Here is a 71,225-nt window from a genome sequence, read left to right on the forward strand (position 1 = left end):
TTGCATTGGTGTGTATCATTGCTGTTGAGCACATATGCTGTTCTGAAGGAGAAATTCAAATAAGTTTTCCCATCTGCTAAGAGTAGCAGCAACTGTATTAACTATGGAGAGGACATGTGGTTTTTCCCCCAAGAATCAGTGGAACAGACACAGCTTTTCCCCACACATGGAATAGAGGGAAGAATGTGGAGGAAAATCATAACTGTCTACAATTTTGTGCAGAAAATATGGGAGGACTAAAACTGTGCTTTTAATAGAACACACCTGTTAACAAATAGTACAAAAATGCAGGAAATTTAATTTACCTTCCTACATGGCCATCAATTGATTTTTAAAAAAATCTGATACAAGCACCCTTAAAACTGCATTTTTTCCGTACAAGCAGTGGATGAGAGGTTGAAAAGTACCTGTAACATTGGTTCGAGGTGGTAAGATTTTAAATGGAAAAGTGTAGAGGGGTCATGCCTTAATTGACTGCCGTCCATGATGAGCCTTTCTAGTACTTGTGTTGGTACCTAGCTGAATATGCTCTGGCACGCTACAAAGTGGAGCTGAAAAATATTTTAGATCGCTGGGGGAAAGCATCACATTTCTAGGGACTTTGTATTTTCTTTTCCCTGTCTCTGCTAACAAGTGATTTATAGCTCTGATTACTGGGAGTGTGCTTCCCATGTGACCAGATCATACCATTAGAGGCTGTTCTCCTTAAGTCATGGGGGGCCTGTTCTCCTTGCCCTGGAACTGTATCAGGCAGGATGGGTAATAAAAAAAAATTAAATCAAAAATGGATTTTTTTGATTTAAATTGGGGTGGTTTTTTTTTTATAAAATGCTTTTTGAAGAAAAAATATCTAAAGATAGTATTCTGTTAAGATACGTTATAGTGCAAAGGTTATTCATCATGAAATAAAGATTAGTTTTTAATTATGTAGCATGAAGCTGTATATTCATGCAATGTTTAAATTTTTTGGTAAATGAATTCCATTAACCCATTCACAATGTCATGCTCTTCCAGAGGTTTCTATAAGATTATTTCGAGCAGTTTTTCTGCCTAGAAGATATTATCACAGATGCTTGGTTTTGCAGTTCTCAAAACTGAGAATTTGTGTCATGCCTTTTCTTCAAAAATGTTATAAAATAAACAGTGTGGAGAAAAAGACATTAATCCCATTGCTCCTTTGCAAACCCATGTACACAGAATCAATCCTTACCTCTTAAGTGCTAAGTTTCAAGAAGTTTAATGAATAGAAGGTTGATTGGGATGGAATAGATCTGCGCAAAGTGTGAGGAGGGTGGCGCTAGGTGTGAGGAGGGTGGGGCAAGCAGTAAGAATGATGGGGAAACCTTTTGAGCAAAATTCTCCACAAGTGTTGGGATCTTTGTGTGTCTATCCTGAGGTTTATTACATTATTTTTCCCTGGAGGAGAAAACTTATAATAGCAGCAGTCGGTCAAAGAGACTCAGGGGGTTACCGCACTTTGTATTCCCTGCGATGTATTAAGAATTTGAAAATGTTATAAAAAACATCGCTTTAAAAGGGTTTTTGGATACCACGGCTTATAAATGGTTGAAAGACATCTTCACAGCTAAAGAGGCCGAACAATGTGCGAACAGTATTTTTTATAACATTTTCAAACTCTTAATACATTGCTGGGAATACAAATGCGGTAACCCCCTCAGTTTGGGAATATTTTAATAAAGTTCCTCTACCTATGGGCATGGCAGGCATGTGTGCAAAATGCAAACACTGCAATAGTTTATTGTAGAATTGCTGGAGCACATGTATAGGGCTACCTATTTGTTTTTGGGCACAATTCAAGGTGCAGGTTTTGATCTCTGAAATTTTGAATGGTCTGGATCTCCAGAGGCACCTACTCCCTTATGAGCTATCCTGCTACTTAAGATCAGTTATTCAGGCCTAGCTTAGAATACCATCTAAACTGGATGCAGAATTGCTGCCCTGTTGTAGCAAGACCTTTTCAATACTCCGTAGTGACTTCTCAGTGGCTATCCCAATGGCTGTGGAGCTGGTTATCATTGAAGGGTTGCCCCTTGAAGAGTCAGAAACAGGTGAAGACTGTCGGACCATGGCATTAATTTCTCACATGAGTAAAGAGATGCTCAAAAATTTACAATGAAGACCGTTACCATGTATGGAATGAGAAATTCCAGATGTTCAAGCTGAATTCAGAAAAGGAAGAAGTATTAGAGATTGCATTGCAAATTTACGTTGGATTACTGGAGCATATGAGAGAATTTTAGAGGAAAATCAGCTTGTGTTTCATATATTACAGCAAAGCTTTTGACTGTGTGGATTCTGAAAAACTATGGCTGGTTTTAAAGGAAATGGATGTGCACAGCATCTGATTGTTTTGATGTGCAACCTATACTCTGGACAAGAGGCTACTGTAAGGATAGAATGTGGAGAAACAGAATAGTTTTCAGTTGGCAAAGGTGTCAGACAAAGATGTATTTTATCTCCCTATCTCTACAATCTGTATGCAGAACATGTCATAAGGAAAACTGGATTAGATTTAGATGAAGGTGGAATGAAAATCGGGGGGAAGAACATTAATAATTTGAGATTTGCCAATGATGTAACATCACTGGCAGAAAATAGGGAAGACTTGAAATGACTACTGGTGAAAGTTAAAGCCGAAAGTACCAAAGCAGGACTGCAGTTGAACATCAAGAAGACAAAAGTAATGACTACTGGAAAATTATTCAATTTTAAGGTAGACAATGAGGAAATTGATCAACACTTTCTATTTCTTGGCGCCATCATCAACCTGAAAGGGAAGCTGCAACCAAGAAATCAGAAGGAGATTGAAACTGGGAAGGGCAGCCAAGAAGGAGCTAGAAAAGATTGTGTAAGGATGTGTTGGTGGCAACCAAGATCAAGTTAATTCATGGAACATAGTATTCCATACTACTATGTATGAGTGTGCAAGTTTGGCATTGAAGAAAGCTGACATGAAAAGAAAAAAGTAGAAAGCTGACATGAAGAAAGTAGAGTCCTTTGAAATGTAGTGTTGAAGGAGAGTTTTATGGATATCATGGAGAGCCAAAAAGAGAAATCACTAGGTTCTAGATCAAATCAAACCTGAACTGTCCCTATAAGCTAAAATGACTAAACTGAGGATATCGTACTTTGGTCACATTATGAGAAGACAATAATGCTAGGAAAAGTTGAAGGCAGCAGGAAAAGAGGAAGACCCAACATAAGATGGATTGACTTAATAAAGGAAGCCATGGCTCTCATTTTGCAAGACCTGAGCAAGGCTGTTAATGGCAGGATGTTCTGGAGGACATTGATTCATAGGGTTGCCATGAGTCATAAGCAACTTGATGGCACAACACATACACGTTTATGTTATGGCTGATTTCATGAAAAGTTTAATAAAGTTAAAATATGTTAATTATATTAAGATATTATTCAATGAAATATTATTAAAATATTTGTACCTGTCCTTTGTGGCTCAGAGGCTTACAGTTTCAAATAAAAAACCCATAACATACATTAAAAGACCAATTAACTCCTTTCCTACCAAAATGTCTGCAGCCTACACTCCTGTTGCAAGTCCCAGCAAATAAAATGCCCTCTCAGTGCTTCCTAAAAATGTCCAGAGGTTATTTCCCCACCTCCTCAGGGAGCCCATTCCACAAGGTGGGAACTACTGTAGAAAAAAGCATGTGCTGTCATAGATGCCAGGTGGAGGAGCAGCTAGTAGTAGCAGCCACAATTAGCACACAGGGACTTAAGGGGAGAGAGAATCTTTTAGATGTGTGGGTTCTAAGCCATGGCCTTAAAAGTCACGGCTAGAACCTCAAAGACAAACTGGTGCCAGTGTGTGTGTTAAATGCCATCAAGTCGCTTCTGACTCATGGTGAGCCTATGGCGGCCAGTGTAGCTGTATTAAAATAGGTACAATGCATTCCTGTTCTTTGGCCCCTGACAATAATCAGGCTGCTGCGTTCTGAACCTGGTGCACTTTCCAGGTTGACTTTAATATGCTCAGCACAGCTGGGTTCTTGAGCATCCCCAAGCTCGTAACCTGCTGTGCAAATGCCAACTCCACTCAAGCCACCACAAGTGGATCCAATCCACACCTGCAGAAGCATCAGTTAGGGATTTGTTGGGTTAATGTTAAGATGTTAATCTGTAAATATTTTTAGATTTTATCCTTGTGAAAGGCATTGTGTGTTGGGGTGGTGACTTGAGATCATATTGGCAATCTGGCCTTCACATTTGCCCGAACGTTCATGTGTTGGACTGGAGATCTTTATTTTATTATTTTAGGCAAACATAGCCGTTATATCAGAAACTGAGATGGCTTTCTTCAGCTTCATGCAGGGGACCAGCTTTGTCTTAAAGTAATATGGAAGTCATTCCTAGCATGTCAGTCCAGATGCTATTATATGAGCTGGATAGGTCCTTTAGGAGATGTTACCCTCCTGCCCATTAGGCTTCACTATCCTCTCAGAGTGCATAGGAGGCTCAAGAAGTAGCAGTGACATCAAAGATCCTAGGAAATCATGGGGCTGGAACTAGGAACTGGACCTCATCTACATATACTCTAGACCCTCCACGGTCTTCCAAGTGATCTTTTAGCAATAAACTCTTATGGGTAGGCATACCAGCACTGCATCATGCTCAGATCTGTTTGCTCTCCCAAGCTTAGGAAGTTCTGCTCCCTCTTCTGGTTACCAGGCCTTGGGGGCCCTTTTAGGAGCCTATCTGGATTTCCAGGACAGTTCTGTCTTATCCACAGCTTGCAGCTCACTTGTTACCCTGGGTAAATCCTGGGGATTATTTGAGTGGTACATTGCATTCAAAGAGAAGTAACACCCCCACTGGGTACTTGAGACTAGAATAGGAAGCTTGAACTAGTTCAGTGTATTTATTGGTTGACCAGTATTGTGCTTGAGATATAGGGGAAATACTTAGGAATGGCACCTCTCTGTCTGTAAGGGTTGCTTCTCATTCCAAGGCTGCCTGTTCTGTTTCTCTAACTGGCTTGTATAGCCCCTATTGGCAACCCAGTCCTAGAAGCATTCCGATTCCCTCCCCCATCACCGTGCATCAATATGCTATTGAGAGATTCCTCCCTGCTGCCATGTGGGTGGCAGTACCAGGCACACAACACTTCTATGCAAGCCACTCATGTGGGTGCTGGGCTTTGTGTTGTTCGTTTTGGAACCTCTGTGGGTTGGAGATACAACAGCACTGAAAGCTTGATAAATCTCTTATGGTGATGCAAGGAGTCTGTTTGCAGAGGTGGGTGGAGCTGGAATTCAGGCATAAAAGGTTTCAGCTGTAAAGGCAGAAACATAACTGGAATCAATTCCAGTTATGTTTCTAATTGGCTACTCCATGGGAACACCCATTGGGGTGTTTGGTTCATGTGTATAGCTTTAACCTCTTGATAAATCATCCTGGGAAATGGATGGTTTCCAGGCTCCTGGATGTTGTTTCAACCTTCACGTTTTAATTATGGAAATAGAAAAATTATGGCATTGACTTATGGGTCTTCTATACAGGTTGCATGCCTTGACCTGGATGGTTCAGGGAAGTGGTATCCCCCCTCCCCACAGCATAGGTACATTTATCCACCTTCCAGCGTTTTCTTTTTTTATTAACTTTGTTGTTGTTTTTTCGTTTTTTTATTAATTAAAGAAAAAGAGAAAATAGAGACATAGGTCATTTTCGTTATAAAATAAACTGTATGATACCTGATAACTACAATAATAATGGTAAACAGTATTAAATGGTGATAAAGTTAAAATTTGAAATGGTGATTATTAGAAGTCTAAACATGAATTTCTAAGAATAGTTCAGAATATTGAAAAATAAGTTCATATATTATTCTAATTTATTATTATTATCTATCTGTTACATATTTAGATGTTCCAGCTTTTTCCTGTCTTTCATGTGATCTTTCAAAAATCTGCTTTACTATAATCGTTTTGGATTGATCACAGCAAAGCTAGGGTGTTCGCAATCTTCCAGTCCTATCCACAGTGCCGTTTTCAATGCCTGTCCCTCTCAGTGGCCGTTCACCCCCACACACCACCAGAGGGTTTTAAAAAATTTGTTTTAAACTGGTACATGACATATGAAATGTTACACTTGTATGTCAAATTGCCAACTTAAAAACACTGAAAAATCGGTGTGTGAGATGAGTGGCCACAGGGAAGTCCTGTTGCTGTGCTGAACTGACAACAGAGAGACTAATAGAAATAATTGTTGTGTGGAAGAGCTCCTCACCTTACATGCTTTAGCTGTGTTGGAATCTCATTTTAATAAGGGGGGAGAGATTTAATAAGGGGGAGGAAGTATTTATATCCCTCAGGCCATGGTTGGGGTTCAGTTTTCACACACCCCCTTCTGGCAACCAGACAGAACGTGGCAGGGGAAGATTTTTTACCTAGGCTGCCCTTCCAGTCCAGCTTGTTTGATAGCTTTATTATGTTTCGGGGACCAGGAGTACGTAGACCCTGGGCAATACCGCATGGTCTTCAGAGCATGGAAATAGGCCTCTGGGATCATAACTGGTCTCCCATCTTCACGTCTTAGTTTACTCAAGAAAGACTGGATTGTTTCCTTAGTCTGAGTGATTGTAGGGTACCAGGCTAGAGTGTGGGGTTGGGTCTCTGTATGGGAGAATGCTAATTGGAATTCTGTCCTGCTCCTAAACAGGTTGAGCAGGTTTGGGCCCATATATGATGGAGCAAGAACAGCAGTTCCTTTGGCTTTGTGCAGTGCTGATTTGGCACAAAAGAAGTCTGGGCTTTATATCTGTTGTGTGCAAGGTACGTTGCTTAGGTACTGCTAGACAAGCTTAGGTACTGCTAGACAAGCTGATTATATGTGGTTGTTAAAGAATGGGAATCTCTGGTTTATTACAAGTTCCCAGCTTGGAATGCCCATATGCTATGTCTAGGAAAGAACTGGATTTTTGTCACTGGGAATCTGCTTGCTGCTCAGCCAAATGGGTCAGGCAACAGATTTCTTCCGTCATACTCAGAATCTTTTAGCTGTGTGAATTTGGCTTTTCTGATTGAGGTATGGCTGCGTGGATGGTGCATAAGGATAATGCATTCTGAAATGGCTCTAAGTTCCTCTATGAAACTTTATCTAGCCCATCTTCTGCTTAAGTTTCTTCCTAGTACTTTGCTGAGGGAACATTATCTCAGCTGTCATATTGGAGGCAGAACATGGCTGCTCATAATGGGCTGTGTTTGTTAGAGCTGTAGGCCTGTTCTCTCCTCTCCCCAGCCTCAGATTGGGTCAGCTGATGGCATAGATGGTGAAGGTTTTCTAAAACAGAAACAGATATTGTCGTTTCCAGGAACAAAAACAACAGCTTGTCACCAGTTCTTGGGATACAGAGTTTATCCCTTCTATGCAGGTGGATGAGGATCAGGTCCTTAAAAAAACACGGGAAAATTATGGTGTGTCTATAGAGGCTCACAACCCACCAGATAGTTCTCTGTGGGCCCCATATGAGTGGGTTGAAGAAGACTGCTGCTGGTTTTGGTGTTGGCCATGCCTTATTGAATAGAAATGAATGAACAGTACAGTCCTCCAGTTTGGAGTCTCGTTGTGGTTTAGGTAATTGTCCATGTGCCATATCACAGATTTCTGACCTTAGCAACAGTTCTGTTTTTCAGCTTTTTGGATGTTCTGTACTTTTTTGATCCTTTGGCATCTGATCCACCAACCTTTCTTGTTTGCTTTGAATTAGCTACAAGATTTAGGGAAGGAGGCTTTGTGTGAGTATGTAGGTGTACCTGACTTATAAAATGCTGAAACAGTTGCGTGGCTCACAACCTGATATATAAGTATTTTAAGAACCTTCTCTTGCTGAAGTCTACAGAGTTGGCCTTGGTGAGATCCTACAACCATCTTGGGATATGGGACTGAGCATATTCTTCTAGGTGGAGCCAGAAGCTGTAAATAAAGGAGAAGGGTTGTGCTTTGGAAACTGTTACAGTAACATAGGAGCAAGTGGGGAGTGAATTTGCACTGTTAGAATTGACACCTTTGTTCCTTCAATTTCTGGGCTGCCTAATCTCATACTCCAGGCTGGGGAGGGGTGTCCTGTGCTGATGAGTGAATGGTATGAGAAAGGATCGTCATGAAAGGCCAAACACATTGCCCAATCAGGCAACACAATCGCTAAGATACCATGGGTCTTCTCACATCTGAACCAATCCTAAGCTATTCATAACAAAACCAATGCCTCCACTGTTGGCAACCAGGAACAGTCATCACTGTCTCAGTCTAGGAGATAAAGCCCTACATCTCAAATGGTTGAGAAATGGGTATCACTACCAGCACATATTGTGTACAAGACATGTGCTCATTCCAAAAAGGCATGTGCAGACAATACACTGCATCCTCCTCAGCTTGGTGGAAGTTGTCATGCAACAATAACTAGCACCAGACCCAGCTAGCCCTTCATTACTCACCGTCAGCCCAAATAAAAGGGAAAGGGAAACACCCTTTCCACTTTAGCTAGCTGTAGCAGAAACAGTGAACTTTCAGTTGAGAGATGCCTTGGAGCCTATTGTTTTCCAAGGGTATGCATTTTAATAGTATTTATATGTACAATATATATCCTTTATAGGTGTAATAATATATAATGCTGACTTACTGAACACTGAGGGATGTGTATGTTTAATGGAGGGAAATTTGATGTGAGGAAATGGAAAATAGTCCAAAAATAAAGACGGGGGGTGGGGGGGATTAACACGAAGAGGACACAAGACTGAAATATGGATGATCAAATTGAAGCAAGCTTGCAGAAATCAGTAGCATCCCTATCACAGTTTGGATGACCCATGTTGTCTCTTCCCGTACAGAACAGCTGCCGGTACTGCTGCCATGGACTCACTGGTGAATATGTATCAAAACTTCATGAAGGGAACAGGTGAGCTGAATAGCACAAGCCTTGATTAATATGTACTTCAGGGGCAGGGGTGAGTGAGGGTGCGGTGCTGATACTGAGGCACTAGTGGGCAGAGGGAGATACTATGGTGAGAGCTGAACTGAAGCAAGATGAAAGGAAGAAGTTGTCATATTATACCCATCCCTTCTGGCCCTCCTTTCAACCAAGCAGACCCTTGTAATTTTGTTCATCTCTCAAAAGTCCTTAAAAGCACCGCTGCCGAATACCAGGTTGGTTTACAGAAAAGCATCTCTTATCTAGGATTTTATTATAGTGGATGATGCCAGTAAGCTATATAGCAAAGATCTGGATAGATGAAGAGGAGGATTAGCTCTCTCCCAGCTTTGGTGTGCCCCCTTCCCCCCAGCTTCCTTGTAGCATCAGCCTAGATTTGGTAGATGGGGAGGCACGGCCATGGTTTAGCAGGTCTCTCTGGCACACACCAAGCAACATGTTACCCAGAGTCCCAATTTTGAGTGTATAACAATAACTTTTCAAATTACTGGATTACTTCTGAGCATTTAGGGTTGTCTGTCCCCACCACTGTAGAACTGTAGCCAGCCCTTGTGTATCTGCAGTGAGGGAAAGGGCTTTCCTGTCTGCTTTCTACTCTGTTTTCAGCATGAAGCACAGAGCAGGTCAGGGGAGAGAGTAATACTGCCAAGGCACCTGGAGCAGAGTGAGGTGGTAATAAAATCACAATACCCTCCCAATGGCTAGTGTACTCTTTTCCCATGTGGCTGCCTGGGTGGTGTCATGAACACATGAACCTGCCTTATACCGAAGCTGCCTTGGTACATCAAAGTCAGTATTGTCTACTCAGATTGGCAGCAGCTCTCCAGGGTCTCAGGCAGAGGTCTTTCACATCACCTACCTGCTTAATATATTTAATTGGAGATGCCAGGGATTGAACCTGGGACCTTCTGCCTGCTAAACAGATACTCTACCATTGAGCCACAGCCCCTCTCCATTCAATTTTCTCTTCCCTGCAGCCAGCTTGCTGTCCTTCTGACAGCTGCCCAGATACTAGGACGAGAGTGCAGAGGCTGTGGAAAAGGAAAGGGGTTGTTGGGGAGGACAGGCACTTTACTTCCATCCCTGGTACGAAGCCTGAACCTCAGGGAGGTTTGCAACTTAACTGTTCTCCGGTCCCTGCAGAGGTGGCTGTTCCCAGATGGGAACTATGTGCCAACCACAACTCCTAAAGGGCAATGGCCTTACTGACTTTCCTGGAATATGGGGCAGGTGCCATATTTGAGAATGGTGCTCAGAAGATCCACAGATGGCATATCAGTAGACACATATGGCTCCCAAGCCACTGAGTGTGTCACTGTTCTAGATCAATTCCCATCTGTATTCAGGTATGGAAATGATCTTTGTTGCCCTGATTGAAGATCTGGGCTGGGTGAATGACAGTGGGGGTGTGTGCATCTCTGTTGCTTCTCCTGGACCTCTTGGTGACTTTGATATAATCCATCAGTATTGTTCTGGAGAGGCTGGCTGGGTTAGAAGTGAGGGTTCTATTCATATATGGCTGACTAGTTCCTGGGGGTAGGGGAATTGCAGTTTGGTCCCATGGCATTTATGCTCTGGGGTCCTTCAGGGACCATTTTTTCTTCCGCATTTTAACTTATACCTGGAACCATTTGCAGAAAACATTTGAGGATTAGGAATAATGTGCCACCAATATGTGGATGACACCCAGCTCTGTTTCTCTCTTGAGTTGGGTGTGTCTCAGTTCTGCACAAATGCCTGGAGAAAGTAATGGGATGGATGAGGGCGGATAAATTGAAGCATAAGTCAGACAGTAATGAGGTGCTGTTTGTCAGTGAAGAAGCTGCTTGAGGGTTGAGAAGTTGGTCTGACCAGTAGGAGGTTTCACTCCCCTTGAAGGAACAGGTTCAGGGTTTGAAGGTACTGCTGGATCCTTGCGGTTGGAGGTTCAAGTCTCCTATATAATATATAGCACCTTTTACTAGCTTTGGTTGATAGGCTAGCTATGTATGTTCCTCAGAAAGTCTGATCTGTCCACAGTGATCCATGCTCTGATAACATCCAGGTTAAATTACTGTGATGCAACAAATAACAGAACTGAAGAAAAATTGTGGGTCATTGTGCATGCCTCTGAACAACTTGCTTTCCTGCAGACCCCCGGATTGCCACGTATCCACTGATGGGCACACCCTGGCTTATGTCGGGTATCCTTCTGAGTTATGCCTACTTTGTATTTTCACTGGGCCCACGAATCATGGCCAACCGGAAGCCTCTGAACCTCAAGACGTTCATGGTTGTCTATAACTTCTCCATGGTAGCATTGTCTGTCTACATAGTTTATGAGGTAAGCCTCCTCTCTATGTTGGATCCTGTTAAAATCAAAGGGATGTGACCATAACTACTTCTGGAACTTCCCAAAGGGCTCCTCCAGTCACAAAATACTAAAGCAGAGGAGATGCAGAAGACACAGTTGGGCATGAAGCAGGGGGCTCTACCAAGAGTATTTCACCCTATTTATAATCATCCTACAACCTATGCTTAGATATTATCTAATTATGCAGTACATCCTGAATTTAAACCATGCCTAATAAAATGTCCTGAGAAAATTCCTCAACTAACCAAGCAATTTATTCCACTGGCCAACTTCTCAGGGTTAGGGAGAGTTGCTTGACTGTTAACCTGGATTGTTGGGATATGTATTAAGTCTCTTAAAGACTTCTTAGTCCCTGGTTGTAAAAATAAGTTCTCTATAACCAGGGCTGAGTGTCTGGAAGGGAAATCCTGTTCCCAAGGTAGACTATTCTTAGTCCCCAAAACATTAAATGTTTGCACAAACTTTCCAGCACTAGAAATAGTTCAACTCTGCTCCCTCTTTGTCCTGAGATTTCTTCTGGCATTGTCACCACACTTTAAAGATCCTCTTTCTTTTTTAAACACAGCCATGAGTGGTAGCCACATGCTTTTTTTCAAAATGGAAATTTAGTTGTTGTCGTGGTCCCCCCTCCCCCCTGATGCTAAATTCCAAGCTGAATGCTCTGTACAATTGACAGATGAAAGGGTAGTGGGTCAGGCATAGTGTGTATTCCCGGCAAGTTTCTATAATCTACATTATATGCCAGTTATGATCATGAGATCATATGGTGTTGTGTGTAACCTAATTGGTAGCTTTTTCTTGCAGTTCCTTATGGCAGGCTGGTTGACTGGTTACTCCTGGAGGTGTGATGCAGTGGACACTTCCCAGGATCCTATGGCGCTTCGAGTAAGTTTTCTTTCCAGTACCTTGTCTTCCCCCATGGCACCCTATGCCTTGTACTTTGGATGTGAACAGTGGTGGCTTCAGCATAACCCTCAAACATACAGGAGGTTGCTTCCAGAAAAGAGGTGGGATGAACAAGGGTAGAAGAGGGAATAAGGACGGGGAGGGGAGGAAGGCTTATTGTAATAGGGGTGAGAATGGTTAGACTCTCAGACTTCTGCTCTCTCCTTTGGTAGATGGTCCGTGTGTCCTGGATCTTTGTCTTCTCTAAGTTCATTGAACTGATAGATACGGTAAGTGTTTCTTTCCCACTTATGCTTGTTTTCTCAGACCTCTAGAAGCTTTGTTTTGATATAGATAGTCTTGGTCCTATGTTCTTAGATTTCATCCGCACTTAGGGGTGGTAAGAATGAAGAAAAGGAATAGCAGAGCAGGACTGGCCAGTCAACTCTGTCTTTCTGGGATTAATTTGTTCTACAAATGTGTGGTGACTAACCTTTGTACTCCAAGCTTTCAATTTAGAGATGTTGTTCTGAGCTGGACAGAATGCTTAAAAAAAAAAACTCATTTAAAAGGCTCCTTAGTGACTACTCAGCTGATATCATTTAGGATCTCTGTGTCTTCTGCTTTGATTTGTTGGGGTGAAAATAGCCAAGTGTTCACTGCAGCCACACAACTGGGCAGAGCTTTTAATGAAATATGTTTTACTCTGCACTCTTAATATAGGTGATATTTATCCTAAGAAAGAAGACTGAGCAAGTGACCTTCCTACATGTGTTTCACCATTCAGTACTGCCCTGGAGCTGGTGGTGGGGTGCCACCTTTGGACCAGGTGAGAGGGGCAGGAAGAGGAAAAAGATTTGGACTTTGATGCAGTTTAGCTGTGTTGTGAACTGAGTTCTGAGGAACTAAGATCAGTAATTCAATGCTATGGCTTCCTTATAGAACATTCAGATATCATTAGAAAATTTAATAAACAATGCAGTATGATTTCAAAAAATTAAACACAGCACAGAAAGGTGTCAGACTTAGAAAATGTAGTAACAGCAGAATAACACGACAAATAGGTAATACACACCATGCATGCAGAGTGGTAATTCTAAATGCAGAAAAGGAACAAAACTGCATATTGAAGAAGGCCAAAATCTTTCTAGCTGATGTGACTGGTGGAAAAACCTCCCAACTTTAAACATGGCAACTGGACAAACTTAGGGTGTGGGCAAAACCAATACAGTGTTTCCCAAAATGAAGTTGCATACTTCTGTGCCCCATTGTATCCCTGATAATCACTGGTATACTGAGACCTAGAGGTCTCCCTGCACTCTTCATAATACATACCTGTACATCTCCTTGCCTCTGGAATTACTTGGTGGGGGCCTGCTGCATCCTGGGAGGGAAAGCCTTGGAGATGCGTATTTTTAAACCTTTCAAGGTTCAACCTATGCTCTGAATGGTAGGCACAATTTTTTCTCACTTTCACACATCTACTAGGCCTACTGTTTGTGGTGCCAACATACACCAAATGTCTGCTTTGTTGTGATAGGCCATGATGTCTCAAGACAAATCCCTTTCTGCACTTGCCTAATCTCCACTGACCATAGATTTGGTTGTATTTTGGGTCTTTTTTTCCCCTACAGGAGGAATGGGCTCATTCCATGCTATGGTGAACTCTATTGTACATGTGGTAATGTACTTCTACTATGGGCTGTCAGCTGCAGGACCTGCCTTCCAAAAGTACCTGTGGTGGAAGAAGCATATCACAGCCATTCAGCTGGTTAGTAGTATACCCGATCAGTCATACCAACATCCCTGGCTTTTTATGGTACAAACCAACGGAGCCACTTATCTGTTATACTGCTCTCCGCTTTCCCTTGGGTTTTAGTGGCCCAAAACAGAAGGCCTTAATTGGGTATTAGCTGCCTGTGCTAGATTCTTAGCCATCCTCACTTTTATTGTCCCCCTCCCGTTTGAACTGAGTATGCATAGGCCTGCCCATTGTCTCCTGTGGGTGGAGGAGGGGATGCAATTGTCTGCTTTCCTTCCAGTAACTTTATGCTTGTCTCTGTTCCCAGCTGCAGTTTGTGCTCGTCTCTATCCACATCTCCCAGTACTACTTCATGTCCACCTGTGACTACCAGTTCCCAATCTTCGTCCACCTGATCTGGATTTACGGCGTCATCTTCTTCATTCTCTTCTCCAACTTCTGGTACCAATCGTACACCAAAGGCAGGCGTCTACCCAAGGTCACGAAGCAATCCCAGCATAACGGCTTCCATGAGAATGGTGTCATTGCTAATGGGAAAACCAAAGCCAACTAAAGCCAATTAAAAGGGGTAGGACCAAGGTGACTCAGACCAATTGGCCCCATATCTGGGCCTGCTAGCCAGAACAAGTGCCTACAGACTGTTGTTTTTGCAGTTCCAAGCAACCTTACCTACTGCCCTGAATCCCTCGTTACCTGGCCTTCAGCTGTCCCAAGGAAGAGAGGCTGTCGGTGCTGGATCCAGCCCATGGTGTCCAAAGTGCCTGTGTCTGCCCTCGGTTAAGCTGCCTCCAGAGCTGGACCAAAGCAGAGCCCTGTCCCTTTCTGTAACTGCCTGTTGGGCCACATCTTTCCATTTAGTTCTATGTATTCCTTGTGTCCAGGTGGGAATTTCCCCTTTAACCTCCTTGCTTTTGTGTTGCACGTCATTCATTCCACCTTCTTTTCCACATTGGTGCCCTGCCACTCGTACTTGAATGTGAGTGGCCCCTGTTGCTCTGGGTTTGACTCCCCAGAGATATCTATTCCTGCTCAGTATGCAGGTGGGGTGCTACAGGCCAGGGGTTTCATTCCTGCTGCCTTGGCTGGCCTCAGTGTTCATCCCTGCACATAACATCTCCAACTTTGGTTGCTCTGATCCCTGGACTTTAGCAATAATGCTCTTCATGGGTTGATGACCACAGTTCTTGCTGCACTGAAGCCCAGGGAAAAGAAATAGGACTCTTGTCCTGCTTGCATGCTGTTGCTGTGTGCTTTTTTTGTTGTTGTTTTAATTGAATCTGCTCCAAAGGAGCAGAGGCTCCCTGTGTTCTAAGCCTTGGGGGAGTACACACCAGAGGGAGGTCCCTCCCTACTATCTGAGCTGCTCACTTGTATTCACAGAAATAAATGGACAGAAAGAGAACAGTGGTTCTTGTTCTTGATTTCAAGGGCATATGCCTGGGTGAGAAGCAGAGTATGCCTTCCCATGCGGCACAGTTGAGTAGATGGTGTTATTTTAGGATTCCAATTATTTGTATTGCCCTTGGTTGAAGAAGAAGAAGAGTTGGTTTTTATGTGCCGATTTTCTCTACCTTTTTTAAGGAGAATCAAACCGGCTTACAATCTCCTTCCCTTCCTCTCCCCACAACAGGCACCTTGTGAGGTAGGTGGGGCTGAGAGAGCTCTAAGAGAACAGTGACTAGCCCAATGTCACCCAGCTGGCTTCATGTGGAGGAGTGGGGAATCAAACCCGGTTCTCCAGATTAGAGTCACCGCTGTTAACCACTACACCATACTGGGTATGAGTGGTTATGAGCAGCTGCAAACTTGGCTTAAAACCCCCTGAACCACTGTAATTGAGCTCTGGTTGAGACTTTTACAGTGTTCTTCTTTTTTTTTTTTGCCCATGCCTGTTATGTTGTTGGCACTATTGTGTCTCTCTTCTCCCTCCCCTCACTTCTGTCTTTGGCCACATTCTTTACCCACAGCCTTATTCACAGGTTCCGTGCTGCACTTTTCCTGGGCTCCTGCCTTTCCTCCCATACAGTCCAAGAAGCAGCTTGTACTCTTTTCACTCCTTATATGGAAACATTTTCAGGCCAGCTGCTTCCTGTCTTGCACTGGCTCTTGTTCTTGCCCAAGCTCCAATGGCTGGCAATATCCTGGTACGCCTGAAAAAGCCCTGTTTTTAGGGGCTGTTTGCCTATATCTGATGTAGGCATGATAAATGGGGCTGCCACAGTTACCCAAAAAAAGGGAAGGTAATGTATATGAGACATAGTTTTATCATAGGCCTGTTTTAACAGTGTTAGTACATATAGCAAATTCTAAATCTGCGCGGCCAGCATAGAAAAATTGAAGTGGTGTGTCTGAGCTAAATATGAATGCCAGTATATCCTGCTGTGTGTGATAACTTGAGGCACTGTAGAATTCTACAGTGCCCATCTCAAGATTTATACTAGGCTACACCTTGTTGAAGTCACTTGAAGATTATTAAGTCTGCCTTCAACAATAAGGTAGCAATGGATGTAATTTATAAACCAGATTATATGCTATAAACAAAGCAATTTTATGCGCATTACTTGAGAAGTTATCTGTTCCATCAGACATATTTGGTAACACTTGCAGGTGCCAGGCATTATCTGTTAACATCTTTCAACACAATCCTGTCACTCCTGCCCTGTTAAGAAGAGAAAGGTTTCTCAGACTTTATTTGGAATACTCTCATGTTGCTTAATCTAATTAACTTGTTGTATATTGCCATCTCTCCCCCCCCCCCCCCGGTTGTCTCTGTGAAGAGCTAAACTAATTCTTATTGTAGCCCTCCCAATTTCCACAACCAGGATTACAAACCAGCTTCAATCCATGGTTTCCAATCCTGCTTTGGAGGAGGAATGCAAACCATGGTTTGCTTATATGGACGCAACAGCAAACCATAAATCATGAAGTCAGCAGTCACTAATACATTGTAATTATGCGAAGGCACAAGGGAGATAAGGAACATACAATTTGTTCTTGTAAGCTTTTTCTGAACTATCCCTGCATGATACAATCATACATTCTATGTGACACATTTGCAATACTTTTCTACTTGTAGTTCTGTTGCCTGCTGCTTTGTGAATGCAGAGTCATTGTGAGGAGCTGCTAAAGGAGCTTCCAGTGTGGGCTAGCTCTTGAAGGTTACAGTTTATTAAAGTCCAGTACAGCTAGGCTATACATTTGAAACAAGACCCCCTCCCCTGGTTCATACTCTGAGGCCACAGGCCAAGACCCTCTATATCAGCATCATCTGTTGGGAGGTTGGAAAGTATTCTACAGATTACAGAGTATGTGTTCCATAAAACAGCAACTAGACCAAAGGCTATTTTGCAAGCTTCCACGTAGCTACCATTATATAGGGCAGTCTGATAAATGGCCGTCTCATAACAGTTGCATTGGTTAACTTATTAATCAAGAAGTCTCCTTTCCATCATGGACACTGTTCAATATTTCTATGAATCGTGCCTTTTGTGTCTATCAAGATATTTATTTTATTGCTGAAGGGAATATCAATTTAATGGCATGTCTTAAATTAGATATGCTACAATGACACTTTTTATGTTATGCCTTTATTTGCATTTATTAAACCTCCCTATTTAGTTTCAGTTAAAACAGTCCTTTGCTGTTTATAAGTTACCCTTTCGGCAGTTGTTAATTTTAGCTAACTGCAGCAAAACCAAACAGCTCATAAGCACAAAAACATATCCCATAATATACTTGTTAATTCTGATAGTGCCACAGGACTTCATTCTTTACTGTATAGCTTTTCAGCTATACAGTAAAGAATGAAGTCCTGTGGCACTATCAGAACTAACAAGTATATTATAGGATATGTTTTTGTGCTTATGAGCTGTTTGGTTTTGCTGCAGTCAGCTAAAATTAACAACTGCCGAAAGGGTAACTTATAAACAGCAAAGGACTGTTTTAACTGAAACTAAATAGGGAGGTTTAATAAATGCAAATAAAGGCATAACATAAAAAGTATTTTAAATATTTTAAATGCATAAATTGGATCTTTTAGTGAAGAGAATTTAATTAGATTCTACTCAAGTTGCTTATCAAAAGAGTATACTGCTTTTTGGACTTGGAAACTATAGAAATGCCTTGTTTGAGTAATGGCACTCCGTAGTCACAGATTATGGTCAGGCTTGCTGGGTTCTAAGGTTGCAGAGATATGACTCAACTGAGTTTATTATAAGAAAACAGTAATTTTGTATTTCCTTTCATGTATTAGCAGAGGTGGCTAATTTGGTTCTTCCTCCCCCAGTGCTTACAGGGCTGTCCAAAGGCTAAATGACTAAACCATCAAGAAGGCAGTGCAAAACACCCCATGACTGCAGTCGGGAGGAAAGGGGCGATGTATAGTTTTACAGGGAGAATGTGCAAGTCTCTAATGATGATTGCATTTGGTCATCTGCATAGTCTCAGAAAAGCTTTTAAGATCCAAGAATAAAAGTGTGGAATTAAAAGCGTTACTGCTATGGCAGTTGGTTGTATTCACGTGTTGAGACAATAGAATTAGCAGAGAGATGGGACATAGAATTGTTTTAGCACACTTCCTCCAAAGAGTTCAGGATGGTATGTGTGTTCTTCCTCCTTTTTTTTTTTTTTTTTACAGATAACCCTGGCAAGTAGGCAGAGAGTAAATGAATAGCTCAATGAGCTTACAGTTAAGTGGAGCTTAAACACTAGATCTCCCTGTCCAATATTAACCACTATCACAGTGCCTCTAAAAGATTATTCTAATAAACATTAAACCACACTTTGCAATCTAGGTTCTAATTTATATTCTTGCTCTATAGTAAATGTCAGACTTGGGCTAACCAAGAAGTCATAGTCAGCTAGAGGAATAAAGTTTAAACATTCTAAGAATAGGAATAGCTCAATGGTGGAACAGACAAATCACTGACCAGAATTTAAGCTGCTGACTTGCATGAAACAGGGAATAAAGTTAAAAAAAAATTCTGAAAATATATTCAAATATGTACAACAGCTTGGTGGGGTTAAAGGGAAGACGACTGGGGAAGACACTGGCAAACCGCCCCGTAAACAAAGTCTGCCTAGAAAACGTCGGGATGTGACATCACCCTATGGGTCAAGAATGACCCGGTGTTCGCACAGGGGACCTTTACCACAACATTATTAATGTAATAACTGGTGCTGAAGTAGAGTAGTAGTATCCTTTCCAGGATTAGTCCCTCCTTGAGCCTTTTGTTACACTGACTCTAGCAGAAAAGACCAGAGGAGAAGAAAATGCTATAGTATACCAATAATAAGCCTATTGTAAACTGTATTTGCTGTAAAAAGACAAATACATGTCAGAAGAGTTTTCCAGAAGCGAAGAAGGCTTAGAATATACTTTTTAAAGATACTTTTTTCAGATTAAGAGGGACCACAGCTTAGTGTAGAGCAGGGCTTCTTGAATTTTTTCTACTTGCGACCTCATTTCGCCCAAGAAATTTTTATGTGACCCTGGGTATACAGGTATACAAATCAAACATTTACTGATAATAAAACATAAATAAATGTATTTTAAAACTATTTTTTGGTATACATATAATTTTACTGTTGCTATTTTTTTCGCGACCCCCACATTCAGTCACATGACCCCATATGGGGTTGTGACCCACAGTTTAAGAAGCTTTGGTCTAGAGCATGTGTTCTGAATGCAGGTGCAACTTAAGTTGGAGTTGATAAAGCTGGATGTAACCCTGCTCTTGACTCTAAGGCAGCTGCCTCCAATTAAGCCCTGGTGAACTTAGTAGGACTTCCTTACAAGTGGACTTGCATGTGATTATTGAACATGACTGAAACTCCCTGGCTGGATTTGAGAACATTTAGTAGATGCCATAGGCATTTATCGAAATCCAATGGAATTTGTATGTGTCATAAGAACATAAGAAAAGCCATGCCCACCAAAAACCAAGGCCTGTCAAGTCTAGCTGTCTGTTCAGTGGCCAACCAGGTGCCTCTAGGAAGCCCCCAAATAAGACAACTGCAGCATTATCCTGCCTGTGTTCCAAAGCACCTAAATATAATAGACCTGCTCCTCTGATACTAGAGAGAATAGGTATGCATCATGACTAATTGCCATGGATAACCCTATCCCCCATGAACATGTCCACTCCCCTCTTAAAGCCTTCCAAGCTGGCAGCCATCACCACATCCTGGGGCAGGGAGTTCCACAATTTAACTGTGTTGTGTGAAGAAATACTTCCTTTTATCTGTTTTGAATATCTCACCCTCCAGCTTCAGCAGATGACCCTGGGTTCTAGTATTACGAGAGAGGGAGAAAAGCACCTCCACTCTCTCCATACCATGCATAATATTTTAGACATCTCTCCCCTTAGCTGCTGCCTTTCCAAGCTAAATAGCCCTAGGCATTTTAACTGCTTCTCATAGGGCAGTGATGGCGAACCTTTTAGAGACCGAGTGCCCAAACTGCCCAAAACCCACTTATTTATCACCAAGTGCCAATACAGCAATTTAACCTGAATACTGAGGTTTTAGTTTAGAAAAAACTCATACATTCACATATTTTGATTGATATTCCCTTGGGGAATTTGCATAAATAAGAGGCTTAAAGCTGGGCTGGCTAAGGGCAAGGAAGACTCCTCTATGATCATAGAATTATAGAGTTGGAAATTTCTTCTAGAAATGAGGCTTGGGGGAAGCTAAGTAGACAGACAGAGATACATCCTGGCATGACAGGAGGGACAAAGATATGGCCCACGTCTGAGAACAAAGCCACTGTAGTACCAGCCACATGGGACACCTGAAGCTTCATGGACCTTTGTCTATCAAGGTCAGTACTGTCTAATCACTGCAAAGCAGGTGTTTACTGTTGAACAATGTCCCCCACCCCCAGCTCCTCGAGTATTTCTGAATTCCATAGATTTCAAGGGGAGAAAAGTATTTTCTTCTATTTAGCTCTCAGACTGAAATCAAGAGGACTAAAGGCCAAACCACACATTAGGTTGAAGATCCATTACTAGATCTCCACATGGTTTTTTCACCCTAAAATGCAGCCATAGGGACAGACCATACTGGGCTGGGAGGATATTAATTTTCCCAATTAAAAATGTCCTCCCCAACTGGGTGGCTATTGTTCCTGGTAGACAAATATTTTTCTGCCTTCTTTCCTTGCTAGGAGATAATTGTACCTGGTGTGGAGGGGAGGGTTCAGCTGAGAAGTTAGTACCTTGTCTCTGTAAAGGGCCTTTTTAAAACAGCCGCACCCTGGGACCACGTTCAGAATTAGATATATAGGTGTGTCAGCACGGCGCTTAACATTCTGTGAGGGGGGAAAAGCAATGTTGATGTTTGAAAAGGCAGTTGGAATGGGGTGAAGAGAGTCAGTTGGATGGTAAGGGATGATGAGAAGCTGACAGAGTAAGCAGGGATAAAAAAAGGCAGAGCAATCAATGTAATACCTACCTAGGAAAGCAGAATGGAAGAAACTGAAGACGGGCGGGGCCCCAAACTGAAGACGGGTGGGGCCCCAACAAACAGCTGAGCTCCCTGTCCAAACTGAAGATGGGTGGGGCCCCCGACAAACAGCTGAGCTGCCCTGCAGCTCAGCTGAGAGGAGGGGGGGTGGCAAGGTGCTTGGCCACAGCCTCCCTGTCCAAACTGAAGACGGGCGGGGGCCACGACAAACAGCTGAGCTGTGGCTGCAGCTCAGCTGAGAGAGAGGGAGGGGCTTGCCCCGATGCAAGGAGAGGGAGGGCGCCAGCGCAGGCTTGGGGAGCATGGGCTTGGGGAGAAGGAGCACCGCACCAGGGCAACACGACACAGCCCTAGGCAAGACGGCAAGGGCTCCACGCGTGCCCACAGAGGGCTCGGCGTGCCGCAGATTCACCAACACAGTCATAGGGCAATTGCTCTAGCCCCCTGATCATTTTGGTTGTTTTTTTGTGCACCTTCTCAACCTCTGCAATATCCTTTTTTAGGTGTGGTGACCAGAACTGCAAACAGTACTCCAAGTGTAGTCTCACCTTAGATTTGTACAAGGGCAGTTTTATTCTCTATTCCTTGTCTAATTACTGCCAGCATGGAATTTGCCTTTTACACAGCACACTGGGTTGACATCTTCATCGGGCTATCCACTACCACACCAAGATCCCTTTCTTGGTCTGTCGCTGCCAGCACAGATTTCATCAGTGTATATGTGAAGTTGGGAATTTTTGCCCCGATATGTATCACTTTACACTTGCTCACACTTGGTCTTATGCTCCAACAGCGAAGTTGGCTGAATCTTTTACTGGAGCTGTGAACGGGCAAGACAGATCTTCCTACAAACCTGAAAAGGGCTCAAAGTTTGCAGAAAAATCTAAAAACAAAACTTTGGGGAATTTAAAAAGCCAAAATTGATAGAAACTGTAGCTTTCAGCAATGGATTTCCTCAGTGACTGTTGCTAGTCAACCACAGATTCCAAGGCTTGGTTCTGCCACTAAAACGGGGAAGGGTCCTTTCCAGGCTTATTTTGGCCTTTGAGGGAAGACTCAGGGGCCAGGCCTGGCTAGGGTTACCAGCTCCAGATTGGGAAATCCCTGGAGATTTTGTGGTGCAATCTGAGGGGGGCAGGGTGGGGGGAAGGAAAAAGTTTCAGCAGGATATAATGCCATAAAGTCCACCCTCTAAAGTAGCCATTTTCTCCAGTGGGGCAGATCTCCATTGTCTGGAGTTCAGTTATAATTCTAGATCTCCGGTTTCCACCTGGAGGTTGGCAACCCTAGGCATGGATGCGCAAACTGGATGACTTGATACCACCTGACTTGCATGACTCAACTAGGCCTGGCTGCTTGCTACTCTTCAACAGCCACTCTATGAAAGCCAGTGTGGTGTAGTAGTTAGAGGTGCAGAGTAGGGTCTGGGAGATCCAGGTTCGAATACCTATCTTGCTGTGGAAGCTCACTGGGTGATTTTGCGCCAGTTACATACTTTCAGCCTAACCTACATCATAGGGTTGTAGTGTGGATAAAAAGGAGAATAATGTAAACTGCTTTGGTCCCCACTGTGAAGACTCATTTTCCAAGATAGAGGCTGTGGTGGAGGAAGATGGAAAACTTAAAACAGAGTAGCTAGAGGTAGGTTGGCTGGGAAGATGATAATGTTGCCAACTCCAGGGTGGTAAATTCTTGGGGAATTGAGAGTTGGAGTCGGGTTTGATGAGAGAGGGGCCTCATAATGGTATAATGCCATAGACTCCACCCTCCAAAGCAGCCATTTCCTCCAAGGGAACTAGCGTTGCCAACCAGCAGATGAGGGCTAGAGATCACCTAGAATTACAACTGCTCTCCAGATGATAGAGATCTATTCCCCTGGAGAAAATAGCTGCTTTGGATGGTGGAATTTATAGCATTATACCCTGATGAGTCTGCTTCCCTCCCCAAGGCTCCACCCACAAATCTCTAGAAATTTCCCAACCTGGATCTGGCAACCCTAAAGGGAATTAATGTTTGTAGTTGGGAGATCTATTGTGATTCCAGGAGAGCCACTGCTGCGTGGGGGGGAAGGAAGCAGGTGCATGGCTGAAAGATTATGGGGAGCAGAAAAACGAGAAAGTGACAGGCATGGAGGAGAGTGAAAGAGGATGGCAGGAGGAAGAAATAGTGAGACTGAGAGGAGGGGAGGAAACAAAGGCGGGGGAATGTGATAACTGCTCCTGCATGTTTTGTGCAGGTCCCCACTTGTGTATATATATATATAAAAATATGGTGGTACCATTTCTTCTGAGGCAGCTGCTTTTGAGACACAAAAGGTTTCCACTAAAAAGGAAAGCAAAAGTTAATTGCAAGCTTCCTGAGTGAAGTTCTTCAAAGTTCAACAAATTCCTTAGCCTAGTTCCCACCAAGAGGGGGGAAAATCATTATCATCTTTGCAGGAGCTTTTGTAGAAGTGTTGCCGTAGCCTGCTTATAAGGTTCTGGAACCACATTAAATATGTGTCTGCAGTTGGTTCTTTCTTTACTTAACTCCAGCTTTCAATCTAGAAAAAGTGTAAGGTATGAAATTGTCCTTGATTCATATATGATAACAATATGAGTACATTCTGTATCCAAATTGGGGAGCAAAGAAGAGACTGACGATAATAGTGTATGTTCTGCTGTACAACGGAACAACATCCGCTGAGACTTCTTCCCCTACACTGTAGATATTTTATCCAACTCAACACCCATAAGCACTTCTCTTTAAATATTGTTCTGTAGGATGTGTTACTGGTGAGTGAGATCAAGTTAACAGAGGAATTAGATTATTTTGAAATGTGCTGTTGGAAGAGAGTTTTACAGATACCGTGGACCACCAAAAAGACAAATCAGTGGGTTCTAGATCAAACCAAGCCTGAAGTTTCCCTGGAAGCTAAAATGAGGCTATTGTGCTTTGGTCACATTATGAGAAGACAAGAGTCACTGGAAAAGACAATAATGTTAGTCAAAGGCAGCAGGAAAATAGGAAGATCCAACAGACGGATTGACTTTATAAAGGAAGCCATGGCCCTCAATTTGCAAGACCTGAGCAAGGCTGTTAACGATAGGACATTTTGGAGGATACTGATTCATAGGGTCACCATGAGTCACAAGCAACTTTATGGCACTACACACACACACGATAAGGGATCTAGAAAAAAAACTATTACATGTTAAAACAAGTCAGCAAAGCTCTAGTTTCAGTATAACTAGCCAAGTATTTAACTCAGCCAACAAATAGAATGCTTCCGGTTTATCAAGCTCCAGACATTAGACTCAGCACTCTCTGCTTAGGTTTCTATCAGAAGTGTTTGATTTATTGACGTTTCATTACAGATGTATATACCCTCAAGCCCTTGTTGATACCTAAAGTGAATGCTTATGTTCTTGTAATACCTTGTTGCTCATTCACCAACACCACTTCTGGAGAAGCAGAGTGAAATTTATTAAATTGTTTAAAATTCTGTACATAAAGCAAAAATGGTGGGAGAGGGACGAGAGGAGACTCAACGAATGCCTTGGTGGATAATGCTGCTCTTGGTGTTGCTTTCTTTTTCCTTCTTCCGAGACGGGTCCAGCTCAAAGCAGCGCCAAAGCCTCAATGTCTCATCTGCTGCAGCTGATGCTACTGTGGACCCATCTGGGCTCATCGTCAGGCTTAGTACTCTAGCTGTGTGACCTTGGAGAGGAGACAGAGAACTGCATGTTAGATTCTCAGCAGAGCACAAAGCCAGCTTAACAAAGGAGCTGCACCTCAGTTATCAATATCTCCCCCCCCTCCATCCATCAATGTCTTCAGATGTTCAAAAACAGTATATTCTTTTCATGAGGCAGGCAGCTGCCATGCTCTTCATCTAATTTATAAGCCAGACTGAACTACCTGCCAGAAACGTCTCCTCCCAAACTTACCTTTCAACTCTGTGACCTTGGACATGGTTGGGTATTTCCACAATACAAGCTGGTTCTGAGCAAAGCCATGGCCAGATACAAGCTCTTTGTAATTTGTAGACCAAAGGATAGCACACACCTATCAACCAGCAAGTAGAGAACATTAAATCCAGTTCCAGTGCAAAAAGAGTGTCTGTATTCAGGTGTAAATTGATTATAATTTGGCGTGTCTTCAAAGCAGCTATGGATAGAGTAACAGCCTTATCATTACCAGACAGCAGATAGATTAAGTGGTAGTCATGAGAACATACAGGAAAGTGTGAAATCAATGGAGTAATCAAAGAAGATTTTATAGAATATAAATAACTGAATAAAAAAATGGATAAGTGTTTGTCTTTGCCTTTCCACACAGGCTGACTCTGTTCGACTGGAGTTTTTAAAAATCTGCCAGTTAATTGACGGGTAAGGCATGTCTGGGAGAACATTAAATGAGATATACTTCAGCATTCATATTGTTCAGCAAGATGCATGACCTTTGAGCACCTGCTGTTGAAGAACTTACATCCATTTGTCAAATGAAAATGTCTTATACCAACTAAGCCAGACCATTGGTAATCAAGGTCTGTATTGCCTACTCTGACAAGCAGTTCTCAAAGATCTCACAGTACCACCTGGCCCTTTTAACTGAAGATAACAGGGATCAACCTCTCAGGGCCTTCTGCATGCAGAGCACGTACTCTCCTTCTGAACTATGGCCCGTCCTATGAATGTTCTCGCCTTACCTGAGACTGTGCATCCACGGTGTTTAGACAGGCGCCTGAACATACGTTCCAGATCCTGATATGCCTGTCACTGGTTCCACCTCCTGTTGCCAGCACATTGGACTGCCATGGACTCCAAGCCACAGCCTAATGAAAAGCGGTACAACAGTTTGTCAGATGCCCTGTAGTCAGAACTGGCAGTAACATGGCACACGTCACTGCACACATGTCCCTCCGCTTACCTTAACAGCTCCCTGATGTTGTGTGAATGTCTGCACAGGACAAGGCCTCCCATTGTCCCCTTGGGTGTTTGGCCAGATGTTTACCAGATTGTCGTTTCCCCCACTGGCTATGTAACGGCCATCAGGTGCCCACTTAAGCCCACACACTTCTTGCGTGTGGCCAGCCAGTGTTGCCACATGGTGTTCTGCCACACGAACATCATGGTGATGAATGTGTCCAGTCCGTGACCCACTGCAGAAAATAGGACATAGTGTCAGTAAGCTCTGTCTACCACTCAGGCAGGCCCAAATTATCCAGCACACCCACTGCACCTATCATGTACAGAAGCCTCCCTCCCTCTGCACCCCTTCAACAAGTAGGGTCCTGCAGAATCTGTGCTTTGCACCTCCCTTACCTCGAAAGGATGTAATTGTTCCAACTCAGGGAGCTCACACGGGATGACTGGCTGATCATGTTTCGTAGACGCTTCTTTTGCTGGATGTCCCACAACTAGGAACACCACAAGTAGAGTTAGTACCCCAATCATCTGCTGCTTTGGAACATCACCATATGGTAACCCTCTGAGTTGATAATGGCTGCTCAATTTTCAGTGTGGGGAAAGGGTACCATAAGCTGTCCCATTAGATCTTACCAGAGGAGAGAAGTCAGGACTAGGATAATGGAACAAATTTGACCATGCTTCTGCGGAAGCAAGCCCTTAACACATCCACTCTCTGCCCAAAGTGCGGAAAGGATGTTCAGGAAGCTTTACTAATATTACGGAGGTACCTGCTGGCAGTTCTAACACAAAGGTATAGCCATGCAAATTCCTTCCTTGTTCATAATATCTATGCCAATACTGCTTCCTTGACTGCCCAGGGATGTTTACCCATACAGATAGCTCAATGCCTCTTAGGAGGATTATGGTCTTTTCCCTCACCTGGACCTCTGCATTACTTGTTCCAATTGCAAGGTAATTTCCTTCTTTAATCCAGGAGACAGAGGAGATGTAGTCATCTGGGTGTTCCATCTGCATGAGTTGAATTATTTCTCGGGAATCATAGTTCCACAGATACACTGTTTTATCCAGAGCCACAGCCAGAAAGTTGAGGGAGCTCCAGTCAATAAGGTTCAAATCTGAATGAAAGAACCAGATAGGTTTCAAGAGTCAATTCACTGGACCCAGCTGGTAGCTCAAAACTCAATACTGCCACTAACTTTATCTTCTTCCCCACCTCAGGAGAAAGGCAGTCCAGTTGAATAAAGCTTAATCTCTCCCCACCTCCTACAATGGCCAAATGCACTATGAGACTCAACCCTTCCACAGCAAGCCACCACACAGCAAAACTCTAAAATGTTTCAAGCACTACATAGAAAAACTGGAACCTTTACAAGCTCAGAACTGTACACTAGAAAGTCCACTGTCGTAAAAGTTCCTCAATGATCGAGGCTGCTTACAGTAGTCGTTGCGGATATCTGGGGCATCTAGAATCCGATCTGACATGGAGGCTATATATCTACCAGTCTTCCGCGTTGAGCCTGGTGTGTTCTTCTGGCTATAGAGCACTTTGAGATTGTTCTGGTAACCTAGTTTGGGTTGGAAGATTGAGAAGCACATCGTTATGAGTAGTCAAAACCACAGTGGTTCCTTTTTCTTCACTACTATTGTGGATCAAGTATGTTGGCTGCATCACTTGTCATTTGCTAGAAGAGATCTTTTCATCAACACAACCAATCTGCCAAGAAACTGAAGAACATAAAGTGGCCATGACAATCATCTGCCACAATAAGATACCAGGCATAGACCCAATGTTTGCAAGTAAGGCTTCCTTCAACTGGGGATGCACTTAAGACAATCAGCTTTGAGCTATGCTTCTGTTTTGAACTAGTAATGTGTTATAAACTTTGAGCAAAATACAGAATGGCTTCCCCTTGGTTTCTATCAGCCACGCACTTTGTGGTACAAGTATGTACTGAACTGTTGACAAGAGCCAAGATGTACTATTATATTACTTCTACCAGAATACCCAAGGCAAAGCACTGAAGCCTACACAAAGTTCCCTCAATGGTTGAATAAGAGAGAAAAAGAATAACTTCATGAGTGATGCTACCATGCCAAAATTAAGACAAGAGAAAGTTAAACACTGAATCATGTTCAGCTATTGGCAAGGCTTGTGTGTGTGATTTTGCCGTCAAGTCACAGCTGACGTATGGTGACCCTGTAGGGTAGGGGGTCGAATTCAATTGCTATGAGAGCCAAATATGACAAATGTTCCTTGGTCGAGCTGGGCTATGCTTTGCTAGCCCAGATTGAGATTTTTGAAGTAGAAGCACTAATCATTCAACTTCAGCACTTCTGGGGAGGGACTGATTTGGTGATAGAGCTCATATTCTGCATGCAGGAAGACCTAGCTTCAGTCCTAGGTGTCTCCAACTAACCTCAGTGATAGGCATTGGGAAAAGACTCTTCTGTGCCCCGGACTCTGGACAGCTACGGCTTGTCAGTAGGTAGTCTATATGTCAGTCTAGATCAGTACTAACTCAGTATGTGACCACTTTATATTCTCCCACACACACACCTTTACTGTTTGTGTTAGATAAGTCTCAATGGAGGCTACCTTCAGGGGCATTTTGGGGCTTCCCACTCAGACGCAAGATTTTTGCCTCTTCTACATCAAAGCCATTCAGATTCATTGCCCAGGCCTTCTGATGCTCCTTGAAAGAACAGAAGAGGGGGGAAAAGATTAAGTAAGGGCACCTTTCTCAACTGAATACAGAGCTCAGCTGTGAACCTGCATGCCCTGAGGCCAAGCAAGAAGAAACAGAATGATAAAGATTTGTTTAGAAGGCAGTGCATGGCGGCATAACCCTGCATCTCACTTTTAATATGTCAGATCATACAGAGAATCCAGTGTATCACAAGCAGAATTCAGATGCATTGCCCAAACAGCATCTATATCCAAAAGCATTTGGTTAGTGTAGGGCATCATGATAGACTTGTAGCCCTGCATATTTAGCAAGAGGGCTTGCACAGAAATCTGTACAGTGTACTTTGAAAGCTAGCACAACTGCCTGCCACTAAGCACTCCATTTACTATTAGGGCAACCTGCTTAACAGCACTTTGGGGAAAGCCTTCAAGACTTAGAATCATAGAGTTGGAAGGGATCACCAGGATCATCTTGTCTAACCCCCTGCACAACGCAGGGAATTCAGCTACCTCCGCCCTGTACTCGTGTACAGCTGGTGCTAGAAGGACTTGCTGTCAATGAGAAGAATTTGAAAATCACACATATGACCTCACCTTCTTTGTAGGTGTCTCATCAGAGGAGTCCTCTTTGGTCAAGAGGAAGTTGGCCACATCCATTTGCATGGCACTGCGATTGGGAATGTACCTGTCCCCTCCAGTTTTGTTTGGAGTGTTCTGTGCTTTGGAGCCAGACTTGCCTGCAGGATAGAAATACACCACATGATACACGAGTTTTCAGAAAGTGACAGGTGGAATTGTCCTCAAGAACACTTAGGCTGATTGCAAACCTAAGTGGCAGCAAAGGAGAAAGGGACGAGGGAGTGGGCAGATGTGAACAAGATACAATTCAACAAGCATCAATGCAGAGTTCTACATCTGGGTAACAAAAATGAGAAACATGCATACTGGATGGGGGATACACTTCTGGGTAGCAGTGCATGTAAGAACAAGATCTTAGGGTATGTGTGGACTGTAAGCTAAATATGAGCAGCCAGGCACGGCAGCTGATCCCTTACCTGTCCCACGCTGACCTGGCCATAGTGATTCATGAAGTCTCCTCTAGATTACAATACTGTAACTCACTCTATGCAGGGTTGCCCTTGAAGTTGCTTCAGAAACTACAACTGGTGCAGAATGCAGCAGTGCAAGTCCTTACCGGGACCCCTCGGAGGGCACATATACAAACTGTGCTCCGCCAGCTGCACTGGCTCCAGATTGAGTACCGAATCCAATTCAAGGTTTTGGTGCTTACCTTTAAAGCCCTAAATGGGCTGGGACCAGCGTACCTGTAGGACTACCTCTCCTTATATACCCCACAGAGGGCATTACGCTCCTCTGATAAAAACTTGCTGGTAACCCCTGGCCCCAGAACTGTCCGGCTGTCCTAAACCAGGGCCTTTTCAGCTCTGGACCCAGCCTGGTGGAAATCTCTATCTCGTGGGCCCCGAGGGACTTGGTTCAATTCCTCAGGGCTTGTAAGACGGAGATGAGGACAGTGGCGGTCGGATAGATTGCCTGGCCTCCCTCCTTTTTTATTCCTTTCTCCTCCCTTTTTCCCTTTCCTTCTTTGGCCTTATCTTTCTTTTCCTTCCTTCCCTTCTTCCTGCCTGTTTTCCTTGTTCTTGGTTTTTTCTTTTACTTTCTGGGCCTGCAAGTTCTCTGTGCCTCGATATCTCCCCATTTTTACTTCACCTATGGTGGGGTTTTATGCTAAGGGATATTAAATTCAGAGCACCATCTTTCTATTACATAGAGAACCAGGTTTTAAATTTCTATTGTTGCTTATATTGTATAACTGTTGGAAGCCACCCTGAGCCTTGCTTGAAGAGAAAGGTGTGGGGTAAAAATTGAATAAAATAAATATTTTTAATAGGCTAATGCGGACTTGGGATGCATCAACCAAGGCATAACATCCAAATTGCAAGTTTTCATAGTCCTGCTAAACACTGCCTTGGTCAGGCCACACCTGGAGTACTGTATGTAGTTCTGCAGGCCTCACTTCAAAAAGGATGCAGACAGAATGGAGTAGGAGAGTGACGAGGATGATCAAGGGCCTGGAGACCAAGCCCTACAAGGAAAGGCTGAGGGACTAGGGAATCTTCAGTCTGGAGAAGAGAAGGTTGAGGAAGGACATGATTGTCAGTCTTTCAAATAGAGACCAGAGAGCAGGAACAACAAAGGATAGGATTCGTGATAATAGGTTTAAATTATGGGCAGAGAGGTACTGGCTGGATATTAGGGGAAAATTTTTACAGTAAGAGTTGTCCAACAGTGGAATTGGCTGCCTAGGGAGATGGTAAGCTCACCCTCACTGGTTGTCTTCAAGCAGTGGCTGGGCAAAGAATTGTCAGGGATGCTTTGGGCCGATCCTGCATTGAGCAGGGAGTTGGACTAAATGGCCTGTATGGCCCCTTCCAACTCTATGATTCTACGAGTTTGAGGAAATAGGAGGCATTTGGATATCTGAAGGTGGTGTAGCAAATGTCATGGGCAGAGATTATGAGGCGGGGGCCAGACCATGGAAGGATTTGACGGCAAAGGATTTGTGTTGGATCTCAAAGCCAAAAGGAAAGCAGTACAGGGGTTTAAGGAGGCGCAACAACATGACCAGAACAATGAGAGGGATGGACAATTTTGGCAGAAGAGTGATGAATACCAGCAGGAGGGGGGCGGTCAAGCGCAGCAACATTAAACCAGAGAGGAGGAAGTTGCAGTAGTCAAGGTGAGAGATCACCACAGCTTACCTGGTGTCTTGGAGGGAGTTTTGCTGGTGCTATGAGACCTGTTAACCGGCTTCATGGGAGAAAGAGTTGTGTCTGGAGAGGGGCCAGTGCTGCCAATAACAGCTTCCTTGGCTTTGCGCTGCCATCGTGCAGGAGGTGCATTGGGTATAGGGGCATCCAGCTTCAACAGCCCGTGCAAGTCACTGTCAAATAGGAACTGTGCCATCAAGATGGAGTGCTACATAGATAGAGCCAGGGAAGGAGAGAAGTAAAGTCACAAGATGAGGAACACAATGAGAAATGGAGAGAACAGCAAAGTAGGGTCAGAAATTATTTCTGAATCCCCAGCAATTATTTGGGAGGGGAGGTTTGTAGGCCATTCCAAATAGGTTTTTAGGTGTACTGAGGCATAGATCTAAAGGTGGATTTAGAAGCAAAACAGCTAGGGATGCCAGCCTCCAGGTTGGACCTGGGGATCCCCTGGAATTAAAACTCATCTCCAAACTATAGTCATCAGTCCCCCTGGAAAAATTGATGCTTTGGAGCGTGGACTGTATGGCACGATAACCTCCTGAGGTCCCCATCCTCCCCAGGCTTCAACCTCAAATCTCCAGGAGTTTCCCAACTTGGATCTGGCAACAGTAGCCCCCCATCAGTGACCAGGGAGGGACCTGGCAACCCTAGAAACAGCTAGCGCAGGTTGGGAGGGGTCTGTATAAGAACATAAGAAAGGCCCTACTGGATCAGACCAAGGCCCACCAAGTCCAGCAGTCTGTTCACACAGTGGCCAACCAGGTGCCTCTAGGAAGCCCCCAAACAAGACGACTGCAGCAGCACCATCCTGCCTGTGCTTCATAGACAAAGTCCCTGCACATGGAAATACAGCAGAGAAGATCAGACTTTCTTCCCAACGTTTAGTTTTCTATATTGTAGGGGAGGGAGGAGTAACTCAAGCCAAGTAGTCCCTCGGCGTCCTGCCTTTTGGAGAGGCAGGGCTATTAATGGATTAGCAACCCTATGAAGGCGTAATTGAGCGTCTAAAAACCACGTCTCCAGTCTTACTCGGAGACATGTTGAAAGCAGTGATGTGACCTACTCTCAAGGTGAGGGCAATGGACATAACTGACGGCCGTGCGCAGTACAGCCCCCAACGACTGGGCCCTAGTAGCTAAAGCCCGGCGATGTACGACAGCGTCCGCGTTCTGGGGTGCGCTGCGAAAGTCCCAACAGGAAAAGCCTCCCCTCCAACCCCAAAGAGAGCGAGAAGGAGGCCGACACCCCAATTCAGAAAAGCGTCTTACCTCTCTGTCGCTCCAAACGAAACTCTTCCGCCTGCGTTCCCCGTTCAGGATTTAAACTCGCCACCTTGCTCCGCGATTGGTTCTTTCGGATGCAACGGCTGCTGCGAGCCAGAGCGGCCCTCCCCTCTCCCTCCCCTCATAGGCTCGTCTTCAGCAAGGGGGCGTGGCTTAGCGTGCGTCGGGGATGTTCGCGGGGAGGAGCGCGCTGGGCTCTCCGGATGAGCCGAGGAGGCCGTTTCAGCCGCGTTGCCGCCACGGGGAAAGGTTTGAGGCGGTGCCGGGGGAGGGGGAGGGGTTCGCTGTTTCCATGGCGATGCTCGCTTGACGATATCGCTCCAAGACTCCGACCTAAACCTGAAAAGAGGATCTCCGGAGCCGCTGCGAGAGAAGCCGAGGAAGGCAGAGCCCGGCTCTTCGTCGGTGTGGCGTGGGGGAAGCCTAATTGTCGTCTTAAGCCCTGCACGGTTCTGGTTTGGAGTTGCTTTAAGCCCTGCGGGGCTGTGTTTGAAGTTACCCTGTGTGGCTTTTTTCAGAGATGTGGAGTCACATGTCCGTTATCTTTAATTAATTTCAATAATTTTTACCCTAGGGATTTTTTTGGGTTAAATATATATGGATTGACAGTCTTCGCGCCTTGTATTTATTTTACATAATGTGTATTTAACATTATATGTATATGAGACTCGTGCTGTTGTTCCCACAACCTTCAGGTCCTGCTATTACAACTGATCTCCAGCCGATAGAAATCAGTTCCCCTGGGGGAAATGGCCGCTTTGGCAATTGGACTCTATGGCATTGGAGTCCCTCGCCAACCCCCGCCCTGCTTAGGCTCCGCCCCAAAAATCTCCCACTGGTGGTGAAGAGGGACCTGGCAATCCTAAATTCAGAGGATCTAGGCATCTAGGTAATAGAATACCTATTATCTAACCGACCACTTCAACTGTGTTTTATCAACTGGAGCAATCTTTGCAGTTATGGGCAGATTTGTACACTGATCCCATGTACTGGCTTTTCGATTAACAAACAAAATTCATTTGGGAGTAAGATTTGTAGGCATCAATAAAATTTCCTTCCCCCAGAGGCTGCACAGAGCAGCCAGGGAGACAACAGATCTTTTGCAGAATCTCTTTGATTCCTGGGGTAGTGTCTCTAGAATACTATTACCCTAAACAGGTTTCCTGTCTCCATTTTAATCCCTAGGACAGGGGTCGGCAAACTCATTAGTCAAAAGAGCCAAATATCAACAGTACAACGATTGAGATTTCTTTTGAGAGCCAAATTTCTTAAACTTAAACGATATAGGTAGGTACATGTTTATTAACTTAATAAACTTTAATTAAAGTTTTAAGTATTAATTAAACTATAGGTACACTGAATAAAACTTGATATCATACTTAATAATGATCTTTTTTATTGATAAAAATTAAATTGTAAGTCCCTGCCATTTCCCCCTCCCCGTCCGGAGTCCTCGTCTGGAGGCCTGGTCTACAGCCATAAAAGCCTATTGGTAGACCTGGCCTCCGGCTGAGTCCCATTGGGAGGCCAGGTCTACCCATTGGCTTTCTTGGCAGTAGACAGGCCTCCGGAGGCCCATAGAAGCCAATTGGTAGACCTGGCCTCTGAAAGGGGACTTTTTTCCCCTCCTCGGAATCCAGGTCTACCGCCAAGAAAGCCAGTGGGTAGACATGGCCTCTGAGGAAGGAAAAAAGTAAGTAAGACATCCATAAAATTAAATCATGGCAATGACTGACAAACACTACATTTTCCCCATCTGCATTCTCAAAACTCTGCAGGGGGGCTTATTGTTGAGTTGTGCATCTGAGTGGCAAATCCAAGGCAAAACCTCCCATTCATAAATGGCCAATAACCCCCCATGCAGAGTTTTGAGAATCTGGATGGGGAAAATGTGCATCTGAGTGGCAAATCCAAGGCAGAACCTCCCATTCACAAATGGCCAATAACCTCCATGCAGAGTTTTGAGAATCTGGATGGGGAAAATGTGCATCTGAGTGGCAAATCCAAGACCACCTCCTCCTTGCTGCCGCCTGGGCTCCTTCCTACCTTCCCTCAAGACCCAACCCAGGACTGCCCCAGGCAAACACTGACGGGCCCCGCGCCCCACTTACCTCCGAGCCCGGGGAACAGGCGGCGCAGTGCGGCGTGAGCGCGGCGTGGACGGAGCCAAGCCGCGGTGCCGGGCCGAGCAGGGAGGGGCGAGCGACTGGGGCCCCGACAGCCATCCCCAACGGGAGAGCAGGCCGGAAAGGCATTCTCCCGGCCCGCATGCTGGGGCTGAGAGGTGAGACCAGGAGCAACCCAGGGCAGGGCAGCGGGCCGGCGCGCAGACACCGACGGCTCCAGCACCAGGCGGCCCTTACAACAAGGGAGAGGGGAGCCAAAGCAGGGAGGCCTAGAGGAGGCCCCAGGGGGAGGTAGCTCTCGGGCCAGCCGGCCGGCGGGAAGACGGGCCCAGACGGACACCAGATGGCCCCCCGACCAGACCACCCGCCGGAGAGGAAAGGGGCGGGGCTGGAAACCAGGAGGGCCCTTGGAAGTTCGGGGAAGGTGGAAAGGGTGGGAAGCGCTTCAAACCCCCGCCGGCCAGCTGGGTGGGACTGGAAAGAGCCGCACTTAAGGGCTCAAAGAGCCGTATGCGGCTCGGGAGCCGCGCTTTTGCGACCCGTGCCCTAGGAGTCCAGTAGAAATCATAGAGAGGCTTCTCAACAGGAAGCATGAACACCCCTTGCCTCTGTCTCCTGCATTTTCTCAAGGGAGCACAGGGTAGCAGCTGAACATGAATATTCCACTCAATTATTGTGGTTATTAGCTGTTGATAGACATAGAAATTTCATAAATCACATATTGTGTAAAATGCTTGTTTTTGTCTGTTATTGGATGTCTGAGTTGTAGTGTTGAGAGAAATAGAAACATTTTAGCCTTTCGTCAGAGAGAAGGTACTCCAACTCTGGATCTTTTTAAATGCCTTTTCTGCTCATTATAAAATAATGAAATTAATCTATGGGAAACACATCAGAGCTTCAAGCCGCAGCTTCCCGTAGAAAAATAGAGTAGCAAAGCCCCACCAGAAGTATAAACACAGTACAAAGTACGCAGCTGTAGGGCAAAAACTAATTACATAATCTTTAGAATTTATTTAAACAAATTGACACCGATCAGCAAGTTGGTACATAACCAAAGATATATATATTACTGGTTTTACAGCAGTCAAACATCCTCCTCCATTCTGTAATCTTTCTTTGCGATGAAATCCTTTCACAGATAAACTCTTGGCAAGATGTGAAAGTCCTTTTCCGTTCTGTCATCTTTCTCAAAGATAAATTCTTGGCAATTATCAATTAAGTCTGTGATTTTACTTCAGAGTAAACAGATAAATGACAGGTTGCTGGCTCTCTCCCAGTTTGGAAGTTGTCTTCCTCAGAATAATTCTACACATTAAAAATCAAGTATATTGCCAAATGACAACAACTCATCCAATATACATCATTCATTATATTTAATGACAAAAAGATATCAACCTTGCTTATTCATAATAGATTTCCTCAATGCATTATCAATCTTTGAATACACAATCATAAATCCTCCCCATCTGAGAACTGTTATATACATTGTAAATCTGCTCCAATAATAGTTCATATGAATTGGCTGCTTCCCTCTAACAATCCCAATAAACCAACTACCTCTTAAAGAAACAGTGGGTCTTAACTCCAGTGCCTCAAATAAAAGCACTCAGATCATATTTCTCATGTAAACCAGTTGGAAGCAATGATTGGAAAGTATATATCCAATAAGATTCTCATTGTCACAAACATTTAATAATGTCCAATTGATTGTAAGGATGTTTAATCAACTTTTCTATCACAAAATATGTGAAGTCAGTTGGCCCATGTCCCTTAGCCTTGAAATGTGTGACCAAAGGGGTAGCCAAAGACCCCTTCTTTATAGTACAATAATGTTCTGCTGCATATGCACATGCTGGACAAATAGTCATTCCAACATAAAATAAATTACATGGACAGACCAAAACATAAACTACACCAGTTGAACCACAGTCCGAAAAACGTGTTAGCTGAAATCTGCATCTGTCATTTGGATGTATACATTCTTGCACCACCAAGGCTTGATTACGACTGGTGCATCCTCTAAGCTTATAATGACCCACTCTCCTCGGCAGGGTACTAACTACTCATGAGTCAGTATGAATCAGAATATCCCTAATGGATCTAGATCTCCTATAACCTATCTTGGGAAAAACCTTGCATCCAGGAATATGTTGTACAATATGCCAGTGCTGATGTATAAACCATCTACTTTTTTCTGACCAAGATCAAAACTCCAAAGAAAATAATAATTATAATTTACAGATTTTGTATGTGTAGTCAATAAGTCCTATCATGCTCTGGAATCTGCTCTTTTTCGTACACCCTTAATTATATTTTGTGATAGCTAGCAATTTAGAACATAATTTATCTCCATCAGCTATATAATTGTTGTACTTGGATGAATTACGTTTAATATGAAGAAACTGACTGTATGGTACATTCCCATCTCAAATGTCTAGGATAATAACTTTTGCAATGCAATAATGAATTCCTATCCTTAGGTTTAGACAAAATTTGAGTAGCTGATCTCCTGTTCTGTATAAATACTTCTGTATCAAGAAATGCTATCTCTCATGATAAATAGTCAGAAAAATGAATGGTGGGATGTAAACCATTTAGCCATTCCAGAAACTGTGAAATTGTAAAGAAGCTTCCTGTAGCCCATTAAAGCGTAGCTTGGGAACACAAACAATTGTAGCAGCAAATTTCAAACACAAGATCTAATCTCAGTTTTGTAGTGCTGGCAGATGCTTTGTGGACCTTGAAGAAAATGGCACGTGTCCATGTTGGTGAAACATCTGCATAGCCCATTCCTGTAACAAATGCTATTATTCATAAATTACTTAAACCCTTTTCATTTATGCCAAGGGCTCCACTGGTTTTACTAGATCCTTGAAGTGTGAAGATAGGCTATTCAAACCTCTGCTACTGTTTGGAAATGATGTGAGTTCTTCTGCTTTTAATTAAATCATTCTGCTGGTTAGACTTAAGATACTGCGGGTTAGACTTCAGCCAACAATGATTTCTTAATGCATTTTAAGCATATTATTGGGTCTCCAGGTCTTGATTCAGTCAGCTTTCCCAAAATTGAGATAATACGCTCCAGAACAGATCAGATTTTTCTTGGCACATATTAATATGTAATAAATTAAACCAGTTAAAACTGATTTACCAGCTGCTTTCTTTCCAAGAAGGCAAGGATCGAGTTATTCATGGTAACACATGCTCGAGATTAGACGGTGGTAACACACTCCGTATGGGGAGTGCCTTTGAAAAGACTTGGAAACTGCAGCTGGTCTGAAATTCTGTTGCCAGATTATTGTTGGAAGGGGACTTTAAGATAGAATATAAATACTTTATTTAATAAATTGGCAAAAATATCTAATACAATCTATTAGGTCTTTATTGACTGATTAATAGCATAGGTTGTAAAGGCTATGTACAGGTTAAGGATTATTCACATGAAACACAAGCCCATCTCATTAGGGAAAGTTTCTGAGAAATTGGTCCCCCACAAAGCCCAGTGTGTTAAAATTTTCTTCATCCCATCCTGCATACTTTCCCACTGCCCTCTCAATTTCCTACTTGCTTCTATGCCACTTACCTATTTCCACTCCCACTTTAACGTTATTCATATTCTGCCTAATCCTGCTAACATTTTCTAAAAATATTTACAAGGCTAGAAGTCCACTGGGTAGGTTTGCATATTGGATATTCTTAGGGTTCTTCTAGTTAATACCTGGCTGCGTAGCATTATATGGAATCACAAAGGTTTTTTTAAAAATGGAAGTCATTGCCTTATGACTCAGGCTTTCTTCTAAATTTCCCTGAATCTGAGCTATTGCAGTTGTGAGCAGAGAGTACATTATATTTTGCACACCACTATCACAATTAATTGGTTTGGAGGTACACTGGTGCATACAGGCACTAGCCAGTCAGTACTGTACACAACCGGCTTCTGGTGCAAAATTGTAGAACCAGTTTTGGCTGAGCTTAATCCTGGAGATAAAATTGGACGTTTGAACAGACTGCAACCAGTATGTTTAATTCGAATAGAATAAAGCTTCACAGCTCAAATAATGTTTCATTTGTATGCAGCTACATGCTAGTGTCCAGTGGTAATGCAAGGAATGCCCATGATTCCTCAGCAGGAGGAAGCGATTGTAGATACTGTAGTTTAAAATGAGATCAAAGATGGAGCTGCAAGATCTATGATTTCTACATGGTTGCCCATCCCATCAGTCAGGACTAAGCAATCCATTTCCCAATCCCCTTTTTGTATGACATATCCCCTGGATGATACTAACTTTCAGACATGTTCTAGTTTTAGGCAAATCCATTGCTATCACTGGCTTCTCTATCAGGTCCTAACCCAGAATTTCTGTTAATGTACTGCAGCATCCACAGTACTGGATCCTCTCTCTTTGTGCTACCTTTTGATGAGCATGCTCAGCCCATCAGCAAGTAAGACTGGTTTGAGATATGTGTGGGGGATGCAGGCTGTTCCTCAGAAACGTCTACGCTTCTTTCCTCTTTTATCTCACAGGCAGAAAGTGGCACGCTGCACAAGGTAAAAGAACTAAGGTGGACTTTAGGCTTTGAAGCAGTGTGTGAGCCATATTCCAAGGGCATGGGGAAGGTGTCAGACCCATCCTCTGCGCCATCAAAGTATTCATTTTCCTGATTGCTCGCTTGGGTACTGCTAGGACTCAGCACCATGTAGTGCTGGTAAGAAGAAAGCTGGTTATCCCATTCCATCTGCTCTATTGCATCCGGAAGAGGGCCGCAGCTTTGTACATCCGGGGGCACCTCAGACAGGACTTCCAGTGGGCAAGTCAAAGGTGTGTTCTCCTGGGTCTTGTTGCAGAAGAAAGCATTCACCTGGAAAGGAAGAAGGCTGCAGCATCAGAAACACAGAAATGCCTCAGGGCTCCCTCCCCACTCCAGGATGTCTGCTTGTCTGTCTTCTAGGTCCTAGTCGAACATAATCACTACACCACACTCTTGGCTCTTGTATAGAGGAGAAAGGCCTCACCTGCTGATGTTGCTTGCTGTTGTCCTCAAGGAATCCATCCAGGACATGCTGAAGGTCTGGGATGGGTGGCCAGAGCTTTTGTTTCACACTGCTTAACAATGAAAACCATGTAAGCCCAGAGGAACTAGGCCGATCTCACTGAACAAATGAGGCTCTGCGTTGTGGGTTTGCTCCCTGACAAACCTGTCTTTTTCACAAAGTATCACCTCCCATTATGGAATTTCCCAAGCAACACAATTTTAAGTAGTGGACTTTGCAATAGTCAGACTTGGGGGTCAGTTACCTGTATGTGGAAAGGCAAGTGCAGCCCAGGCCCAGCACAAGTCCAGCACAGAACAACAGTGTGATTGCCACACCCAAGACAGTTGAACCTAAGGCAGAGACAATGAGTGAGGAACCAGATCTTTTCTGAACGTCTGTCCCTCTAGAATTCAGCCTTGCCTGGATTCCTTGTCAGTGGCAAGCTGTCAATTGCCTCCTCTCAACCCTTCCAATCTTATACTTCCTATTTCTGTTCTTGGTGGTGATTTACCTGATCCAGGTGGGATTTCAATGCATTCAGCACTTGACCAGGCACTCCAAACCCCCTGGTACTTCTGTCCATCTGGCCGAGTACGCAGCTGTAGGCAGTAATGACCTCCAGCGACCAGGTCCAGGATTTCACACATTGTTGAATACTGCACGTGCAACACCTGCACAGAGAATGGCCTCATCAGGTGTGCTGTGCTTTCTAGATTCCTGGAATTCACAATAGGAAACTAACACAGGCTTGTGTGTCATTATGATACCTAGATCAGCCTTCTGAAGTGGCTTTGTGTGGGTAATAAGGTTGACAGAAGGCCATTACGAAGTATTTTGTCAGTCCAAGTTAGGTATAATTTTGCTCTCCACCCCAGTTAGTTCCTGAACTGCACAATATGGATCCACAAATACTAACCCCATCATCCCCATATTGTGATGAATTACCCACGGAGGGGAGTATGAGCAAGTAGACGATCCTAGCTTCTATTGCCTCTCTGCGATTGATTAGTATTTTAGATGATTTAAAGATATATCAATATTCCATCAGACCAGCAGGAAAAAAAGGCAGAGGGCGTCCAGAGAAGAAGGCGACCACATGGCTCCCCTTATGTTTCTGTTTGTGCTTTAGAGTTCAACAGAAATGGAAGTGGAGGTAGGAGCTCCGTGAACGTTCCATGTTTTCCCATGTGCCCCTCTTGTACCTAATTACCTTCCACTTCAGGGTGTCTTGTACAGCATACCGTATCTGATATACCATGTGCTCAGCTAATGCCTCCAGGGGTGTGACCCACTCCAGCTTTAGTATCCCTTTCCCCACATTAGGTTGCAGGATCCTTGGTGGGGAAGTGAGCACTGTAATCAGAGGGAAAGGTATATTTGTCAAAGCAACTTAGCTTGGTTTGATAGCAAAGGCCCCGAGCTGTGCAAGCAATACCACTTGCTTGTTCTTCTAATGCCAGACCCACCTAGGACCATTTTAAGTCGCCCCCATGCCACCCTGCCGAGAAATAAGTCTGACAGTACCCATGGGTTTTTGGTCTGGAAAATGTTGGAGATGCCTACCCACTTGGCGCAAGGCAAACGGCTCCTTGAAGTAATTCACCTCTTTCTGGGGTTGTCCATGTGTGACAATTACCAGGACAGAGATGTAACTGCTATTGCTAGGCTGGAAGGTGCAGATGTGGAAGCTAGGATGATAATGAGGCTTAATTCTCTCTTCTTCCTCACATTTATGCCAGGCTTGTGTTCTAAAGAATCAGGAAAAGAAGGAGGCAGTATATAAACAGATTCTCATTCTGCTGAGTTTGCTCTTAGACCTGTTTGAAATTACCCCTTTTAACAGAATTCTGTTTGATCACACAGAGAATCAGGGTTTGACAGGCCACCTCCAGTCTCACCCTTGACCACCACGGGCTCAAGCAATCTAGCCTCCTAAACCATGGCAGTTTGAGAGTGTGACTGTTGTAAGTAAGGGGGCCAACTGAACAGGGGGGGGAGGATGGGGGGACGTCACTTTAATAAAGGTTTAATGAGTGGAAATGGGCAGATAAAATTGTCATGGCCTAAATGACATCTCCTGATAATTGCTTGCAGGTCAAACTAATATTAAAGGGACAGCTAGAGGGACCGTTTTAAAAGCTGGCAGCCCTAGCTGACAGTGGGCTTGGCCAGCCAGCTGGAAAGAGAACAAGGTTAACTCCGCTTTTGTCAGGAAAATTTTCAAGAGTTTACCAAAGAACAGTAAAAAGAATGGCTGTTCTGTGGGCCTTAGAAGCCCTGCTTTTGGGAAATTCAAAGCAGGGGCTAACATTTGTAAAAAGGGAACAGGTTACCTTGTTTGTACCAAGCCCACTTGTTTGTATTAGTTCACCTCTAAGGAGACTTCAATTCAAGCTATGTGAATTCTAGGCATATGAGAATATGGGAGGTGAAATGACACTGGATATTTGGAGCGGTGGGGTGGAAAGATCTTCCTGTCCTGGTATGACATTCTGCATTACACACAGTGGAATGCTAGTGTTTTGGTTAGCACAGCAACAGTATATGCGCTCTGAACAGCCATCCTGGCCTGTCACCTTGTGCTGCTGCTGTTGTCTTCTGCCCAGTACAGGATGCTGTGAGAGGTTCCAGGCTCTGTGGGCTCCCAGTCCCAATGGCAGCGCAGTTGGTGCAAGTCAGGAGTGAAGCAGTGCAGGCCAATTTCTCCTGGCCAGAAGAGAAAGAAGAATGAGGAGTGACACCGCAGTTTCTTGAAGCATATACACCATGTAGGCCAAACAAATGTTACAGCTACTTTTTGGCATCCATTTTCCCAGGCAAGGTCCCATCACACAGTGGACAGCGCCTGACTCAAGGCACTGAACTCTGACTCTCCTCTGGTCAGCCCAAACAGTGCCCCCAAACTCCTTCCTCAAGATGGAGATTTGATCTTCCCACCTTACCGACTAACACATTACTCCTACTGCCTCTAAAGCAGGGGTGTCAAACATAAAGCCCAGGTGCCTTGAGAGCTCTTATCCGGCCTGCAAGCCAGCCGAAGCAGCCACCACCACCCCCAGTCCCGAGGTGTCAATTATCAAAGACTGTTAAATAAAAAAAAATACTGTAAGAGTGATATTGTGTTAAGCATGCTTGTATTTTAAGTACGCCTCCTGGTACGCCCCCTGAAGAGCATTGCACTCTGCTGATCAAAATCTGTTGGTGGTCCCTGGCCCTAAGAATGTGCGGCTGTCCTCGACAACAGCCAGGGCCTTCTCAACCCTGGCTCTGTCCTGGTGGAAAGCTCTGTCTGGTGACATCAGGGCCTGTGGGATCTGAAAGAGTTCTGCAGGGCCTGTAAGACAGAGCTATTCCACCTGGCCTACGATTGAGGACAGCCACAGATAACATCAGTGCTGGCCTCCCTACTCCTCCCCACTCCTTATTATAACTATTGAACTGTGTGTGGGGGGTGGGATACCGACTTATTTGAAAGGTATTCTGTTTTAGAAGGACTATATTATACGGCGCCTGGGTTGATGATTTTAGACCACATTGAGAATAATTTTAGGGTTTTATTGTTTTATTGTTATGTTGTTTTAATATTGTTACCCGCCCTGAGCCTGGCATTGGCTGGGGAGGGCGGGGTATAAATCTAACAAATAAATTTAAATTAAATAAAATATCAGTAATTGGCTTTGCCTGTGTCTTCTATAAAGTTTGTATCTCCGGTTCCAGGCATTAAATTTTATGGAACACAAGGCCTGGCCCGGCAAATTGACATTTATGTCATATCCAGTCCTCATAACAAATGAGTTCGATACCCCTGCTCGAAAGGATCTTATTTCCGTGTGTTAACTCATAACAACATATGTAAAACACAACAAGTATTCATGCAAAATTTAACATTCCAGATCAGTTGTAACAACAGTACTGCTAGGATACTGATGAGGGGCATGGGTATCTTTCCCTTGGCAGTACTTGCCTTTAAGATATCTTGTATTCCAAAACTTATTTTTTGGATCTATTATTGGTTTTAAAACAAATTATAGAGAACCTTATTGAGTCAGATAAATGTTTTCATGAAACTGAGAATACAAATCACAATGGCAGTCAGGTCTAGTACATGATCACAATGGACAAGCAATAATAAACTGTTGTACCTACCAACCATCTTCTTTTGTTATTTTATTTAATATTTTGCAAGAGCCTTAGCAGGGAGTTATATGCGCAATCATTTTAATCATGGGTTTATTCAGTGTCCTTTTGAAACCAGCCACATTACCCAATGAACCATTGCTAACATGTGGCTTATCAAATACTGTGGCAATAAGTTTTGAATATCTATGTTGTTTGTTATACGCTAATTTAACTTGATGACCTCTTATTTTAGGATCAGTTCATTTTGTCAGTGCCCCATGTGCTCATCTACTGTAGCATGTGGCCCCCAACAGCAAGCTTGCTGTTGTATATGTGTGAACTAGCACTTCTGCATGGGATTCCAGGATAAGTGAAGCTGGTGGGTGCACTGCCCTGCCTAGGGTTGCCAGGTCCCTCTTTGCTACCAGTGGGAGTTTTTTTGGGGGCAGAGCATGAGAGGGGCAGGGATTGGGAAGGGGAGGGACTTCAATGCCATTGAGTCCAATGGCCAAAGCGGCGCTTTTCTCCAGGTGAACTGATCTCTATTGGCTGGAGATCAGTTGTAATAGCAGGAGATCTCCAGCTACACCCTGGATGCTGGCAACCCTAGCCCCGCCCCATCTAAGTTTTTGAAAAGGCTTTTAATTTGTGACACAATAGTTTGTATTAAAAAAATGACATGGCATTTTCTGATAAAAAGAACTGGCCAGTTGCTTTACAATCCAAAACACAGTGTCTGATTGTATATTGCACTTTCATGTTAATTACGATGTGACTCACATGGTTGTCTTTTCAATACATATATATGGTTGGTAGACATTAATGAAGTTATTTTGTTTTCATAAGACGTATCTAATTATAGTTGGACTTTTGCTGTGTTTTGAATTCCAGACTTGTTTTACAGCATAGGTTGTATTTTTTATGTGAGCAGTTGCTTTACAATGCAGTTCTAAGACTGCTTTCCTTGAGGTAAAACTCCACTTAATAGACCTGAGTAGGATTCTGCGTAAGACCTGCTTGGGATACGTAGCGGGGTTCGCAGGTGCTGTTGCCTCCCTTGGCACTTGCGGGAGTAGAGTCTGCAGAAGGCTCAGCAGAGGTTGCAGCTCCACGTTTTCCCCTGGGCCCTGAGGAACTTCAGGATGCCAGGCCACAGTCCAATTCGCTGTTTTATTGGAGCACTTGCTTCTCCGGTGGCATTTCCTCCACGTGAACTCTCCGTCTTGGGCTCCTCCTCTGTCCAACCCAAACTGTGTTTGACCGCCATCTTCAGTGCTTGCCCCAACCAGCCTCCTGCTCGTGTGCCCTTCCAAGTTCCTCAGGCCTAAGGGCATGCCTTCTCCCCTGACAAATGTGGCTATAGCTAGCCATTACCCTACCTACTAAGGACTGTTGCCCGCTGCTTTGTGCCCCACCCTGCCCTTCTGGCCTCATAACCCTCCTACATCTATAGTTCCCCTTGTCCACTTACAGGGCAGAGCCTGCTCCCTGGCCCCCTTGGCCACAGGATGGCAAAAAGGCCACTGTAAATGAATAAATACAAATAGGAGATTCATATCATCAGATGTTGATCTTAAAAAAACACATTGATATCCAGATGATTCTTATTGAAAACTGCAGCAAATATTGTCATTGCTAAATATTGGAAATCTAATGCATTGCCCCAGGAAAGCTTTGTGGCTAAAATGGAGGTTCACTGGATTGATGATCAGAGTTGGGACTTTTCCAGTGGCGGCACCTTTCTCCTTGAAGCTTATCTAGCGCCAGCTGTACTCCCTTTTGGACACCAGGCGAAAGTATTTCTTTATACCCAAGGTTTTAATCAAGAGTTGGTATTTTGATTTGTTTTTATACTTGTTGTGGCCTGTTTTATGAGACTCACTCTGTTGTTAAACGTTTCATGGTATGCTTACTCTCTATCTATGTTTATGAATGCTGTGTTATTAGTTAATTAACTTTCACTAGTTCTGCTTGATGTTGTTACCATGGTTTATCCGTAAGCTGCCTCAAGCAGGTTTGTTAGGGAAGTGGCATAGGAAGGTTCTAAATAAAATAAATGAAATGTTCTAAATAAAATAAATAAATATGGGGAAAATATGCATGCAGCAAAATACATTTTTAATGCCTTTCAGTGAAGAAACATCTTAACATGCAAAGGGGCTTTTAGCTTTCATTTCTTTTAACCTCTTCTTGCACCTTTGTGGGACTTCGCTACCATCACTGCCCGAAATGTAGCAGTAGCTTTTGTGGCCCTTACATAAAGGAGCTGGTTCAGCAGATTTGGCGCGTTTTATTGCTCTTATCTGTATTTTTTAATAGAAAATATAGGGTCTGTTCACGTTGTATCCTTTTTGAGGTCCTTAGCTAACCGCTTCCCAGCCGGTAGAACACTCACCAGGGAGATGGGGTGTCTCTGCTAACACTGATGGAGACCAGGGTCCCCAGAGCCCATCAAGAGACAGGCCATCCGGTTTGGAGCGCACTTGGATCTGGTACTGCTGCCCGGGGAGCAGATCACGGAGGCGACATGTGTGGCTGTTCCTCACTTCAATCTGTAAGAGACAGAGCCAAGCAAGAGTAAGAATGGACAGGAGCAATTTCTCTCACCAGCCCTAATGGTACTCTGGAACAACAAAGTCCCTCCCCTGCAGGCTTTGAGCACCAGTAATGCTTCCCTTCATAAGTAGGGTTGCCAACCTCCAGGTACTAGCTGGAGATCTCCTGCTGTTACAACGGATCTTCAGCCGATAGAGATCCGTTCACCTGGAGAAAATGGCCGCTTTGGCAATTGGACTCTATAGCATTGAAGTCCCTCCCCACCCCAAATCTCCCCTTCCTCAGGCTCTGCCCCAAAAACCTCCCACCGGTGGTGAAGAGGGACGAGGCAACCCTATCTCCAGCCGATAGAGATCAGTTCCCCTGGAAAAAATGGCTGCTTTGCTAATTGGACTCTATGGCATTAAAGTCCCTCCCCAAACCCTGCCCTCCTCAGGCTCCATCCCAAAAATCTCCAGGTATTTCCCAACCCGGAGCTGGCAACCCTATTCATAAGCCATACCCTGGAAGGAGGCTGCCCAGAGTCTTCAACACCATAAAGAACCTCATAGACCAAGAATTCCATATAGCTGAGGGATGGGGGATCCCAGATCACCCGCAACTGTCTTGCCACCCTGGGCCATTCAGCTGTTATATTCTCTGGTGGAGAAATGAGACCTACAAACAAACGAAAGGAGATGAAAATAACAGTCTTTCTGTTCCTGTTTGCTGGCAGTGAATGGTGGGGGAGGGGCCACTGAACATGGAGGGGCGTGTCCCGCTGAGGCCTCTGGTGGGTGTGTTTGGCATCCTGTCTAACAAAGGAGAAGCTAAACACCTGGGAGATCTATCACAATGCAGGCATGACTGTTTTGATCTATGGCAAGATCTGAATGGCATAAAATGGAACAAGAGACTTGGAGGAGAGGCAATATTAATATTAATGAAACCGGACGTGCACAACGGAAATAAAAAGTAGTGCCCACAGTTGAGGCTGATTCGAAGGTTGCCAACCTCCAGGCACTAGCTGGAGATCGCCTGCTATTACAATTGATCTCCAGCTGACAGAGATGAGTTCACCTGGAGAAAATGGCCGCCTTGGCAATTGGACTCTATGGCATTGAAGCTCCTTCCCTCCGCAAACCCTGCCCTCCCCAGGCTCCACTCAAAAAACCTCCCTCCGGTGGTGAAGAGGGACCTGGCAACCCTAGCTGATTTCCATATCAGAGCCATGTTGCCCACCCCCAGTGCTGAACAAGGCTGGCCAGTCTCTCTCCCCCACCCATTTCCCCCTCACCTCAACCTCTGCCACCGCCCAGGAGTTTTAGCAGCGAATCTTTGCCACTTTCTCCCCTAGCCCTCTTTAAAAACAGCAGAGCAAGCAGTGTGTGCCCTGTAAGAGCTTCCTGAACGCTTATGAAATTGTTTCTTCTCAAGAGAGTTTGGCCACTATTTTTGTTCCCCGTTGCCAGGCCAACCAAAAAAGTGACCGAGCTCTTAACGAGAGAAAGGAGTCTCAAGAGAGTCTGGGATGCCCTACCGGGCAAGCGCTTCTTGCTGTTCTGTGTCAAAAAAGAGGCCCAGGAGAGGCAAAGAGGACTAGTTTTTCTGGTTCCGGGTAGTGACAGTGGATGGGGTGAGGCAGAGGAGGCTGCGGAGGAGACAGGTAGGTAAGTCAGTGGAATGAGAGGTTGATGACAGGCATCTGTCTGAGTTGGCCTCATTTTAGAGTCAGCCCTGCATTCCTCCTCCCACATGTGACTACGCGAACATACATCTTGCCAGCTGCAATATACCAATGTCCTCAGTCACCTTCTCTTACCTTAGAGTTGCTTGGCTAGACTGGAATGTCATGCACTCAGTGCATATTAAAATATACAACAGCATTGAAGATGGGACCACCTCCCTTGGATATCTACATATACCAGTGTCTATCTGTCTATATATCACATGTTACTATTGCTCCCTATTTTCCTATCCCCCTATATTTAACTCATGTATTGATTAAATGTTGAAGAATAAAAACATCCAAAGGCAACGCTGAACAAGAATGCGGGGAACAATCCTCAGTTTTCACGTTCGTATCGTGTAATGAGACCCTTACTTATTTGAAAAAATTAAAGCTGGGAATTCAGAGAACCTGCTACACACATTGCTGTGACATTAAACTGGTATGACAGTATTCTATTGCCCATTAAAAAAGACAAAAAGCCCCCTGGTGGCTGGGGTGGGGGAAGGAAATGGCTGTTGCGGAGAGAGTGTCAGGGAAAACTGAAACGTTCCCACTCACACAGCATGGCAGCCGTCCAGGCTTCACTGCAATCTTCTCAAAGCTTTGTAGCAAAGCAGCCTTGAGAAGGATCAGAGAAAAGCTGAGGAAACTCTGGGAGATGCATGAATGCACCACAGTGCTATGAGATGTAGGGCAAAAAGTGCTTCCCAACAACATTGACCCCAGGGTATGTAACTTGTTGGAAATGGCCTCAGCCACCTTTCTCCCCAAAGGATAAGATCCAGGGTCAATGGGATACATATCCAAATATGCAACCCAGTGCAAATGGTCTGTTTGCACTGCATTGTTTTCTATGGGAGATATGCTAGATGTGCTTCCAAATGCCTGTACAAGTGCGTATTCTATTGAAAGCAAAGCAGTACAAGATAACTGTCAGCTGTGAGATGCATATCTGGATGTGGGTTGTTTCTGCACTGCATTGCTTTGAATGCAATGCACATTTTGATGTACCGGAGTCTGTATGCACTGAAAGCAATGCATTGCTTTCACTTATTGAGGGTGGACCACCCATCCCTACTCAAGGCATGAAGAAATTTCACAGTTCTACACACAACGGTGGTCTAGAAAATTATGGGATCTATAAACAAACAGAGGTGACATAACCCCTAGCATCTAATGGGTGTCATAAATATCACCGTTGGTTTGCAAATGGAAGCAAGCGTGAGTCCCAGATGGAATACAGGAATGAACAAAATGTACATTTCTAAAATTCTAATACTCTCTATATGCAGCAATTTTATTTGTGTGTGGGAATGCTTTCCTAGATGATAGAAGCATTCCATGACTTAATTAGCAATGCAGGAATCTGCAGAGGCAGGCTGGAATGCTGGGACTTGGCTGTATCTGCACTAAGGCTACATGGGCACCCTTCCCCAGTCCAGTCAGGGTTGCCAATCTCCAGGTGGCACCTTGAGATCTTAATATGATCTTCATATGAACAAGATCAGTTCCCCTGGAGAAAATGGCTGCTTTCGAGGGTGGAATCTATGGAATACACCCTGTTGAGGTCTCTCTCCATACCCCACCCTCCCCAGGCTCCACCCCCAAAATCTCCAGGTACTTTCCTCAGAGCTGGCAACCCCAAGTCCAGCTGAAAGGTGGGGAAAGGCTGTTAGGCAGTTCTCCAGCTAGGCTGTGCAAACTCTGCTAGTGTGGGATATTTACCAGGGGCCCTGCCCCACAATTCACCTAGAAGGCATGCAGGCAGGCAACAGGGGTCTTGCTGGCTTAAATTCATACCCAGACTGTTACGGCAGCCACATAAGCAGAAAGACATGTTGAAATGAAATTTACCAAGAAAGTATTGATATCATGCTGGGCTCAAGCTAGGGCTGCCAAGCTAGGGCTAGAATGACAATCTCCAGACGAGAGATCAGTTCCCCTGGAGAAAATGGCTGCTTTGAAAAGGATACACTCTATGGCAATATACCCTGCTGAGGTCCCTCCCTTCTCTAAACCCCACCATCCCCAGGCAGGAATTTCTCAACCCAGAGCTGGCAACCCTAGTTCAAGCATAAAGCCTAAGTTAACTGCAAACCTTTCCTTTCTCACCCCTTGTCTTGTCTGGGCTTAGACAATAAACTCTTTGGTGCAAGGGCCTGTCTTTTTTGCTTATGCTTTAAAGGGCCATACCCATTGATGGCCCTGAATGAATGAAAGAACAGAGCAAGCAATCATGCATGGCTTTAGAGAACTTTCATGCATCATAACATTGAAACTGGCCATGGAGTAAACAAAATGCAAGTGTTCTGCTGGTTAGGTTTTTGTGAAGTCCAGGAATTTATGCATCTCAGCCTGAGCAGATGAAGCGCCTAGGTGTATTACTCAGATTGGTGGGGCTCTTCTCCCATTTGCTGAATATATCACTCATCCTCTGGACTTTAAAAGTAAGGTCAAATGACCTATCTTTAAGCAAACCATTGAAATGAAGTGTTTCAGGCTTTTTTAAAAACAACAACACACTACTGTATGTGGGAAGTACAGTTTGGATGAAGACTGAAGTTATATCTAGATGAGAGGCAAGATCTGAAACTGGAGTTCCTGATATGTTTAATTGCATTTAAAGCAGTTGAAGAAGGGCCTGATTTGGATTGGAGCTGTGATGCTGGGGCAGAGTTAACCCTTTCCCTTTATGTAATTTTCTGGATGGAACCCTCATCCCCTAGAAGGTCTTATCCCTGACAGGGGGAAAAGACTGTAATGGTTAATATTTAGGGTAGATGGATATCCACAATGCATTCAAACAATGATAATGCCTCATAGGAACTTTCTTCCACAGAAAGTGACAGCTCTCAAGAGATTAAAAGACTTCCTTCTGGCGAATCATCATGTGACTGGGCAATCATGTGATGTGATATTTGCAATCAGCACATGGATGAGATTGTTAAAAACAGATAAGCCTTTGTGGAGCAGGGAGTGTCAGTTTTTAAAATGAAAACAATGATAATCTGAAATAAAGTTAAATTTCCTGGAGTACTCCCTAGAAATGACAAAATAGTTTACACTTTCTGAAGATTGGCTAGAATTGGTTTTAAAGAGCGAGAATTGTACTGAGAAAGGAAGTGACTGGCTACAGCAAATGGAACTGAAGACCTTGTACCAAAGCTCTCCTTCTTTCTGTACTATAGCCATAAGTTTGCTGCTCCAGTTTTTCACTATACTGTTTCCTCCATTATTTGATTGCATACCAGAAAGAATGTCCAAAACAAATGCGCTAAATATAGGCAAAGGAACCAAAAAGCAGCTTCCTGGAAACAGTATCTTTTGACAAGGTGTGGTCGTAGGGTTGCCAGGTCCCTTTTTGCCACCGGCAGGAGATTTTGGGGGTGGAGCCTGAGGAAGGCAGGGTTTGGGGAGGGGAGGAACTTCAATGCCATAGAGTCCAATTGCCAAAGCTGCTATTTTCTCCAGAATCCCACTGGCTCTTTCCCCTCAGGGGAAGCTATACAAACTTGGCGGAATGGGATTGCGTTTAAACATATGATTGTACAAGAGATTTTTGTAAGTATAACTTTTATTGGAACTCCTTTTAAATTTGTGACTGTATGAACAAATATCTAGTATGCATTCTTGTATGGAATATAGGAAGGACTGATGAAGAGTTGCTTTGTGGAACTCGAAACGATCGTCTCCTCATTGTGAAGTTTCTTCTTCTTTATGGATCCCTCACGTTTGGAGGCTACCCATCTACCATAGAAAGACTTGTTATGAGAAAACTACTTTACTTCATGAACAATTATTTTTTCTTGTACATAGCCACTTCATTTGTCTTTATTGTTGGTGTATCATTTATATAGACACCTTGTCACTCTTGGATAATTGTTGTAGCATATAAAGTTTGTACTTTTGCACTTTGTTGTATGTTTCGCTCCTGTACTAAGTTCCTTATCCTTAGATATTGGTACAGTGGTGCCTTTTTCTTCTCCAGTACCTGGAGGTTGGCAACCCTACCTCCAGCTGACTTGACCCCCCCCCAAACTTTGTCCCCCCAGTCCCCCCTTCTCAGTTGCCCTGCCAGAACCGATTTTGCCATCTCATGCAGAAAAGTCCATAATTTGGGGATATTTTATAAGATGCCTGCAGCTTGCAGCAGCCTACAACTTCTGTTGGGTGGGAGAGGTTAGAGCCATAATCCTCCTACAGCTGGCAGTTTGGCTAAGAGGTGCCTGAATGTTGGCGTTCTGCAGTGTTTTCCCATAATCTTCCTTCCTAGGAATGATCACAGCTTGGTGACACGAGCTATCATTTGGTTTGCCGTAGCAGCATCTGACCCATAGCCATGCAAAGCAACAATCACAGAACTGCTGTGTTAAAGGATGAAACAGAGTGAAACTAAGGCAAGAGTTCTTTGAGGAAAACAAAACTGAACAAAAATTTCAACACATGAAGGAAAATGAAAGCATTATAACATGCCTTCACACTAATTCACCCTTGCACCTATTGTACTGAAAAATATACAGTCAAAAGGGTCTAGAGACACAAATAGTTAAAACTCCACTGTCAATTAGGTGATACTGTTCTCAGCCAAAGAGAAATAGTAGGCTGCTCACTCATAGCATGTGGCGTGCTAAAAAATATCACCAAAGTTGCTGCTCCCCAGCAATAAAACAAAATACAGCTAATGTCTTCAAGTTAGGTAGAGGGGGAGCGATTAAGCTATCAAAAGAACTTGAGTTACAATGTCAAGTTAGACAAAGAACCTTTATGTAAGGAAGACGGTCACTTATCAGAAAGCATCTGTAGCTGCAATAATTAAACTGAATATGTACAACTGTCATGTTCCATTTAAATATGGTTTTGGTTGCAAACAACATGGCTGCGCTATAATCAACACTTTGTTGATCTGAACATTAAATGAGTGTGAACTTTGGCTAGACAGTAGCATCTATCACAGTTTGATCCTAATAGCATTGTATGTTACTGGATACTGCACCGACTCCTGCGCATGCCCTGGATCAGGGGTGTTGAACTCAATTGTTATGAGGGCCAGATATGACGTGAATGCCACTTGGTCAGGCCGAGCCATGCCTTGCCAGCCCAGATCAAGGGTGGGGTGGGGTGGGGGAATGGCTGCCTCAGCTGGCTCACGGGCTGGATAAGAGCTCTCAAGGGGGCAGATCCGGCCTGTGGTCCTTATGTTTGACACCCCTGCCCTAGATAGTCCTTCACATGCTCCATATTTCTTTGTTTCCCAAATCTGAAAGAAGACTTACCAACAGTTTCCACTGAGAGATTCTGGGAGAGTATGGTATAATTGGCAAAGCTGTCTAGCACCTCAACATAAAGCTCTACGAAGAGTTTGACACTATTATGGTCATTGGGAAAGATGCAGATATGGCGCCAGCTTCCATCACTCTGTTTCTCGGAGGTCAGCATGCATTCTCTGTGCCGTTCTCTGTGGAGATGAATGGGAAAAGTCAGAGACTCACAGAGAGAGCTGCAGATTTCTCCACTGTACCCTCTGCTGGCCCTGCCTGAAAGGAGAGTTTCAAATCCCACCCCATACCACCACTACTGACTAGGGTTGCCAGGTCCCCCTAGCCACTGGTGGGGGATGGTGTGGTAGGGGTGCCTGATCCAGGTTGGGGATCCTGGAGATTTGGGGATGGAGCTTGGGGAGGACAGGGACCTCAGTGGGGTACAATGCCATAAAGTCCACCCTCCAAAGCATCCATGTTCTCCAGGGGAACTGATCTCTGTAGTGTGGAGATGAGCTATAATTCCAGGGGATCCCCAAGTCCCACCTGGAGGCTGGTATCCGTACTACAGACACAGTACCCTTCTTCCAATCCCCCACTCATCTACCTGGAACCAGAATCCAGGTTGACAGATTTGGGTGGCCTTCCTTCCCAAGCAACTTGGACTTCGGATAAATTTATGAGTCACTTTAAGGACCTCGTACCCTTTGTATGTGTAAAAGAAGCGATACGCCCTATCCACCTGCTTTGCCACTATCGGCTCATCCCAGAAACAGGTGAGATCTTCAAAGGTTCGAGAAAAGCAGAAGACGTCCTTAGGTGATTCTGCCAGAAGAGCAGCCTCTGTGTAGAGAAATAAGGAAACAAGGAATGTGCTCCCAGCAGTCTTGACTGATGATGAATACAACTTTAATCATAAATACCCAATTACAGTTGAAAATAAGCCAACTGTGCAAAAGCCTACACTTTGCTCTGAGCTATGAGACATAACACTAAAGAATATATATATATGGGAGAAAATGTATTTGAAGGAGAATGTCATTGTCATAACAGATAGATAGCTGACACATCCAATGGGCAGATCATCTTACATAAGAACATAAGAAAGCCCATGCTGGATCAGACCAAGGTCCATCAACTCCAGCAGTCTGTTCACACAGTGGCCAACCAGATGCCTCTAGGAAGCCCACAAGCAAGATGACTGCAGCAGCATTATCCTGCCTGTGTTTCAAAACACCTAATATAATAGGCATACTCTTACGATACTGGAGAGAATAGGTATACATCTTGACTAGTATCCATTTTTACTAGCAGCCACAAATAGCCCTCTGCTCCATGAACATGTCCACTCCCCTCTTAAAGCCTTCCAAGTTGGCAGCCATCACCACATCCTGGGGCAGGGAGTTCCACAATTTAACTAATCTTCAAGTAGCTTTGCCATTTTGCCTATGTCATGTGTGTATGTCTTGATATATGTCTATTAAAACATTAAACAAAAAAATAATAATTTGGCACAAGCTGTTACGGCTGATTCATGGGGTGGGGGGGAATTCACCAGGTAACTGCAAATGTCATGAGGTAGCCTGCTTATGTGAAAACAATAGCCATCCATTATTCCAATTATATGGTACCGGTACTACTTATTTTATAAGGCTGGTTTTCAGCAATATCTGGGGGATGAAAATCAGTATCCTCTAAGTAAGAACACAGTGGGCCAGACAGAAAAGGTATAAATCAAATAGCTTAATCAGATACATCATAGGGCTTCTGGCAGACACACCACGTGTCAGGGAAGGCTAAGAGGTTGCCAAACTAGTTTCTGCTATAGTTGTTGGTGACTCTGGGTATCAAATAATTAATAAAGGAACAAAGGGAAATTCTTAGATGGGAGGTGCTGGTGTTCAAGATGTTCCTATCTGCTCTAGATGTATGGGTGCTGGCTGTGATTATTCAGGCTGAGGGTGCATTTTCCATAAGTTTCATGGTTTAGGGCCAAGTAGGATGTTTGAGAGAAGGTTTAAAAAAGAAAAGAAAAAAAGATGGCATCACATACCAAAGGAGGGCCCAACATTGCATCTTGGGGGTGGGGGTTGGGGGTTGGATGACATAGCCTGCCCAGGCTGTGCTACAGTTAATTCCCCTCTTCCCTGCACCATCACCCCAGCCTGCTTCTGCTTCTGCTCTGAAGTTTTTAAAAAGAAGTTGGGATTTGATCACAGATCTTGCATCTAACACCTAGTTCAGCACTGTGCAGCAATAAAATATTCTTTTATTTATTTCTAGATGTGTGCATTAATATGTGTTTTATCCAATAATATAACGTTTACTCTATAAAGTTTGTTCATTTGTTTAAACCAAGTGTGCACTCTCTTTACCTTGGATGCATAGAGCCATGTCCAGTAAGGAATTACATAGATGGACTGAAAGGGAAATAGTCAAAGGGGGATCCCATCTCTAGCATCCCATATTAGCATGTGGTACCTTACAATGGAAGGGCCTTTTGTCGTAAACAAATATCCTAAAATAACCATGTGGTTTTGTGGCAGGCTCCTGCGGATGGAGGGAAGAGAAAGTTTCCTGCCCCAGTGAGATGGCATCCCCAGTACAAGTGTAAGGAAGCAAGATAAGGGAGCAAACTACATATCGCAGGCAACAAAATCCTGGCCTCTTTAATAAATGAAAAGCAGCTCTAGAGCCTGTAATTCTGAGCAAAGAAATAGTGGAGGAATGTGCTTAACCCTTTCCCCACCACCTGTTTCCCCCCTCAGAATGGTTCTCCAAGGTGCTTTCCCCCCTGTTGGCTTCCAGATATGTTCTGGGCATGAGGGTAGCAAGCACAAGGGGATTTTGAGTGAAAAAGAAGTAAGAATGGAAAAGGTTAAGAATGCATTTACACACACGCTCACCACTCTTCTTCTCAGAAGAGACAGCTTTTCATGTGAAAAAGTCAAGGCTTTATTAGGCATATGTACATAATGTGCAATTTGTCCCAAAGTGTGCCTTGTATGTTCTGATGTCAGGCAAGAATTGTTAATTGGGAAGACAAGTGGGGAACCTGCAAATACTTGTGGGGTACATCTCATTTCCCCTCCCCTGTTATTTCCCTTCTTTGAAAGACCCCTCAGCCTTTTCCCTTACCCTGCTACCTTCTCTCCTTCCCATCCACTAGCCAACTTACCTTTATTTGTACTCCTGTCTTCGGCTTTCCTGCCTTGCTTTCCCCAGAAAACTATGGCTGAGTTGTGCAGTGGGGAACATGCAAGGACTTGTGCAGGGCAACTCACTTTTCTACAATTTCCTCTTTCCCTCCTCCTGGCAGTTGCCATATCCCCACATGTTCTTCTTTCCTTCCCATCTACCAACCAACCTACCTTTTAGCTGCCGCACCATCTTCAGTTATGTTTATTATTTATTTGCTTCATTTATACCCCACCTTCCTTCACAATGGGAATCCAAAGCAGCTGACATCATTCTCCTCTCCTCCATTATATGCTTACAGCAACCCTCTGAGGTAGGTTAGACTGAGAGAAAGTGATTGGCCCAAGATTACACAGTGAGCTTCCAAGGCAGCAGGGATTTGAACCTGAGTGTTCCAAATCCTAGTATGAAACTGTAACCACTACTCAACAATACACCACCTGTAACCCCACCACACTGACATCCACACTGACGTCCGTGAATCAGCCAGTTAGGGATGCCAGGTCCCTCTTTGCCACCGGCGGGAGGTTTTTTGGGCGGAGCCTGAGGAGGGCAGGGTTTGGGGAGGGACTTCAATGCCATAGAGTCCAATTGCCAAAGTGGCCATTTACTCCAGGTGAACTGAACTCTATCGGCTGGAGATCAGTTGTAATAGCAGGAGATCTCCAGCTACTACCTGGAGGTTGGCAACCTTACAGCCAGTCCTGGGTGAATCATGCAAGTTGTTTGGTATCAATTTGCATGGTGGTTGCTGCCAGGCTTCCTACCTTGAAGGGCAAAACAGCCCTGGACAGGGCTGCCAGGCCTCCTGCCAGCAGCCATCTTTTCCTCCACTACTTCAAACAATGGCAAGAAAAAAGGTTTTTAGAAGTCAGTGTCCTGTGTACCACTCTGTCACTTCTGTGGAAACCCCAGAAGTGATATAAGGTAGCTTTGGGCATTGCTGGTAATTCTTAGAGCTACCCTACATTGCTTCTGGGGTTTCCCTGGAAGTAATGTAGCAGCATACAGGACATAATCCCCCCCCATGTCCCCGCCCCTGTGCCTGCCGCTGGTTGCTGGCAATCCTAGATCTAGTAAGGGCCCGTCTCACTTTCTCACCTCCCCCACTTTCACTGACAGAAACCAAGTCTTGAAGGCTAGCAATATTCTTGTGGTTGCCTAGCAATCTCCACAATGGCCACTGACAGGGTATTCATTTCTTAATGCTAAAAGCTCTGCTTTTATTATTTTATGGGGGTTTAACCTCCCAAGATTTCAGATTTTTCTGCAAACCCGGAGCTTTTTCGGGTTAAAAAAAAAAAACTCTCTCGCCTGTTCATGGCTCCACTCTCTATATTTAAATATCTACAGATTTGTCTATGCTAAGATTTAGATGCATTTATTAATACTGGCTCCAGACATCACTTTATCCTTTGAACAGGAGAGAAAGGCACACAACGGAATTACCATCTAGAATACTTGTACTTAACCATGACAGCAAGAGGCCTCTGATTTATATCTCTGCCTTTGGTCACAATATTATTATTATTATTATTATTACATTTAATTTTGGTCTATTTTTGAGATTGTGAATGTACTATTTTAATGTCTGGGGCCTTTCCGGTATGATTAATATTAACATTATTTTACCACTGAAGAAGGCCAATAGGCCACAATGCATTTGGTCAGGGTCAATAATGGTCCTTTGTATTTTTGCACATTTCTGAGGCTATTATTTGGGCCAGGAATATGTTTTTAAGGAACATATATATCTAAGGAATATTGAAGGAATACACACACACACACACACACACACACACACCATATCTATTGATCGATCAATCGATCGATATAGATATATAGATAGATATAGAGCCCATACCTTTATATTGTCTTAACCTTTTTGGTTCTTAATGAATCATGAATAGTACAGCTGCGTGTGCAATTTGCCTTTGCCTTCACTTTCCCAGCTCTTCTGCTTGCAAAATTTAGATTGTAAACTCCTTGGGGGCAGGAAATGTCTTTTTGGTTACTGTATTTTATAAAGTCTCATATATGTTAATAATTAAGTGTATGCATAATAAAAAAACAATAACTAATCGGAAGAGCTGAGAATGGCAGGGCTGGAGATGGGCAGGAGAATCCCTTGGAGCATCTCTTTTTCTCCCATGCATGAGAAATTATAGTTGGGCACAGGGGCATCAGCACACCTACTGCCCCAAAACAGAAACCAAGCTGGAACTTTTTAGCAACCTAGTGTTTGTTTCCAGGGAGTCTGATGTCCCTAAAAGTTCATAATGCCCAATTTTTTTAGGGTGGGGGGACTGGCTTGGGCACCTCAGCAATAGAACACTTCCGAGATTATAACTTTCATTAATGGGAGGGTTTCCACAAACCACCTCAATGAACACAACTCGACATGAGTCAGCCAAGTAGAGAACAGGCCCTCTGAAAACTGATTGGTAAATGCTCTTGGACTAGTGCGGACAGAGAAATGTGAAAATTTACAGGAACTCACTTTAAGCAACAAAGCCAATTAATAACTTTGAATAATAATGAACTGTGTCCCAAGGCTGATCTAAGATGACTGCCAGAGAGAGGTTTACAATCTGAAGAAATCTGTTTAAGTCTGCTGGCGCAGTTACTGGAATTAGAAGTTTACGGAGCTATTTTCAATATCAGCTCTTTGGACATTTCAGTTTATAACTTTGAATAACCTCGGAGTATGCTTTGATTGTGTACAAATTTCATCTTTTCGGTATGGTGACTGACTGAAAGCACATTTGATTACGTGCTCTCCTGCTTCTCCTTCTTCAAGGGCCCTAATGGCCAGGCAGGGTTGAAATAACCCTAGCCTCCTCCTAAATCATTATGTGGGTGAAGACCTGAACAATGCCCCAGGTTTGAAGAAAAATCTGAAATCTTAAAAAAAAATACATTGTTTTTTTAAAAAAACTTGAAAATGATAAAAGGAGTGCTTGTAGCTTTAAGCAACGGATTCCCTCAGTGGCCGTTGCACAGTTTTCCAGACTGGGTTTCTGTGAGTAAAAGGCAGGGGGAGGGGCAGGGTCTTTTAAGGAAGGACTCATTGGGGCCAGGCCTGACAAGGATTGCCAGCTTCAGGTTGGGAAATTCCTGGACATTTTGCAGTAGAGTCTGAGGAAGGCAGGGTTTGGGGAGAGTGATGTCTCAGCTGAAGGTAATGCCTTATAGTCAAGCCTCCAAAGCAGTCATTTTCTCCAGGGGGACAGATCTCTGTTGTCTGGAGTTCAGTTGTAATTCTTGGAGATCTCCAGGTCCCATCTGGAGGTTGGAAACCTCTGGGTAACTTGATACCACATGACTTGCATGACTCAACTAGGCCTGGCTGCTTGCTAGTGTTCAACAGCAGCCACCCTATGAAAGCCAGTGTGGTATAGCAGTTAGAGCTTAAGAGTAGAATCTGGGAGAACCAGGTTTGAATCCCCATCTTGCTGCAGAAGCTCACTGGGTGGTTTTGGACCAGTCACAAACTTTCAGCCTAACAGCTGTTGTGCAAGTAGAAAGGAGGAGGGAAGAATAATGTAAGCAACTTTGGTCCCTACTGTGGAGAAAGGTGGGGTATAAATGAAGTAACTAAATAATAAATATAGCTGAAGATGGGAGGCAGATAAAAGGTAGGCTGGTGACTGGCTGAGAAGGAGAGAATGAGTCAGGGAAAGGGGAGAGGATATGGGGGTTGCCAGGTGACGGGTAAGAGGAAATAATGTGGGGAGGGAGATACAGCAGAAAGTGAGATGCCATCCCACAAGTCCTTGAGGGTTCCCTACCATATACATGGGCCTGGCCCAGTGGCTAGCACCACACAACTGGGCCACAGTTTTCCTAGGAAGAGGCTGCTGGTGTGGGGGGGGGGGAGGGAAAGCTGAAGATAGAAGAGCTGATAAAGGTTGGTTTGCTGTTGGGTGGGAAGGAGTTAGGGTTACCAACTCCAGGTTAGGAAATACCTGGAGATTTGGGGGCGGGGCCTGGGGATGGTGGGGTTTGAGGAAGGGAGGGATCTCAGAAGTGTATAATGCTATATCCACCCTCCAAAGGAGCCATTTCCTCCATGGGAATTAGGGTTGCCAGCCTCTAGGTGGGGGCTAGAGATCACCCGAAATTACAACTGCTGTCCAGATGACAGAGATCAGTTCCCCTAGAGAAAATGGCTGCTTTCTATGGTGGACTCCATGGCATTGTACGCTGCTGAGTCTACTTCCCTCTGCAAACCTTTCCCTCCCAAGGCTCCACCCCCCAATCTGAGGAATCTCCCAACCTGGAGCTGGCAACCCTAAGGGGGAACTGACGTCTGTAGTTGGAAGATCCATTGTGATTCCAGGAAATCTCCAGGCCCCACCTGGAGGTTGGCAACCCTAGAAGGAGAGAAGGAAGCAGGAAAACGGGAGAGGCTTTCAGGAAAGAGGCTTTCAGGAAAGAGAAAGAGGTAATAGTGGAGGAGAAGAAAATGAGATGCCTCCTACAAGTCCTTGCAGGTAAATTTTAATAGTGAAGTCACCCAAATCTCAGGTTACTTAAATCCAGTAATTGGAGCTGTGAATGCACAAGACAGATCTTTCTGCAAACCTGAAAAATGCCCTAGGTTTGCAGAAAAAAATCTGAAACAAACAAAAAAGATAAAAGGTTTAAAAAACAGAAGTCCTCAGTGGCAGTTGCTAGGCAACCACAGCATTGTAGGCTTGGTTTTTGTCAGTACAAGGAAGGGAGAAGGGGCAGGGCCCTTTCCAGGGCCTTTGAGGGAAGACTCATCAGGGCCAGGCTTGATACCATCTGACTACATGACTTACCTAGGCCTGGCTGCTTGCTATTGTTCAACAGCAGCCACCTTATTAAAGCCAGCGTGGTGTAGTGGTTAGAGCTTCAGAGTAGACCCAGAGCTTAAGAGGAGACCTAGGTAAATCACCAGTCTGCTAATGAAGCTCACTTGGTGAGCTTTACAGCAGTCATGATTCATATTTTCTTAGGTTGTTAAAGGAAAAAACACAATTTTCCTCAGATATGCAAAGAAGGTATCCGAAGAGGCAATCTTTCTCTTTCCCAGTAGCCAAGAGCTCCTAGCCGTTATGCAGCGGATCTCAACAGGGACAATAGAGGTGTTCTAGCTTTCATATGGCTTCTATTATTAGTATTTTCCCAACAATAATAAAATTGCCTCTCACACTGAATGTTGAGCTTTGGGCTGTGGTGGATTACATAATTGGCAGACCGGTATTTCTTGGATGCTCTTTCTGTTCCAGATACAATCTAGTTTCCCCTGAGACACCCAGCCCCTTGAGGAATCTCTCTATGTGCTTGTTAATGGCTCAGGAGAGAATTTCCAAAGAAGAAATTCCCATTGTAAAGAATTCAAAGCATTAAAACAGGATGATGTCAAAGAGAAAGGGTGGAATTATTGGGCTGACAGAAACAAAGAAAAATCATATGGAGAATCTCTGTGGGATAAACTTCTGCAAGGGGTTAAAAGGACTGAATGTAGAGTTCAGGAAATACTATTGCACATCATAGAAGACCTAAGACACCTGAATGGTGACACCTAACATAACGCCTTACCCAAGAGCAATTTAGAGGTTTAATTATCCATCCCTCATATGATTTTAATCATAGGCTAAGCAAGAATTTATCTGATTGGAGGTTATGTCCTTATAATATACTCCTGTTAAAAAAGAATAAATCATTTAGAGACCAAAATGGATCAACTGAGCCAGCAATTATTGAAATATCTCAGTCCCAGCTCTAGTGACAATGGAAAGGCTGTATATAAACAGTCTACTAACATACAAAAGGGAGCAAAGGGCATTTCGCAGAAGCAGTCAGGGGAAGGGAGACCACACAGCCATATTGCAAATTTACTTTGGTTACTGGAGCATACAAGAGAATTTCAGCTTGTGTTTCATAGATTACAGCAAAGCTTTAGACTGTGTGGATCATGAAAAGCTATGGCTGGTTTTAAAAGAAATGGGTGTGCCACAGCATCTGATTGTTTTGATGCGCAATCTGTACCCTGGACAAGAGGATAGTGTTAAGACAGAATATAGAGAAAAAGAATGGTTTCCAATTGGCAAAGGTGTTAGTCAAGGATGTAGTTTATCTCCCTGTCTCTTCAACTGGTATGCAGAAAATATCATAAGGAAAACTGGATTAGAGTTAGATGAATGTGGAGTGAAAATTGGGGGGAGGAACATTAACAATATATGCCAATGATACCACATTACTGGCAGAAAATAGCAAAGACCTGAATACTGGTGAAAGTTAAAGCAGAAAGTGCCAAAGCAGAACTACAGCTGAACATCAAGAAGACAAAAGTAATGACTACTGGAAAATTACTCAACTTTAAAGTGGACAATGAGGAAATTTAAATTGTTCAAGACTTTCTATTCCTTGGCTCCATCATCAACCAAAAGGGAGACTGCAGCCAAGAAATCAGCAGGAGATTGAGACTGGGGAGGGCAGACATGAAGGAGCTGGAAAAGATTCTGAAGTGTTAGGATGTGTCACTGGCAACCAAGATCATGTCAATTCATGCCATAATATTCCCTATTACTATGTATGGGTGTGAAAGCTGGACTATGATGAAAGCTGACAGGAAGAAAGTGGATTCCTTTGAAATCTTGGAAGAGAGCGTTACAGCTATCGTGGACCACCAAAAAAACAAATAAGTGGGTTCTAGATGAAATCAAACCTGAGCTGTCCACAGAAGCTAAAATAACTAAACTGAGGCTATCGTACATTGGTTACATTGTGACAAGATGAGAGTCACTGGAAAAGACAATAATGCTAGGAAAAGTTGAATGCAGCAGGAAAAGAGCAGCATGAGATAAGCAGGAAAAGACCCAGCATGAGATAAAATGGATTAACTCAATAAAGAAAGCCACGGCCCTCAGTTTGCAAGACCTGAGCAAGGCTGTCAACAATATGAGGTTTGGGAGAACATTGATTCATAGGGTTGCCATGAGTTGGAAGCGACATGATGGCATTTAACAAACAATATACTCCTAAACTTGATTAGTCAAAAGAGCTCATTACTTAAGGGCCATTCTGTATGCAATGAGTAGGCAAGGTTTGGAGCTCAGAATCAGAATCATAGGCTTTGTTTTATAATATATGGCTAGAAGCCAAAGGTGTTTTTATTTTATTTTTAAATAGGAACTCCACAGTTATTTACTGTGCAATACTGGGAGCAAAGTAAAATAGGAGACATCGTGTTTCTGAGCAAAGGCTTAATGAAACACTCCTCCTGTCTGTGAGCTGCCTTTGGGAATCCTGTGGGTTTAATTGAGGAGAAAACGGGATATGCAGCTAGATAACTGGGATTGGGCTCTGAGGGAGGAGAGGAAGGACTCTATGGAAAGGACAAGGAAGAAGAGTGGATGTAGTGAATTAGGTCCCAATTCTGGATGAGTCTCATTTGTCCCTGACTGACAGCAGAGTTGCCAAATGAATTAATCTTCTTTAATGTTTTGTCTTTTCAGCTTTTAAACTGTAAATCACTTTGAATGTCTTGACAACGAGATGGTTACATAAATAGATTAAATCAGTGATAAAGGATAGTCTGGAAGTATTGCTTGTCAGAGCTGGTGTTCATAAAGAACAGGATTCATTTTGACAGGAGAGCTCTGGAGGAGGGCATTTTGGATCAGGGTGTGCCAACACTACTCCAGTTCAGCTGGCATTAGTCTCATCTACACTCTTTATCCCAATCCCACTTTTCCCAAACACTCTTATTCTACAAGTACGTTTATCTACCTAGGTTACATTCACATGTGACAGTTTTAGAGCCACAATAAGGCATCATAACAAAAGTCATGCTTAATTTTCTCCATTTCTCCTCCCCCCTACAAATAAGGGCACTGTTGCTCTTGTAATCTTACCTTCTTCTGTGATGAGGAGGGAGTTCAGCGTAGGCCAAAAGGTGAGCAGGAGTATGGCAAGTAAGGGAAGTGGCTCCCCTGAGCGCACACTACTTGCCATGCTCCTTGTGGATCATCCAGGTCAGACCCAGGATCTGGGCCTTATACATCTGTAAAACGAGTGCTCGAGACAGAGAGGATGGCAGACACCTCCTTGCACCAGCGTCCTGGTCTCCTAGTAGATCATGACTGCTGGGTTTTAGGAGGCAGTGAGACCCAGAGCTCTGAGCCTTTGTTGCTGGACCTCTTCAAGGGAAACTTATCTGGGAAGTGTCAGCCCCAGCTGCTCAGGAAGCCTCCTCCAGCCCTAGCCCCACCACTTCCCCAACCCAAACCACCATGGCATGGTCTGTGACAGTGGCAGCCCTGCCTGGAGGCTGTTTCTATCAGATAGGGAGCATGTCCTGTCCTTGTGGTGGTGTCTGAGGACAGGCCCCTTGGGCAGGAAGCAAACATTCCCTGTCTCTGTACAGGATGGCATGGAGGACTAGGAAGAGGTTGGTAAGGCTCACAAAATATCAACAGTCTATAAGAATTAGGAACGACTGTAACCTCCATTTGGAGGGCAGACATTCTCCCCTCTGCTTACCGATGTCCTTTTCTAGCAGGCAAATTATGATGGCTACTATCAGGGGTAGAGGGTGGGGTGAGGAATAGTTGTGTGTATTCCTGATTAGGGTTGCCAGCTCGGGGTTGGGAAACACCTGGAGATTTGGGGGGTGGAGCCTGAAGAGGTTGGGGTTTGAGAGGAGGGGTATAATGTCATAAAGTCCACCTTCCAAAGAAGCCATTTTCTCCAGGGAAACTGACCTCTGTCACCTGGAGTTCAACTGTAATCCCATGGAGATCTCCAGCCAGCACCAGGAGGCTGGCAACCCTATTCCTGATACATGGATAAGGTGCAGCCAGAGTCACTTGAGACTGGTTTGACAAGTGGTACTGAAAATGAGTTAGTGGCCACATACCGCGAGGACAAGCTAGGGACCAGGGAGCTCTCTGGGCAGTAGACATGTGATGGCAACATTCCCCACCCACAACAGTCCCCTTATTTATTTACTTTAAACACTGATATCCCACTTTAACTCTTTAGGCTCAAGGCAGCAAATGAAGCAACAAGACACAAACCCATAAAACACAAAATAACAATCAACCAGCAAAATACAAATAGCACACAAGGTGATTTTTTAAAAAAGTACAGTCAGACCTGCCAAAACAATTTGCCCTCTACCAAATACCCTCGGAAATAAGTCTATTCTCATTTATGTGTTCAGTATTCATACCCTGCTTTTCTCCTTAGTGGAGACCTGAAGTCCCCACTATTGTTTTCCCCTCCTCCATTGTATCCTCAAAACAACAACCCTGTGAAGGAGGTTAGGGTAAGAGAAAGTGACTGGCTCACTCACTGAGATTCTACAGAAGAATGGGGATTCAAACCTGGGTTTCTCTAGATCCTAGCCTGGTACTCTAACCACAGCACCATACTATTTAATTAATGATCAAACCAGAATTATTGGGGAGGGGGAATAGGTGGCAAAGCGATTAGTGGTTTATGCTCTTTCTGGCTAATGACCAGGATATACACTCAATTAATCGTTTGCACCTCATGCCCTCTGCATTCAGTGCCGGATTTACGTATAAACTAAACAAGCTATATAGCTTAGGGCCCCACTCTCTTGAGGGCCCCCCCAAAATTTAAAGGAAATAATAATTACTTCTCTGTTAATATACTTCTTCTTAATTGTATTTCAGTTCAACAAATACTTTGATAAAATACATATGTTGTTATGTGCAAATGGCTTTAGATACCTATTAGGCCCATAAATAACCATTTAACTTATATTCAACACAAAAAACAGCGACAATTTGTTGTTGACAAAGGACAGCTGGACATATAAAGGGCCCCATTACCTTCAATAGCTTAGGGCCTCATCAAACCTAAATCCGGCCCTGTCTGCATTGATATATGTTGATGTATCAATTCAAGGCTGAATTTTTAAAAAGATAAAAAATGAACACATGCTTAGAGACGTGGACGAAGAGAAATAATTGGGGGGGGGATTCCGTTGACACAGACAAGGCTGCTAGGGAGGAAGTGTAGTATCCCCAGGGTGAGGGCTTCAGCTGGCTGTTGGGGGCGGTAGATGCGAGTCTCCCACATGCCTACCTGTCTTTGCACAGGGAAGCTTAATAGGGGAACAACTCCGGCACCCAACAGTTTTTGAACGGTGTTTGAAGTGCTGTGCTCCTTTCAAACTGAGTGGCATTTTTTCTGGTGCCAGAAGTGCACCCCCCGCCCAGACTGGGGCTTTTGCATTTTTTAGAAAATCTGCACTAAAATATTGTTATATCGATATACTGTTGTAATAATAGGTTTAGCAAATTCTCTGAATTCCCAGCTTTCTTTTCTTTTGTTAAAAAGTAAGTTTCTAGTCGGTTCCCTCATGGAGTTATAAAGGAAAAGGCATATCTCCACAAGGGAAGATGCTAGAGACTTACCTTTTTTAAATGAAAGCTGGGAATTCAGAGAACCTGCTAAACCCAGTCTGTATTGTTAAACTGGTATACCATTAAATAGCACAGCTGTAAAAGTTCTTCCTGATCTCCAGTGTGTTATCCTTGATCAGATCTACCTGGGGTTACATTTTCTAGACACAACACTATTACAACTGCTCTCCAGATGATAGAGCCAAATGCCAAAGCGGCCATTTTCTCCTGGTGAACAGATTTTGCTTTGCAGAATGCTTGTTGATCTCAGTTGCCAAGAATGACATCCATGGGAACAGCAGGATTGTATCGTATTGAAATCCATTGTTAGAAATGTATAAAGCTTGATGCTTGGAGAACGGCAAGTGTTCTTCTTTCTTTTGCTTGCGGCTGGGGAAACTTGAACCCAGTCTGTTATTAAACTGGTATACCATTAAATAGCACAGCTGTAAAAGTACTTCCTGATCTCCAGTGCGTTATCCTTGATCAGATCTACCTAGGGTAATGTTTTCTAGGCACAACACTATTACAACTGCTCTCCAGCTGATAGAGATCAGTTCACCTGGAGAAGATGGCCGCTTTGGCAATTGGACTCTATGGCATTGGGTTTTATACGTGGTTAATATAGCAGAGTTTGCCCAGTCATGGAAGCGTGATATTGAGTGCAATAAAATCATTCTTCCCAAGAACACTCTGACCATTCATTAATATAGTGAGGCTCACGCAGGCGCTGTAGAAACTTATGACATTGCATTGACAAGCTAACATCGTATGTTAAGTAAATGTATCAATGTTGTTGTTGGGTCTTAGATAGCGAGATTCGTTACATGTCAGACAGTCAAAGGGTTAATTAGCCAAATGGTCAGGAAGAGCAGATCGCCATTGCTTCCATGTCATATGGTCACGTAGGCAAAGTAATCTGCATTTTACTGCTTTGGTATATCCTTTGTTTGAAAGAGAAACTGTAGCCCAGTTACTTGTAAGTTACCAACCTGCAAGCATGGAGGAGCACATTCTCCCTGTGAGAATGGCTACTCGTGAGTAAGCGTAGTAACTGCTAAAGGAGTTTAGCAAGTCTAGGGAACTTAGAGATGTAGGATGTTTATTGTTTAATCCATGTACCCTACCCTTAAGATTAGTTAGTAAAGAATTGATTTGATTAAGAAACCGAGTCTGTGGTATTTTTGTGTGTGATTAACCTTTATTATCAATAAGCCAAAACCAAGATTCATCGCCCTGAATGGTAGCAGATTAATTAAGTGAGTTTCAGATCCTAACAAGTGGTAGCAGAGGATGGTTTATTCTTGGCTATTGATATAAAGTCACACAGAACAATTTTTGATTTTTGAATCGTGTCCCATCGGGGAACTGAGGAATACAAAGGACCTTACAGACGCCTGAGGGAATTCCTGTAAAGAAGCCGAGCAGCCGAGTCTGTGGGGACGACAGGAAAACTCAACCCTCACGCCTGTGAACTGGAGGAGGAGAGCGACAAGCTGCAAGAATGGGAGAGGACGCGAACCGGGCAGCCACGCCAGTAACATCGAGCACAAACGCAGGAGCCGTGAGTGTAAATGGGAAAGGGATCCAATCAGTAATAATTCCCCACATAAGTCAGTCATCCTTCCCAATATGGAAAAGATCTGTCGAATTAGCATTTAAGGCACTGGGGATTAAACACGTACTAAATGAAGATCCCCCAGATGAGACTGACAGAGATAAGTTTAATGCCTTTGATAAAGCTGATGCCCAGGGGATGTGCCTTCTGGTGGGAGCAATATCACCAACAGAATCATCCATCATTTTAAATAGTAATTCAACGAAAGATATGATGAAAGCACTCAATGAAAAGTATGGTGTTTTGTCCAGAGGTCAGAGGATGAGCCTCAAGGCGAATCTACTCTCATATAAGATGCCTGAAAATGTAACTCTCTTACAACATTTAAAGCATATGCAAGATTTGGAATCAGAGGTGAAATTTGCAGGAGGGGAAGTGAGCTCAGAAGATTTTTTAACAATATTCATTGCCAGTCTCCACCCACGCTTTAATGCAGAGAAGCGAAACCTGCTAGCCAGAGAGGATTTAACCCTTAATAAGCTGATCACAGCCTTGAAAGAATTTGAAACAGACAGAGCACGCGAAAATGAACTGTCTAATGGAATACAGGTATTGCATGTGCATGAGAAAAAGTTCCAATGTTTCACCTGTCGAAAATTTGGCCATAAATCGTATCAATGCAAGCAGAGGGAATCAAAAGGGGGAAAACCCCCCTCTCCGGGGGAAAAGCCCGCGAATTTTAGACAAAGACCAGATTCAGCCACAACAGGAAGTCAAGGCTATAGCAAACCCAAGAGACCAGATCAGATCGCTACGTTTTTGCTAAAAGATCAATCAACTCACATTTTACCAATAAAAGATGACCCAAAGCGTGTACAAAAATTGCTTTTAGATTCAGGGTCAAGTAACCATACATGTGGGATCATGGAAGCCTTTGATTATTTGGAACCATGTGCTGAAACATTCATAATGGCCAATGGTGAGAGACAAATATGCACCCAGAAAGGACAAATTTCTGTTTCTATCCAGTCTCTCTGTGGAAATGTAATGGGCTTAAGATTACAGAATGTGCTTTATATGCAAAAATCTGAACATTGTTTACTGTCTGTGAAAAGGCTAGCAAATGCTAAGTTCCAAGTGACAATAAATGAGAACGGTTGCTATTTGTTTGATTCTCAAGCAAGGGAATATGAAGTTTTGTCAGAAGGTTCTCATTACTACTTGGAGAACGTTGCAGACCAGATTGTGGATTATACTGAGGACAGTGTTAATTCTGATGAACTGTATCAGTGTGAGAAAGACAATGGACTTTGTGCAAAGGAAAATACTGTTGTTGATGAAAAGGAATGCTTTGTTGACTGCAATAAGGAGATTAAAGGTTTAAATACTGAGAATTGCAAACATGAGGATTGCGTGTATTTCTGGCATTTGAAATTGAAACACAGAAATATGGAGTCTGTGAGGCAGCAACTACATGAGTTTGGCTTGCCAGTAAAGGACTGTGTGAAGAGTTATAAGCAATGTGAAATTTGTATTGAAGCATCAGAGCATGTGCAGAGTGATTCAACAGAACCTCTAGCGCCATCTACTGATGAAGGAAATGCTAGCATCTCGGGAGACAAAAGGGGAAAGGAAATTTCCATTGTAAACGAGATGAATGCAACTGAGAGAATGAGTGATGCAAAGGTTGGAAGAAGGGAAACCGAGCCGGTTACATCCTCAGCATGGGAGCTTAGGCCGCCTGGTGCAGCAAAGTGTCTACAGGATACAGCATCAGAAGGAGGCAGTCCTGAAGCTGATGGAGATGTAAAGGTTTCAACCACCTTAAATCATTCTGAAGTGAAAAGTAACTTCTCAAGCTGGGAGAACAAAGAGCAAAAGTTTCTCAGTGGGGAGAAGAAATCACTGCAACAGCTTACAGCGATAAACATTCTTTTAAACATTGCCACTTCAAAGAAAATGACAGTGATGATGTTTACTGTTACAGATAGCCAAAAGCTTACTTCACAACTACAGAAGCAAGGCTTCAAAAGGGGAAATAAAGAGAAATGTCTACTCAGCAGAAAGGAAAATGGCCTATTGCAATACATTTTAATAATAATGGACAATGTTTTAATTTGCTGTGATACTGAGTCAAATG

The 71,225-nt window shown here is 43.8% G+C and overlaps 3 protein-coding genes across 3 annotated transcripts; 1 reads left to right on the plus strand and 2 right to left on the minus strand.

The window, feature by feature from the left end:
• The first annotated feature begins 8,870 nt into the window (after positions 1-8,870).
• ELOVL1 (ELOVL fatty acid elongase 1) lies at positions 8,871-15,370 on the plus strand. The gene is made up of 7 exons (XM_056844179.1): positions 8,871-8,935; positions 11,101-11,291; positions 12,126-12,206; positions 12,440-12,496; positions 12,930-13,035; positions 13,841-13,977; positions 14,276-15,370. Exons 1-7 carry the CDS (start codon positions 8,890-8,892, stop codon positions 14,519-14,521), a joined length of 864 nt encoding a protein of 287 aa, XP_056700157.1. The 5' UTR covers positions 8,871-8,889; the 3' UTR covers positions 14,522-15,370.
• A 9,506-nt stretch (positions 15,371-24,876) lies between these two features.
• Positions 24,877-32,029, minus strand: CDC20 (cell division cycle 20). Its single transcript, XM_056844177.1, has 10 exons — positions 31,818-32,029; positions 29,629-29,771; positions 28,945-29,041; positions 27,785-27,913; positions 27,267-27,463; positions 26,742-26,836; positions 26,347-26,578; positions 26,126-26,251; positions 25,365-25,482; positions 24,877-25,134 (listed from the first exon to the last, which is right to left on the minus strand). Exons 1-10 carry the CDS (start codon positions 32,020-32,022, stop codon positions 24,962-24,964), a joined length of 1,515 nt encoding a protein of 504 aa, XP_056700155.1. The 5' UTR covers positions 32,023-32,029; the 3' UTR covers positions 24,877-24,961.
• Positions 32,030-39,666: 7,637 nt separating this feature from the next.
• MPL (MPL proto-oncogene, thrombopoietin receptor) lies at positions 39,667-57,307 on the minus strand. Its single transcript, XM_056844796.1, has 12 exons — positions 57,289-57,307; positions 54,622-54,760; positions 53,933-54,114; positions 47,451-47,605; positions 46,788-46,944; positions 42,850-42,979; positions 41,837-42,021; positions 41,484-41,626; positions 40,785-40,944; positions 40,536-40,623; positions 40,253-40,343; positions 39,667-40,098 (listed from the first exon to the last, which is right to left on the minus strand). The coding sequence occupies exons 1-12, from the start codon at positions 57,305-57,307 to the stop codon at positions 39,667-39,669; spliced, it is 1,881 nt and encodes a 626-aa protein (XP_056700774.1).
• Positions 57,308-71,225: the final 13,918 nt, after the last annotated feature.

The sequence above is a fragment of the Euleptes europaea genome, chromosome 2 (assembly GCF_029931775.1).
Source record: "Euleptes europaea isolate rEulEur1 chromosome 2, rEulEur1.hap1, whole genome shotgun sequence".
Classification (NCBI taxonomy): Eukaryota; Metazoa; Chordata; class Lepidosauria; order Squamata; family Sphaerodactylidae; genus Euleptes; species Euleptes europaea.

What these genes read in the sequence shown, in the direction of transcription:
- ELOVL1 (XM_056844179.1), top strand. Translation starts at nt 8,890, where the DNA reads ATGGACTCACTGGTGAATATGTATCAAAACTTCATGAAGGGAACAG. An exon ending in AAACTTCATGAAGGGAACAG is followed by an intron (nt 8,936 to 11,100) that starts GTGAGCTGAATA and finishes GCTTTCCTGCAG; the next exon opens with ACCCCCGGATTGCCACGTAT. An exon ending in TCATTGAACTGATAGATACG is followed by an intron (nt 12,497 to 12,929) that starts GTAAGTGTTTCT and finishes CTCTTAATATAG; the next exon opens with GTGATATTTATCCTAAGAAA.
- CDC20 (XM_056844177.1), bottom strand. Translation starts at nt 32,022, where the DNA reads ATGGCACAGTTCCTATTTGACAGTGACTTGCACGGGCTGTTGAAGCTG. An exon ending in AACTCCCTCCAAGACACCAG is followed by an intron (nt 29,772 to 31,817) that starts GTAAGCTGTGGT and finishes TCTATCCTGCAG; the next exon opens with GCAAGTCTGGCTCCAAAGCA. An exon ending in AGATATCCGCAACGACTACT is followed by an intron (nt 27,464 to 27,784) that starts GTAAGCAGCCTC and finishes TCTTTCATTCAG; the next exon opens with ATTTGAACCTTATTGACTGG.
- MPL (XM_056844796.1), bottom strand. An exon ending in TTCTTTTACACATACAAAGG is followed by an intron (nt 54,115 to 54,621) that starts GTACGAGGTCCT and finishes TCATCTCCACAG; the next exon opens with AGAACGGCACAGAGAATGCA. An exon ending in GTTTGCCTTGCGCCAAGTGG is followed by an intron (nt 41,627 to 41,836) that starts GTAGGCATCTCC and finishes CTCTGATTACAG; the next exon opens with TGCTCACTTCCCCACCAAGG.